Here is a 72,089-nt window from a genome sequence, read left to right on the forward strand (position 1 = left end):
CTAAGCAAGTATATCAAGGAAATGTGCCATAAAAAAGCAAGAAACAGTTAAAAACACGAGAAAACCCCAGCAGATATATTTCAAAATTATGCAAAGTGAAATTATTTATTTATTTGTTTGCTTATTTGTTTGATTTATATACTCATCATAAGATCTCAGGGCAGTTCACAGAATAAAATCAATACAAAATAGACACCCATGATTGAGACCCATTCACCCAGCAGGAAAAACAAAAATGTTTCAGTTGCTTACAGAATGCGCATGCCAAGATCCATGAATACAACAACAACAACAACAACAACAACAACAACAACAACAAAATTATGATTATTTATACCCCGCCCATCTGGCTGGGTTTTCCCAGCCACTCTGGACAGCTCCCATCAGAATATTAAAAACACGGCCGAGGTGAGAATATAATTTTTAAATGTTAGCAACAATTGGAGTTGACCTTTAAACATTCCCCCCCCCCCGAGGACTGAGACACCATCCAGATTCTAGAACAGGGATGAGGAACCTGCGCCCTCCAGATGATGGAATCAAACTTCCTTTAGTTCCAGCTCACATGGCCAATTGTCAGAGATGGTGGGAACAACATCTGGAGGCACCACTCAGCTCCCTGTTCCTGTCCTAGAGTATATACAGTCCTCCTACCCAAATTACAAACACGAGGGTGCATGATGTTAAAATTCACCAGGGGCATGCTGGTATGTGCCTGGATAGAAAAATGATTAAGCCAACCAAAGTAGAGTGGGATAAAAGCACAATATTAGAATAAACAAGCAAAACAGAATGCCCACAGCTGCTGCAGGAGGGCCTGTAATTTCCAACACAGTACAGTAACAGAACCCTGTTGATTCGGTAAGGTTCTGCTGGCAGAGTACTTTGATTATGAGACTACCAGCTTTTATTTCTCAGAATATAGATTTCACACTTGTAATAATATAAAGTTTTACTCGTGTTAATCATGCAAAGGAAATGCGGAACACTTTGCCTGGGTTTTTCTTCAGCGAGCCCAAAGGTATACAGCTCTAGAGTGACACCATCTGTTAAAAGACCAGTATCAGCGTCTCAAAAATAAAAGATATACAGTGCTCAAGCCAGGCCTAATTTCGGCTGGAAGTGGATGGGGAGAGGGGTTTAAATGTGGTGTCCTTTGCTCCAGTGGTGGATCTGAAATAACATATTTTCTTCAAACCAGCTCCGGCCCTATTTCTATTCTGAAAAGGCCTACCAAGAAAATGCAACAGCCAGAATCCCAAGGTGGTTTTAATTTTCCAGCTAGTAGCCTATATCATAAGACATATATGTTAATACATACAAATGATTGACAATTTTTTCCTTCTATACTCTAAAGTAACTCTAGAGATGGTGTATTTAACCACTCTCTTTGGCTATATAGTGTTGGGGTCTAAATATAATAAAACAAAGTTTTAGCAACGACACGGGGTGTATGTTGGCTGGTCAGTTTTGATCCATATACTTGTGCTAAATATACCATATGTGGTAATGCAGATCTGAAGATAGTGAGGCAGTCTTTTGTGGAAGAAATAGGTGGAACTGCTAAGGTTCAGATGGGTATATATATATATTAATCATTTCCTGTTTTACATCTTAAGTACAAATTACCCATGAGTGCAGAATGGCAGTTTCTTCAATTACAACACCTGTTGGTGTCTATTCATGGGCCATCTACTACTGCCATCTCCTGAATTGTTGGATCCTTACAGAAAACTAAAACCTAAAACTGCTGTTTATAAATTCTTGATGGATTTCGGTAAGGTAAAAAAGTTTAGGGATGTAGAGAAGCATGGGGGGAGGCAAGTAGGACGCATGCTATTTAGTGTCCGAGGTGCCACATGATGAGACTCGTTTTCATTTCCCTGCTGTGAACCGCCCAGAGACCTCCGAACGAAGGACGGGAAAACAAATTTAATAAATACTAAATCATAATATAATAATTGACTTTGTGCGGCGACCCTTCCACGCCCCGCACCCCCACTCCCAATTTCTTATGTCCGGGGTGGGGTGCCAACAGGGCCAAATTTAGGTTTGATGAGGCCCTAAACTACTGAAGGTAATGATGCCCTTTATATGTCCAGCTGTCCTTTGTCAGCAACAAATTGTCGCTGTTTTTCGTGTTGAATACAGTATATGCTATATGGTAATTTATGGACCTAGGTAAAGGTAAAGGGACCCCTGACAATTAGGTCCAGTCGTGACCGACTCTGGGGTTACGGCGCTCATCTCACATTATTGTTCGAGGGAGCCGGCGTACAGCTTCCAGGTCATGCGGCCAGCATGACAAAGCTGCTTTTGGCGAACCAGAGCAGCACACGGAAACGCCGTTTACCTTCCCGCCGGAGCGGTCCCTATTTATCTACTTGCACTCGGATGTGCTTTCGGACTGCTAGGTTGGCAGGAGCTGGGAGTCTGGGACCGAGCAACAGGAGCTCACCCCGTCGCAGGGATTCGAACTGCCGACCTTCTGATTGGCAAGCCCTAGGCTCTGTGGTTTAACCCACAGCACCACCCACGTCCCCTTATTTGTGGACCTAATAGGTATCTAAAGCCGTTTGCACATAACAAATAGGAGCCTACACGACACAAAACACTGTTGCTATATGTAGGTTTTATTTTGTTTGTTTTTTTATCTTATATTTTGGAAATGTACACCCAGTTTTTCCCCCTTTCAATTTTTTTGGGCCCCCCAAGAGCTTGTTTAGCTTATACGTAATGGGCAATGGGTGGCACCCGCGGGAAAAATCCGAAACCTTCCCCTGCCTTGCCAGTTCTGCACTGCCAGTTGTCCTGCGCTGGCAAAGCTTTCCCACCAGGCTCTCCCCGGACGCGTGTCATGTGACCCGCGCCCTCACGTGACCGCCTCGCTCCTCGCCCCGTCGAGATGGCGGCGCCTGTGGAAGAGGAGCAAGCGCTGCTGGACGAGGACTCGTTGCCGGAGCACGATGGCTGCCCTGCGCGGAAGCCGATGTCGGCCCTGTGCGACCCGCAGCGGGTGGCTCATCGGATGCTGGTCCTGTCGCTCATGTGCTTCCTGGGCTTCGGTGAGCATAAAGCGAGGCTGCTGCTGCTGCTGCTGCTACACCCTTTCTCGCCCGGGACTGGTCTCCAGTTGGGGGGGGGGCGTGCAATGGGGAGGATGGTGGGAAAACCTGCCTTGGGGAAAAACCCCGACAGCTGCTTGATCGTGTGGCCGGAAGGGCGGCGCGAAGCATACCTTTTCCAGGAACCATTGACCTGTGGGGAGTGATCTTGGGAACGTGCCAGGAAATGCTAATTTTCTTTACGGTGTGTTTCAGGGTGAAGCTAGACCCTGCCCTTAGAACCAACCGGGGTTGCTGGTGGTGTGCATTTTAGATTGCAAAACAACAACAGCAACTTGCATTCCTGGTGTTCTTCTTTGCTGTGCAAGCACCAGAATGGGGAAGCATCCATGTGACATGGGGAGGAAGGAACCCTAAGCAAACAGGGAAGTCAGGCTCCCTGTGGTTGATGACTCGCTGAAGTGGCTGAAGTGGAGTTTCGCTTTTTTAATTCTCCCTTTTTTTCCTACCTAAGGATTTGTAGGAGGCGGTGGAAGCCTATAAGCATGTCGAGAGGATATAGAAAACTGCTTTGTGCTGAGGCAGGCGTTTGATTGGCCTCATTCAGTACTGGTTATGCCAACCTTCCCCCAACCTGGCATTCAGATGTTTAGGATTACAACTCTTATCAGTGCCATCCAGCCTGGTCCTGCTGCTGGAATCCAGCTAATAGTCATGCCTGAGTGAGGCTAATCTGAGTTATAGTTCAGAAGGTCTGGAAGTTGCTAGGCTGGGGAAAGCTGGCCTACCCTTCTGACCAACATCCCTCCAGGGTTTCAAACGGATTCCCCCTCACCCTGCCTAGAAATTTCAGGGCCCTTGCACATACCCTTCCCATGAGAAACTTTACCTGTTGCTGTAATCTTGAGAAGGGAAGGGGTAGGTAGAGACATAGGTGCTCTTTCTGTTGCTTCTCAGTGGTCAGAAAGTGGAGGGCATCTTTTCTCCCGCCTCTTCCCATTGTGGTGGTTTGGTATGATCCAAAATGTTTACCATTATTGCTATTATACAGCTTTTCCAGGTTACTTTAAAAAGGGGGGAAAGTTCATGTTTATTTTTGTTGTCTTAATTTTCCTGTCTAGGCAGCTATTTTTGCTATGACAACCCCGCAGCGTTGCAAACTCAGGTCCAAAAGGTGAGTACAGAATATCTGCAATATTTTGGATTTCCCCCTTTTCCCTCCAGAGAGCTCACCTTTTTAGTTGTACGTTAGATGACTGTCAGGAACTGAGAAAAAAAAATATTGTGCTGATCTTGCTTAAAAAAAAAGAGGACCTATAATTAAACTGATTGCTGTTTCACTCCCTGGCAGGGTGGATTTGATTTAAATCACGATTTAAATCACTAGTCAGTAAGGCTTGATTTAAATCATAGTTTTCTACACAAAGACTAATTCATAGAATCATAGAATCATAGAGTTGGAAGAGACCACAAGGGCCATCCAGTCCAAACCCCTGCCAAGCAGGAAACACCATCAAAGCATTCTTGACATATGCCTGTCAAGCCTCTGCTTAAAGACCTCCAAAGAAGGAGACTCCACCAATTCTTGCTGGTATAACTTTAATATGCAAGTAGATGAAGATTTTTAGAATAACAACTTTTCATATTAGTTTTTTATCCCCAGTTTAATAGGTTAATCATTCATATTTGGACAACTTTACTGTTGTACTTAGGAAGGAGAAAAATAATCATTACCTTAATAATAACAATTTAAATAGATTTATTCAACTGAAACAATAACATTACAGCATATGTTATTTGCTTAAACAAACATCCATGCTTGTTAACTAATTTGGCTAAACAAAAACAAAATATATATATTTTAAGAAATTTAGACTGTCAGCCCAGCCTACACATGAAAAACTTAAATACTGTCCACTCCAAACAATCAGAAAAATATTGTTTCTGTTCTATTCACTGAACTTCTTGAAACTTAGCACTGAAGGGGTTGTTTCTGTATTCATAGGTTTGTAGAACAATAGGATTAAGGTCTTTTCTCTCAACTCTGTTCATGTTATAACATTTTTGCTGTGAGGAAGAGGCATGTGATCTCTGTTGAGTCAAATTCAGTTTTGAGAACTGCTAAAGTAAACCAAGCATCTGTGATATCATCTTGTAGGCAGAGAAACTGCCCAATAATCTTACAAAAACCTCTGGAAGAGCATGACATTGTGAATGGATTAATGGAATTTATTTACCCAAAAAATTAAACATATACAACCTTATTCTACATAATTAAAAAACTAATCTTTATTTCATGATGGAATAACCTTTGGATGGTAATATATTTTCCTCAAAAAGCATTTTATTTTAAAAAAATCAATTTAAATCAAAAAAATCGATTTAAATCAAAAAAATCTGATTTAAATCAAAAAAATCTGATTTTTTTGATTTTTTAAAAAAAATCATTGATTTTTATCCACCCTGCTCCCTGGTAACAAGAAACATCATGGCTAAATACGATGTGATTTATGTGTTAGGTTTGCTTTTGTTTGGCCAAGAGTGCTAGAAGTTGATGTTCCCCACATTGTACCTCCCACCAGCCCTGATGGGTCTTTTCTGACCGACCACGAAGGGTGACCCAGGTTCATCTTTTTAGAGGGATTGTGGTACAGTGGTACTTTGGTTCTCAAATGCCTTGGTACTCAAACAACTTGGAACCCAAACACTGCAAACCTGGAAGTAAGTGTTCCAGTTTGTGAACTTTTTTCGGAAGCCGAACATGCTCCGTTTTGAGTGTTACACTTCTGTTTTGAGTGCCACACTTCCGTTTTGAGTGTTGCGCTGAGGTCTGTCTGTTTTTGCTATCTATTTTTGCTATTTATTTTGCATTTTTGTTTTTGTGACGCTGTGGAACCCATTTCAGCTACTGATTGATTGAATGTGTGACTGTGGTACATTGTTTATTGCTTTCATTTTATGGATCAGTGGTCTTGTTGGATAGTAAAATTCATGTTAAATTGCTGTTTTAGGGGTTGTTTTTAAAAGTCTGGAACGGATTAATCAATTTTGCATTACTTTCTATGGGGAAGCACGCCTTGGTTTTGGAGCGCTTTAGTGATTCTTCTGTGTGCTCTTCCTTTTAGGATATGAAGGTGAACACAGCTGAATTCATGGCACTGTATGCCTGGTATTCTTGGCCTAATGTGGTTCTCTGTTTCTTTGGAGGCTTTCTGATAGACAGAGTCTTTGGAATAAGGTAACTGTATAACCCGTCCATCTCGAAAGTAACAACTTGATCCATGTTTTGCTTATGCCTAAATAATGTGAAATCAGCCCTGAGTGCTCACTGGAAGGACAGATCCTGAAGCTGAGGCTCCAATACTTTGGCCACCTCATGAGAAGAGAAGACTCCCTGGAAAAGACCCTGATGTTGGGAAAGATTGGGGGCACTAGGAGAAGGGGACGACAGAGGAAGAGATGGTTGGACAGTGTTCTCGAAGCTACGAACAGGAGTTTGACCAAACTGCGGGAGGCAGTGGAAGACAGGAGTGCCTGGCGTGCTCTGGTCCATGGGGTCACGAAGAGTCGGACACGACTAAACAACAACAAATAATGTGATGTTTTGCTAATACTTGTTTAATTTTTCAAAACACAAGTGAGGAGAGTTCTGTTGCACTTGGCTCTTCCCTTCCGGCTTCCCCTAGGCATCTAGTTGGCCCTTGTGAGAACAGGATGCTGGATTGTGTGGGCTGTTGGCCTGATCCAGCAGGCTCTTCTTATGTTGGAGTTTTGCAGGCTAGTCTGCACAGATGCAGGAGAGTTTTATTTCAGTCCTAGTCAACATTAACAGTGGGGGCTTTGTATAGAGACAGTTCTGTGTAATAAGTTAACCATGTGAAACTCCTTGCCAATAGAAGTTCAGGAGGAGTCATCTCTGCTTTCGGGTGTCTTTTAGAAACTGTTGATCAGACATGCCTTTAGAACATTATTATTTTTTACCAATCAGTTTTTGTTGACATGCTATTGATATTTTTACTATAACCATTGCAGTATTGCATTTTTTACCCTAACCCTTTCTATTTTCTAGTTGCAAATATTAAAATAAGTATTTTTAAAGTCTTCCTTTTCTTGTAGGTGGGGCACAATAATATTCAGCACCTTTGTCTGTATTGGACAGGTGAGTGAAACAGATAACATTCATGTACTTTTCAATAGCTAAATACAGAAAAATAAATGCTTATGTCCCAAATACAGAAAAATAAATGCTTACTATTTAATCTGCTTTTTCAGTGTAAGATTTCGCTAACACTGCAATCATATACTGTACATGTCCACCTAACTCATTGGGGCTTCCTCTTAGGAAAAAGTGTAGGATTGCAGTCTGAAATACTTGCACATGGCATGGCTCTAACACTTCATTGAAATGTGACGTGTATTCCTTTTTTTACAGGTGATATTTGCTGTGGGAGCAATATGTAATGCTTTTTGGCTGATGGAAGCCGGCAGATTTGTATTTGGGTGAGTTCACACCTCAGTTGTGTCTCAACATATGCTATATACCTTCTCTCCCTCTTAAAAAGCAGGCAGCCCATACGGAACTATATGCTGAAAAATACTCTGTACTCTTGCATCTGAAGAGCTGGATTATTTGCCTTTTGGTTTTCTAGTTCTTGTGTTAAGGTAAAACTTAAATATCAACATGGATACACTGCTGTCATTAGAAGGCCGGTGTTTCATCCACGTTGCTTCAAATATCTGTATTCATGAACTTGCTTGCTTCATTTAGGATTGGTGGAGAGTCCTTAGCAGTGGCGCAAAATACCTATGCTGTCAGTTGGTTTAAAGGAAAAGAATTAAACCTTGTGTTTGGGCTGCAGCTCAGCATGGCTAGAATTGTAAGTCCAAAAACATTCCTTGGTTCTAATTTTCATCATTACTATCCCCACATTTGCCATCCATCAGTGTCAGCCTGAGTGTAGAACAACCTTTGCTTGTAAAGTGGAACTTCCCCGTCCCCTCTCTGTGTCTGCCACTTCCCCCCAAATCTGCCCCAGAAGGTCGGAAGACCCTTCAGAACAGGTGGGTGGGTGCCATTGCAGGAGGAGGAGGAGGAGGAGGAGGAGGAGGAGGAGGAGGAGGAGGAGGAGAGAAGAAGAAGAAGAAGAAGAAGAAGAAGAAGAAGAAGAAGAAGAAGAAGAAGAAGAAGGGGAAGCCACTTGAATAACATTGACTGTAACCCTTGGTGGTGGATTTTCCCGTTTATTTCTCCGTATGCACATTAGAGTGGGGAGATTAGTTCTTAACTAAGGACATAGGGATGTATCTCCATTGTTCTGCTTGGAGAAAACCCATTGAGATTCATGGACATGACTAACTTAGATCCTTAAATTAATTTCTATAAATCAGATACAGTGGTACCTTGGTTTAAGAGCAGCTTAGTTTATGAACAACTTGGATGAAGAATGCTGCAAACCCGGAAGTAGGTGTTTTGGTTTGTGAACTTTGACTTGGAAACGAACATGTTCCGCTTCCTGTTGAGTGTAAATTGAGTCCCCCACTGCTATGGAAAAGCACGTCTTGTTTTAGGAACGCTTTGGTTTAAGAGTGGACTTCCAGAACGCATTAAGTTCGTAAACCAAGGCACCACTGTATTCAAATACAAATCTTATTTTAAGGGTTTTTTTGGGTCTATTTGTAAAATTGGTTGGAAGTATATGCTACAGTTGCAGATCATCTCTCTTCCAGGGGAGCACTGTCAATATGAACATTATGGGATGGGTGTACTCCAAAGCTCAAGATCTGATCGGTTCTACGGGTCACACCACTCTTGGTATAGCTCTCTTGATAGGTTAGTAAATGCTTTCAATATTAACTTTGTACAAACACTTTGGTTTCCTCTTTGATGAATTGGAAGATTGCGGGTTGTTAGACTCAGATTAGACCCATTAAAATTAGTGGACTTAACGTTAGTAATCACTAACTTAATGTCCAATGCTTTCAGAAGGCCTTCTCTGTGTATGGCTTAATTGGATAAAACACTAAGGCTTGAAATTCAGTTCCAGTTCCAACTCTGACAAACTCTGTAAACCCACTTTTTTATTGTAAACAACAAAGTTAAAAGCTTCAGTTTGAGGCTAGATTTTGAGAGCAATGGAGGACTTTCTGATCTTGACATCAGAAAGGTTGCTACCATGGAATCATTTTAACTCTAGATCTGAGAGAGAAAGAGAGAGAGAATCACTTATTTGCATATTGCGTATCAGCTGCTGTCTGGCACCATATACCAGGAGAGTGGGTGGCGCTGTGGTCTAAACCACTGAGCCTCTTGGGCTTCCTGATCAGAAGGTTGGCGGTTCAAATCCCTGCGACAGGGTGAGCTTCCGTTGCTCTGTCCCAGCTTCTGCCAACCTAGCAGTTCAAAAGCACGCCAGTGCAAGTAGGTAAATAGGTACTGCTGCGTCCAGCAGGTAAATGGCATTTCCGTGCGCTCTGGTTTCCGTCATGGTGTTCTGTTGCGCCTGCAGCGGTTTAGTAAAATCTGGAACTCCTTGCCTTTTAATTTGGCAGAAGACTTGCTTTTATTCATTTGTATGCATTTACAGGATATTCAGAAATACAATACTTGGTAAACTTTTGTAAATATTTGTATTTATTGGTATTTAACCATTTGACACCTTAGATTAAAATATTAAGATGTTTTACAGCAATTAAAATAGAAATTAATTAGAAACACACTGGATGATTGGGAAGACAGCATTATGAATAGCATTGTGCGATGATATAACTCAGATTCTCGCACTAGAATGGTTCTGTGTTAACTGTCTTTGTGCTTCATTGTAAGTGCCATTCCATGCCAAGTTACATCGATGAAGCTCCTGTTCTCTTGATCTGCTAATGAAGGGAATGAGTCAGGCATGCCTGAATATCCCTCAAATGATGTCACAGCTAAATTTGTGAACTGCCTATATTTCTCTAAAGTACCTTGAAATCTTTCTTGGATGAACGGCAGTATACCAATGTAGCAGTTAGTGATAAAAGTAGTGGTATTTAATGCTGGCTGCTTCACCCATGTAAGCCATTGCTTACAGTAATTATACAGTGACCGGGTTAATAACATGAATGGAATTTACAGTTCCGTAAATGGTGAGTAGCTTCTGCTGGTAACACTGAATTTCTCTGCATTGCAGGTGGTGTGTCCTGTATCTTTTCACTACTCTGTGCTCTCATTCTTGGTTATCTGGATAAAAGAGCAGAGAAAATTCTTTGCAAAGAGCAGGGAAAAACTGGTAAGTGGGTGTCAGGCTTCAATAATGGAACCTTAGGCTGCAGTCCATAGTTTCTGAAAATGTATGTATGTACTGGAGGAAGCAGAGACAATCTTTTTGAACATGCTTTTCCCCACTTGCCAGAATGCATGTGTAGGTTTCCCATAATGTGGTAGGAAAACTCAAGCTCATTTTGAAGTGACCTAGCTTCACTTCTCTCGCGATTCTAGAGCTTTTTGCTGTTGAGAAACTGCAGCTTCTGCTTCCCACCACTAAAATAACAGCTGGAATTAGTCAATGACAGGAAATGGGGTTTGCTGATTTTAGTTGGCCTTAATGTAGAAATGATTGAGTTAAAATAGCGGAACTGGTGTTTCTCTTTTCTCAAGGTGAAGTGATAAAATTAACCGATGTGAAAGACTTCTCGCTGTCCTTGTGGCTCATATTTATTATCTGCGTTTGCTACTATGTGGCCGTCTTCCCTTTCATTGGACTTGGAAAGTAAGTGCATGCTTTGACAAGATACTAGACTTGCCCCTTTGTAACTTGTTGCAAATGTTTGATATACCTGATTATTATTATTATTATTATTATTATTTTAAAAAACCCTGTTTACGTTTTCTGTTGTTTTGATTTAGAACTTCCCCTAAAACGTGTTGCTGTTCTGGTGTTGTAGGCTGCTTTGGGCACCTCTGTGTAGAAATGTATCATACCAATTGAAGAAGTAGTAATTCCACTAGCAACATGCAGAGGCCCAAAGAGCTATATATGGCAGGAAGCCAAATAAGGCACTCCAACCTCTTGAAAATCTTTCTCAGCACCTTTTCATCCACCCCACTTTTTTCCGGCTGTGATATGGCACCGAAATGTGCAAGCATGTGCATTCTAAGTGTGCGCCCCTGACCATATAACACCAGTTCTGAAAGACCTAGATTGGCTCCGAGTACGTTTCTGAGCACAATTCAAAGTGTTGGTGCTGACCTTTAAAGCCCTAAATGGCCTTGGCCCAGTATACCTGAAGGAGCATCTCCACCCACGTTGTTCAGCCTGGACACTGAGGTCCAGCTCTGAGGGCCTTCTGGCGGTTCCCTCATTGCGAGAAGTGAGGTTACAGGGAACCAGGCAGAGGAACTTCTCGGTAGTGGCACCCGCCCTGTGGAACACCCTCCCTTCAGATATCAAGGAAATAAACACCTATCTGACTTTTAGAAAACATCTGAAGGCAGCCCCGTTTTTAATGTTTGATGTTTGATGCTGCCCAGAGTGGCTGGGGAAACCCAGCCAGATGGACGGGGTATAAATAATAATAAATTATTTTTATTTTTATTTTGCTCTGTCTTGCCATAATTTTCACCCCCCTCCACCCACTTTTCGTTTACATCAGGGTCCCCAAACTAAGGCCCGGGGGCCGGATGCGGCCCAATCGCCTTCTAAATCCAGCCCGTGGGCGGTCCGGGAATCGGCATGTTTTTACATGAGTAGAATGTGTCCTTTTATTTAAAATGCATCTCTGGGTTATTTGTGGGGCCTGCCTAGTGTTTTTACATGAGTAGAATGTGTCCTTTTGTTTAAAATGCATCTCTGGGTTATTTGTGGGGCATAGGAATTCATATATATTTTTCAAAATATAGTCCGCCCCCCCACAAGGTCTGAGGGACAGTGGACAGGCCCCCTGCTGAAAAAGTTTGCTGACCCCTGGAAGCCAAGTGACACAACCAGGGCTTATTTTGGGTCAGAGTGTTTCCAATCTATGAGTAATGTCATGTCCAGTCTACTTCATGCTCCTGACACAGCTTCATTTTCTGGGGAGTGTTAGCAGATATTTATTGTATACAATTTTGTATTCCTCATTACTTAATAATCAGCAGTCCTCTTTCAACAGAGCTTTTCTTATTGTGGCCTAGTTACGAACCAGCACTATTAGAATTGCAGGCTGTTTTTTCATTGTTATCGTAAGCAGGTGTAAGATCGTAAAACTTTTTATATGGATTTTTACAGGGTTTTCTTCATTGAGAAATTCAAGTTTTCTCCTCAAGAAGCAAGTGCAATCAACAGGTAAGTGTCCTCCATTTAGGTTTTTGGTTTTTTTTTTTAAAAAAATGCATTGCGTGCATTTTTTCAGCTCAAGAACCTTGACTTTGAGCAGTGCACCTAAAACACACACTTGGTAGGATAAAAGATCAATAAAAGAAACTGAAAGTTTATTCTGAGGCATATGTATGCAGTATACAGTCACATGCCAGCAGCATTCCTTCCCCTTGAATCTTCAGATTTCTTACTTAAAAAGGTAAATCTCTGGCCGTTGCAATTACAGAAAAATGTGCCAAAAACAATACAGTCCCTTCACGTAGATCGCTTCCTTAACCACCTGAAAATGGTGGTTCTAAGATTCCTTAACCACCTGAAAATGGTTCTAAGATAATATATACTATTAACGACAAACCTAGACAACATCTTAAAAAGCAGAGACATCACCTTGCCGACAAAGGTCCGTATAGTTAAAGCTATGGTTTTCCAAGTAGTGATGTATGGAAGTGAGAGCTGGACCATAAAGAAGGCTGATCACCGAAGAATTGATGCTTTTGAATTATGGTGCTGGAGGAGACTCTTGAGAGTCCCATGGACTGCAAGAAGATCAAACCTATCCATTCTGAAGGAAATCAGCCCTGAGTGCTCACTGGAAGGACAGATCGTGAAGCTGAGGCTCCAATACTTTGGCCACCTCATGAGAAGAGAAGACTCCCTGGAAAAGACCCCGATGTTGGGAAAGATTGAGGGCACTAGGAGAAGGGGACGACAGAGGACGAGATGGTTGGACAGTGTTCTCGAAGCTACGAACATGAGTTTGACCAAACTGCGGGAGGCAGTGGAAGACAGGAGTGCCTGGCGTGCTATGGTCCATGGGGTCACGAAGAGTCGGACACGACTAAACGACTAAACAAACAAAAAACATTAACAAAAATGTATAGAAAAGATGCAGTTTAAAATGTATTTTCTTTGTGAATTGTAATTCCACCTCCCCTTGACAGCTAGTGTAGCTTTTCAGTGATAATTCAATTTTATATAAGAGTTGACCAATCCAGTGACTGGCATCACCATGAATTTGTCAATGGGCATGATTGCATGTCACAATATATCAGGTCTAAAAAATAATTCAGGAACTGAATTTTTGCGGGTGGTTGAAAGAGGAAATTCACATCACACTGGAAAACCTAGAGCAGTTGTAGCTTTTTGTATCGTGATTGCCTTGCTCTTCTGAAATAACTTTCCTTTGTACAGCATTGTCTATATCATATCGGCACCCATGTCCCCTGTCTTTGGATTCCTGGTGGACAAAGTTGGAAGGAATGTCACCTGGGTTATGTGTGCTGTAGTGATTACTCTGGCTTCTCATATAATGCTTGCCTTTACCTTCTGGAACCCCTGGATTGCCATGGTAGGCGTTTTCCCCAACTTTATTTTATCTTCCGCCCCACCCCCCAAATAATTTTTATTCATTTTCCAATATTCACAAAAATAAAATCACAAAAAAGACATAAAACAAAAACAAAACAAAAAGAAAACATGAAAAAGAAAAACATAACAGTTCTTACATTTTTTACTTAACATTGTTGACTTCCTCAATTCCTCCCACACTGGGTCCATTTTAAAATCTCAATTAAGCAATTTTCATTTTGTATCTTAAATCATTCTAACACATTTGATCATTATCTCTCAACTATTCTATTCTGAGAAACGTCCACTATCCTCCACCAATAAATCCAAATCAAAAATTATTTCCCCATCCTCTGTCTTTTATTTCTCCCCTTAGCCTAAGACTTATTACCAAAAACTTCCATGAATTCAAATATTAATTTTTCTAACATAATAACATTTAATCACTTAAAACTAAATCAGCTCCCCTTCCCCTGGATTCAGGGTCTCCCAGATGATTCAGCGAGTTCCATAGGTCATTCCAGTTTCGGACCATCTAAAGCAATCAAAAAATAACATCGATTATTGCTCCTCACCCCACTCCCACCCTGTCCCTTCCTATCCACCCTTCTTCCTTGGTCATCCCCTGCTGCCTCCCCAATTCTTTAAATGTTACAAGACACCATCCAACTGCTTTCCCACTTTTTAGCCCTTTCACAATTTTTCTTTCCCTTAAACTCTGGCCCCAGTATGGATTCCGCCCTCCCTCTCTCACTGGGAGGGCATTATTGCCATACTGGTTCTTCTTTAAAAGCTCTTGGAATCAAACATGAATCTTGTTCCCCCCCCCCTTTTATTTTATCCAATGCAGAAAGGCACATTTATAATCACCCCCCACAACAAACGGCATTTCATGCATTATACTCTAAAAATAAGTGACTGTGGACGGGATGTAAAATCATGGATACTTGTGTTTAATCCTGATCCCTTCTTCCCAAGGATGCAACACAGATACCAGAAACTATTTTGTAATGGCAGTCCAGGCCACTTTAGGATATTTGTATGAATTTTGGTGCTCATCAACTCGGCAGCTGTGCTAGATGCCATTTTTGGGCGTTGCACCCCTCGTACACTGCATTATCTCTGTCAAGGAGCTTTAAATATGCACATGCTGTTTCAACTTCAGAGTAAGCTAGTGTAAACATCCCCTTACAACTGGGCAAACTGAATAGAAATGGGACACCTAATTTGTGAATCCCATATAATTTGTTCCCTCTGGAGCTGTTGGTAGATCACGTTTAATGTTTGTGTGTGATTATTATTTTTTTAAATGCTGTTTTCTGCAGTGTTTCCTGGGAGTAGCTTATTCTCTGCTGGCCTGTGCCTTGTGGCCTATGGTAGCTTTCGTTGTCCCTGAACACCAGCTCGGAACCGCTTATGGCTTGTGAGTAATAGATATTTGAGTCTCGATGCTTTGGAGTAAGGATTTGTCTTTTAAACTTTGGGGTTAATAGCACGATACCGACTTTTTGTTCTCATAAAGCACATCCTTTCACTGCAGTTCATTCAGGAATTTCCCTTAAGACAGTGCTTCTCAAAGGATGTGGCAGGAGAGGACGACAAGTCTTTCGACAATGCACCTGGTTCAGCATTCAAAAACATTGAAACTTATTTTCTTGGATTCAGTCTTGGGAACTGAAGACTTGATTTTTGAAACTGGGGCTGCTAAATGGATTTTCTTGGCCTGATGCAAAATCAGTGTTCAGGGCCTTGCCCTGTTTTACAGGCCTGACTCCAGGTATATTGCTTCCAGCTTGGAAGAATGGAAACCTAGCTGTCTGAGATAGCATGTTTGTGTACCAGATAGCAGGTGTCGATGTATGTCAGATCTTGAACAAGTTTTAAACCTGCCTCTCATACAGGCCACCTTGAGGGTATATTACTGCCAGCCTGTCTAGGTAAGGTTGTGGGGCTGTTATGAGTGTGTCTGCCTGGAAATGGTGTTGCTTTGGAAGGCAAGATAACCCTCCACTTTTTAATTTTATTTTACCAGCTATATCTCATTGTTTAATAGATGCATATGGCTTTTTATTTGCTCATCTGTCAGCTCGTTTGGATTTTATGAGCAAGTGGGGGGCAATCTCTTTAAATTGGTTTCTTTTTATTAGTTGGAAAACTGAGCTTTGTAAGCTAATTGTCTTAATGCTTTTCAGCATGCAGTCAATCCAGAACTTGGGCCTGGCCATCATTGCCATCGCAGCTGGCATGATCCTGGATTCCCGGGGCTACCTCTTCCTAGAAATCTTCTTCAGTGCTTGTTTGTGCTGTAAGTATGATGACATCTTGTTGGGATAGCTAATAATTTGCATGAAGCTATTGCTCAAATAGGGACCCAGGTGCCGCTGTGGTTAAACCACTGAGCCTAGGGCTTGCTGATCAGAAGGTCGGCGGTTTGAATCCCTGTGACGGAGTGAGCTCCCGTTACTTGGTCCCAGCTCCTGCCAACCTAGCAGTTCGAAAGCATGTCAAAATGCAAGTAGATAAATAGGAACCGCTACAGCGGGAAGGTAAACGGCATTTCCATGTGCTGCTCTGGTTTGCCAGAAGCGGCTTTGTCATGCTGGCCACATGACCTGGAAGCTATTCGCCGGCTCCCTCGGCCAATAATGTGAGATGAGCGCGCAACCCCAGAGTCGGTCATGACTGGACCTAATGGTCAGGGGTCCATTTACCATTTATTGCTCAAATAGAACGATGCCGAACCACGTGGTAGGTTCTGTGCTAGGCCCACAGTGTCCCTCTTTCTTCCTAGACATGCATAAAGGCCAGTGTACCCTAGTTCACAGGGATTCTTGAACCTGAGTGATTTCACATAGAGATTCAACCTGTGTGTGTGTGTGTCATGCCCTGACTGGACTTGAGAGGGGTGGTGGGAAGCCGCAGCTGGGGAGCCTCCAAGGGAAAAAGGCTCAGAGCCAGGGGATGGGGGAGTGGGACAATGATGAGTGGTCAGAGAGGGAGAAGAAGAGGGAGCAGACTGGGAGGAGGAGGTGTTGGAAGCTGAAGAGCTAACAGGGTTAATGAGCAGGAAGAGCCTGTGGCAGAGTGAAGTCCAGAAGCAGGAGAGGAAGGAAGCCAAGAGGCAGAGATCAGACAGGCTATTGAAGAATCCAGGGAGTCTCTCCTTCCTGCTGTGATTAGCTCCCTTTCGACCTGTTTTCCCAGAACCTGCAGAGGTATGAAGAGGGCAGAGCAAAGACAGACAAGGCGAAGAAGTCTCAGGTTGCTTGGATAGCATGTGGGGAGGAAGGGACTTAGGCAGCAGGAACCTTCAGTACTTAGGGCTGCCTCATTGGGGCAAGGCCTACTGGGAACAGTTGCTGTGTTCGCTAGGTCTGAGCTCTAACTTCACTGACACCTTGTGAGTTATTCCTGACCCACCCCTGACTCCTGCTTTAACAATGCAGGCTTAACTGGGGAGCTGCTGTAGGTAAAAGCAGGTGAAGGGGAAATGGCTAGCTTTGTGAGTGAAAATCCTGTCTTTGGAGTTGTTACTTATTAGTGTGTGGGACCAGTGTAAATGCATAAGCGTCTAGTTGGGCTGGCATCCTGATCTGAGGCACAAGGGGGTGCCACTGCTCCTCTGGGCTTTGCCGCAGACCTGTTTTGTATTCAATTGCCTTGTTTGCATTTAAATATTTGTATACTGCCCAGACACCGCTTCCGGCTACAGTATTCTGGCTATGTTGGGGAAATTCCAGATGTATGGCAATCCTACTGTATAGGCAGTTCTCATCAAATTTAAAAGGAGAAAACACAAGTCAAACACAACATTACAGTGTCAAACAATTTAATATTAAAATAAAGGCAGCCATAAGAAGATAAAATAGAGCAAGTGAAGTGATAACATTGCAAGTTTAAAAGCCTGGGCCAACCTCAAATCAATCGGTTAAGAGCTCATCCAAGCAGATAGGTCTTTAGAAATAACCAATGAGGGAGCTATACACACTTCCCACATGATATTACTTTTTTATTTATTTATGTCCCACCGTTCCTCTCGAAAGAGCCCAGGGCAGCAGACACAGCAGTGTTAAAACATGAAAAAAACCCAGCTAAAAACAATACAAAAACTATTCCAAAAAGCAGTTAAAAACATTTTCAACCAGTGATCTTGGGCTTGTCAGGAGACTTTAAGCCATCAAATGCCCAAATAAACAGGAATGTGTTTAAATTTCTCCTTAAATTCAATAATGAGGGTGACGGATGCTCCTCACCCAGGTGGGAATTGCACAAACAGTGAACTGCTACTGAAAAGTTATGGTTTGTGGGCTGTTGGGCAGTCCCTACTAATTTTAGAATCTGGGATGATAGATGTTAGGGAAGGCACTCTTAAGTTTATGGGCTTTATGTGCCAACACATATATGCTAGACCTAGTAGCTCACTTGCAGCGAGAGCAGTGCTTTCAAGGCCTGCTGCTGTGCCCCACTTGCCAGCCTAGCAGCCACATTCTGCACTAGCTGCAGCCTCTGGATTGTATAATGTTGTGGGGCCACCACTAAGAAGGCCTTGTCTCTTCTCTTGTACCTGCTGGCCTGATAGACGGCTGGTGGGCTGTGAGCAGGGCTTCTGTGGCTCATAAGGGTTCGAGCAGCCCTTCATTTAACCTGCTTATTTGTCTTCAGCCTATTTAATCTGCTCCATCTGCTTTGTTCTCTTTGATTTTAACTGCACTGAAAACTCACTTGGGTACTACATAGACTTGGGTACTACATAGGAAGCTGTCTTCAATTGCGTCACACTATTGATCCCCCTAGCTCAGTATTGTCTACACTGACTGGTAGCAGCCCTCCAGGATTTCAGAATGGGGTCTTTCCCAGTCCTAGCTGTTGATACTGGGGATTGAACCCAGGGGCTTGTGCATGCAAAGCAGATGCTCTGCCATTGAGCCACAGCTCGCAATCCTTGTCTCCCTGATTATGGGAGCTGGCTCTGACAGCAGGGTTGTAAACGCATGTAGCTGTGTGAAGATCATAGCTGCCAAGTTCTCCCTTTTTTAAAAGGGAAATTCCCTTATGCTGAATAGGCTTCCTCGTGAGAAAAGGGAAAACTTGGCAGCTATGGTGAAGATTGTTCATGTGGGTGCAGACATTTGGAATCAAAGTACGCTTGTGGTGTTTATGTTGCTCACGAGAGAACCCTGTTTGTGCTCAAGAGAAATCTTAGATTTGTACTCTTAATTTTTTTTACATCCTTCGCATGAGATTGTCTTCCCTCGTTTGTATACTTGAGCTTTATATAACTTCTTTTTTGCTTTTTAGTGGCCCTCATTGCTGTTGTCATGCTGTACTTTGTGAATCTCCTCAGAGGTAAGCCTCTTCATTATATTAGTCTTGCAACTCATATGTTTCTCTTTTTTTGGGGGAAATATTTTTTATTTGTTTTTACCAATACAAATTTACAATCAAACAATTTATATAATCATCTCTTGAGATTCTCTGCATCTCTTGAATTCCCCCCGTCCCCTACATGGTTCCTTATTACAATGTTTATAACTACCGTGTTTCTCATAAAATTAGACGTGCCTATGAAATAAGCCATGGCATGATTTTCATGCGTTGAAAAAATATAAGACATACCCTGAAAATAAGCCGTAGTGCTAAGTGCATTTCTGGAGGGCCTCACCAAAACACCCAGCAGCGTGCGCCGTGTGGCGCTCCGAACCAGCAGGACCCAGCAATGCCCAGCAGCGCGCACCGTGTGGAGCCCCGAGCCAGCGGGACCCAGCTGAAGCGCTGACAACGCGTCCGGCAGCGCCATGCAGAGCGCCCCGAGCCGCAGGAGGATGAGGATTCAAAGTGCTACAGCAGGCATCCCCAAACTGCGGCCCTCCAGATGTTTTGGCCTACAACTCCCATGATCCCTAGCTAGCAGGACCAGTGGTCGGGGAAGATGGGAATTGTAGTCCAAAACATCTGGAGGGCCGAAGTTTGGGGATGCCTGTGCTACAGAGCACTGCTGGATCCCGCTGGCTCGGGGTGCTCCGCATGGCGCTGCTGGGCACTTTGTCCTTGTGTTTTTTGGTAAGAGAAAGGAGCGACTATGTATCTCTCAATTTCTCCAATTTTATATTCAGGGCATCTTGAGCAGTCCTGTTGTCTCTCAATATCTATGAGTCTTTGTCTGACCGTGGCTTTTGCTTGGCCCAATCCCAAACTTAGAAGGGCTTGGGGAGCAAAGACCATTGTCTGGAGAGTGTTCAGGACTGCTAGCTGCCAGCCGGACTGGAACTGGTCACAGAGGATCAATGGAGCAGTTCCTCGGGGGAGCAGATTTAAAGTCAGCCATTTGTAGATTGGTGATAGGCAGATTGAAGCCTCCACTCTCATTGTTCCCATTTCAAGTCTGACCCAGTCCTGATCTTGGCGCTGAACCCCACAGCACTAGGCATGGGAGCACTTCAGGGGAGAGTTCCTTCTGCCCAGAGCTCCTTCTGTCTTCTTACTTCCTATAACCTTCTAGATTTTTCATGTAGCACATGATACTTAACACCAAGTGAACTGTGGTAAATACTTTAACGGCCCAAATGGTGTTGTACTCATAATATGCATGGATTGTGTCTCTTTGTAAAAACATCCATGCGCTCTGTTAAAAGACATGCATATATATTTTCTGTTGTAGGAGGTGACCTTAACTGGTCTGCAAAGAAAAGGGAAAAACTACAGAAACTAGCTGTGGCTGAGTAAGTATGTCGCTGTGTTTCTAGCCTAGAGTATGTGTTGACATATTACAAAACGTATTACAGATGCAGATTGGTTTGGAAACACAAAACAGTGTAGTGCCAAAGATCTAGGAACGGGTATGGTGAACTTAACTCAAGTGAATGAGGTGGAAGTATTCTTCATCAGCAGTGGGACAACTCTCATTCATGTCTTGTTGGAGATGGCTTAAAGCAGGCCATTAAAAAATCAGTGTTGCGGTTCACTTTTATATGACGCAATGTGTATTGCCAACAAATTTAACTTCTGTGTTTGAAAGGCACACAGGGTAAAATAGTAATTGTTGCAACATGTTAAAAGTTGCCTGGTGTGTGATGTTTAAATATAGTCTCGAAGCAAGCAGTTTATGTGGCTTTAAAATGAGATTTTTTAAAAGCACTTGTTTAGCATTTTCATGGTGCTGAAAAAAGACATTTTTGTCTTTTGAAACATTAGCAAGTGCTCACTGGGCTTTGGGAAGGTGGATGGCAGGCTCTGGGATAAGCAGCCCTCCACCTTGCCTGGGGGCTGGTTCTGGGGGTCCCTCCTGGCTTTATACATTTTTCCGTATATGCCTAGACCCCCGGAACACAACCCGAGTTACCTGTATGTTGCTGTGATCAGACTGCTACTTGCTACAGAGCCAAATTCCCAGTGTTCACCATGTGGAGATGGCTTTGTATGCAAGATGTAAGCTGGAAACTCACTCTCTCTCAAACGACGACAAATGCAGGGCGGCCCCTTCCTTTCTGGCTAGAAAAACTGAGCTGTCATTCGCCAATTCCCAAAGTAGTTTAGGAAAATATTTCCATTATGTAAACAAAAGTTATTCAGTATTTTGATATATATATTCCTAGTATATGTGGTCAGGTTGATATTAATCTAAACAATAAATTACAAAGGAAGCATCTGTAAATCAACCATCAATAAATCATTTATGGCTGAATGAAGTAAAAAGCCATTGATTTTAAATGAAATTGAACAAGGGACACGGTTACCTTAATTTGGCAGGGATTGGCCACCAATCCAGTAGGCTTTGGTTCTATTTTCAATCACCTGGTGGGTGATTCCCTTGTCAGTACACGATTGGGAATACACCTGAAGGTTCCTGACTGTTCACTGGTGTTATTACTTGCCCTGCACCTGACATCACAGGTGGGTATGTTTGGGGAGAAATTTGGAACCCTTGGAGGTTGGATGTTCCCCACCCCTGTTCTAGATGAGAAGCTCATTTGGGGTGCTGGATTCTTGGGCCTCACTCCCATTCCAACTAAACTGACAACAATACATTAAACATTTGACACTCTGCAAGAGAAGACTTGTGAATGCTAAGCTCTCGGGGAAGTGTGTTGGTAATTGAATGGCAGCTGGGAATTTATGAGGAAGACCAGGGTTCCTCAGAACAGAGTTTGAAATTAAACGTAATTAAACTCTACATAGAGGTCACTCTAGATGCCCCAGAATTTCCACATAAAAATCATTTCTATGTAGGAAAATAGCCTGGAGATAACCTTGAGAAGAAAGCAGATGATGTCGAAATGCCGTGATGAAATTCTTTGTGTATATCCTCCATTATTAGCTATAGGTGAAATGTGTAGGAGCACTGGATTGGGATATCTTAAGGTTGATTCACATAAAGAGACAGGAGTCCTGTGTTTGTTCAAATATATTCCCCTGGAAGGTGCTTTACAAAGCAAAGATGCTGGTGAAATCAGGTCATTGCAGATATTTGCTTTGAGGGGGAGGCCAGTTTGCTTTCATGAAAATATCTAGATGCAGGGACCATGCAACATGAAGGGACCAGTGTGATTAGTGGCAGAGTGTTGGGCTGTGGAAAACCAGGGTTTAAATTGCTAGTCAGCCACAGAGCCACATGGGGTAACATTAGGCTTTTCTCTCAGCCTAACATATTTCACAAGGTGGTTGTGAACTTACAAGTAGGGGGAAGAGGGAAGGAGCAACTTATATGCCTCTGTGAACTTCCTGGGTGAAAGTTGGGATATAAACATAGTAAATAAAACATTTGCCATATACAAGAGCTGCTCCTGCTTTCCTCAGAATCTCAAAAATACTTGCCACTTGTCTGCTGGACAAGATTTGAAATATGTGGGGAAGGCACTCTTACACTTGGCACTTTCAAATGACGGGAACCTCGTCTTTGATTTTTGTACAAGTCTATTCAACATTGCAAGCAGCACCTCAAAATTCATGCCGACCATTTCCTCAGCTGTTGAATCGAAAGCTAGCTTTAATAATAATAATAATAAATAATAATTTATTATTTATACCCCGCCCATCTGGCTGGGTTTCCCCAGCCACTCCACTCTGGGCGGCTTCCAACAGAAAAATAAAACACAGTGATCTATTAAACATTAAAAGCCTTTCTTAAATGTTTCCCTATTGAAGCATGTGCATTTTTGCTTTCAAATTTCTTGCGGATATTTTGAAAATGGTTAGGGGTGCTAAAAAGGTGTTCTGTATATTTCCAGCCCCAGCCAGCCTAATGAGTTAGCCACAGCAGGCTCATTTAGCACTTTTAAAGAGGTAATAGCTAAATGCAAAAAAGTACTAAAGTCTGTAATAATGTGTCACCCCACCACCGCTTTCTATACTGGAATAGCTTTACTGTTTTACATGCTTTTTTAACTGTATGATTCAATTGCCACCTGCCATGGGAGCTTGAAGGGCAGGCAATAAACTGTACGTATAAAGCTAAATTGCACCTCTTGCACCAAGTCCCATTGAAATGAATGGTCGGCGTATGAGAGCACACAGATCTCCCTTCATGCTTCCCATTCATTTAAGTGAAACATGTACAGGAATGTTTCCAAGTGCATTGTTCCCCTAAGCCAGAGTGGACATCTGAACATGAAAACAGTTGCTTACCTGTATCTGAAGCTTTGTCTGGGAAGAACCAGCTCCTTTGTGATGGATTCTTAGCCCATTCTCAGTTGATGTCTAAAAGCTCAGTATAGCGCCATGACACTTCTGACAAGCAACAAAGAGCCTGTGAGCAAACTGTTACAATAACCTTTTGCTACACTATTTCTTGCAGAAAAGAAATCTGAATAGGAAATACCTACCAGAAGTGGGGCGCGTTTGATCGGCAGCTTGGCCAGTCGAAGAGTGTTTTAGTGTATGTGTGTGGAGAAACTTTGATGCCTGGCGCTTGGACAAAGTAGTTGGAAAACTTAACTAACATGCATAGAACTTTGTCGAGACCTGGACTTGTATGAATTGTCAAACTTGCTTCTTTGTCAAAGCACCTTGACCGCAGTAGGAGCAAAAACCCTTGTATTTTGTGTATCTACACATCGCTGAAGAGACGGTTGCTGTTGAGCTGAAGTCGCCTTGCAACTTGTTAGAGCAGATCTTTTGGTTTATGGGCTGCAATTTTGAATCTTTCTATTGTGGAACGACGGTGGTTTGCCTACTAATAATGGCACCTTGTTACTCCATTACTGTAACTTGTGTTCTGAAGGGATGATTGCCTTACTAAATGTAGTATTAATCTTCAGTTTCTTCTTTGAAATTCTGGTTTCATAATAAAAAAACATGGTAATGACTTGCAAGGATCACGAAATCTTGGTGTGGTGGTAGACTGATTTGGATAAGTTCTGCAAAAGCAAATACAATGTCATTTGAGAGAAACAAATCTTGATGGATTTTCTATCAGGCTGCTAGGCAGGCTGTCTTGGTTAGGGTAATTTGTCTCTGCTTTTGTACTGGAATTGTATTTGTTTTAAAGCATTTTTGTTGTAAAAGGCAAAGCTTGAAACTTGACTGACTGTGTCAAAACTTGCACTTTGCACTCAACTTTTCGACCTTTATAAATAAATAAATGAAGAAGATAGTGTCTGTCTTTACTGCCTGTCCAGTTTGTATGACTTACTCTGCCTCCATTTATCTGGCAGCTGCACTTAATGGTAACCCTGATCTAGGTACAATGTGCAACGAACCTTCTGGGCACATTTGTGTTAATAGCAATTCCCTTTTTTTTTACAGAGCAAAAAGACGGGAAAAAATCAGACGTCAGAATGAAGATGACTTAGCCAAATTGCAACCAAAGAATGACTTTAGTTTGAGGAATAGGTATCTCTCCAGATTAGGTGCTCAGGTACTGATAACCAAAATATTTCTTTTTAAAAGATTACAATACAGTGGTACCTCGGTTTACAAACACAATTGGTTCCGGAAGTCTGTACTTAACCTGAAGCATACTTAACCTGAAGCAAACTTTCCCATTGAAAGTAATGGAAAGTGGATTAATCTGTTCCAGACGGTCCGTGGAGTACTTAACCTGAAGCGTACTTAACCTGAAGCGAACTTTCCCATTGAAAGTAATGGAAAGTGGATTAATCCGTTCCAGACGGTCCGTGGAGTACTTAACCTGAAGCGTACTTAACCTGAAGCGAACTTTCCCATTGAATGTAATGGAAAGTGGATTAATCCGTTCCAGACGGTCCGTGGAGTACTTAACCTGAAGCGTACTTAACCTGAAGCGAACTTTCCCATTGAAAGTAATGGAAAGTGGATTAATCCGTTCCAGACGGTCCGTGGAGTACTTAACCTGAAGCGTACTTAACCTGAAGCGAACTTTCCCATTGAATGTAATGGAAAGTGGATTAATCCGTTCCAGACGGTCCGTGGAGTACTCAACCTGAAGCGTACTTAATCTGAAGTGAACTTTCCCATTGAAAGTAATGGAAAGTGGATTAATTCGTTCCAGACAGGTCCGCGGAGTACTTAAACTGAAAATACTCAAACCGAGGCGTACTTAAACCGAGGTATGACTGTACGTATTGCTCTAGATAAGGATATCTTACCAAACCACCTTTTGCACTAAATACTAGCCCAGTAGAGCAAGTAAACAAAATGTATAGTTGGTGGCAAAGCATATTATTTGCATTCAGAAAATCTCACTTAAATGGACTTCTGGTAGCTAGGGCCACATAAAAACTTTTGGTGACATTTTGCATTTGGCCTGTCAAAGTACAGATCAACTTTGTATGCTCGGCATAATGAAGTACAGTCGTACCTCGGCTCCCGAACACCTTGGGAATTGAACGTTTCAGCTCCCAAACGATCGAAAACTGGAAGTGGTCTGGTTTTTGAACGTTCTTTCTGAAGCAGAACGTCCAACAGGGCTTCCAGGGCTTCCAATTGACTGCAGGAGCTTCCTGCGGCCAATCAGAAGCCGCGCCTTGGAACTCAAATGTTTCGGAAGTCGAATGGACTTCTGGAACGGATTCTGTCTGACATCTGAGGTACGGCTGTATGATTCATCCATCCAAAGTAAAAGAACTATCTCAGGTTCACAGCCTTTTATGAGAAATGGTCACGAACTGTGGCAATGTCACATGTAGCTGATGGGCTTTTTATAGGACAGAGACAACTAGGTATGCTTGACCCTCTTGCCAAACTTCACTGTAGTAACAAAGGACAAAACCAAACTGAGATAAGTAAAGAGTTGTGAATAGACCCCACTGAAAAGTGTCACCTTTAAAGGGTTACAGGTAGGTAGCCGTGTTGGTCTGGGTCGAAGTAAAATAAAAAAATTCCTTCAGTAGCACCTTAAAGACCAACTAAGTTTTTATTTTGGTATGAGCTTTCGTGTGCATGCTCATACCATCTGAAGAAGTGTGAAGAATATCTGAAGAAGTGTGCATGCACACGAAAGCTCATACCAAAATAAAACCTTGGTTGGTCTTTAAGGTGCTACTGAAGGAATTTTTTTATTTTACCTGTAAAGGGGTTTGAAAGATGCAGCTGTGGTGCATATGCATTCCTATTGTAAATGCCCATCGTGGGTTTGCGCTGCACTTACCAGGGGGTGAATATGCATGTGTGAACCTGCCCTTCCTTGCTTTAAAATATAGCCGATAAGCTGGAAATACTTGCTGATGAGATGCCTTACTCTTTCTTGCTTTTGCAGCTGCCAGACACCTATGTTTGCCACTTAGCTGCACTGGCACACAGAAGTGTGTTGAAATAGCAGAATTGTGTCAAGATGTGGAAATGGCAGTGTGAAATTTTGTGCAACGCAGGACCCCCCCCCCACTCTTCTGTGGAAGAGAGCTGCAATATACAGAATGAAAAGCGGTCAATATTAGATCTTGTGCGAACAAGCAGTTAGCTGACCTCTTGGAAGATTTTAAGATGCTACATTGAATTCTGTGCCAAAGTGGGTGGGGTGGAACTTTTTTTTTAAAAAAAGTTTCCATGGATTTACAGCTGTTTGCAGTCACTTGCTTTGCTTAGAACTCATATCCGCTTACTGTTTTCCAGAGTGGCAATCTTGCATTTTAAATAGAATTTCATAAAACAATATGAATTTGGGGTAAACCCCCCCAAAAACCTGTTCAGTATAACCACACTCTGGAATCAAATATCTTTTATTCACATTCTAGGTTTCTTTTGCTCTTAAGAAGGAAACAGTGGAGCCTTAATTCACTAGACTATTAATTTCTGTGAAATTTTTAGCTTTTTATCAGAAACTTTTTAAACGCACTACTACCCTTAAAAGTGACTTCTTGAAGATGTGGGAATTTTCATATTTTGTGTTGATGAAAAGCAGAAGCATGACGTTTCCTATGGAAATAGCTTAAAATGTATTTCTTCTTCTTTATTAAGGTAATGATAGCAATAAAATGGTAGAACTTGCTGTTGCAGTTCGTTGCAATAAGAAAAGCCATTTGTTGTGGCCATAAATGAAATGGATTAAAATTCCAGGAGGAAACGGTCCTCAGGGTCATCGTCAGGCTTCTATCACTGCAGAAATGTTTTAATATGAAGCTGTTAATAGTTAAATATTGCATTACTAGCAATGCAGTCATCAGTTGGTTAACACTGGGTGTTACCTGCTGTTATATAAGCTGGTGCACCTTTCAACTTGAATGTTGATAGTGCATCTTGGTACTTGAACCGTATCTTGGTACTCGAACGGCTTGGCTCCTGAACATATCAGCTCCTGAATGCCACAAACCTGGAAGTGAGCGTTCCGGTTTGCAAACGTTTTTCGGAAGCCGAACGTCCGACACAGCTTCTGCAGCTTTCATTTGAGTTCAGAAAGCTCCTGCAGCCAATCGGAAGCTGTGCCTTGGTTTTCAAATGGTTTGGGGAATTGAAAGGACTCCTGGAAAGGACTATGTTCGAGAACCAAGGTACCACTGTACACAAATGTACTGTGTGGAATCTCTTAGGCTACAATCCTTTACACACTTAACTGGGAGCATAGCCCATTGAAACTGGTTCAAATCCCCACGATGGGGTGAGCTCCCGTTGCTCGGCCCCTGCTCCTGCCCACCTAGCAGTTCGAAAGCATGTCAAAGTGCAAGTAGATAAATAGGTACCACTCCAGTGGGAAGGTAAACGGCGTTTCCGTGCACTGCTTTGGTTCACCAGAAGCAGCTTAGTCATGCTGGCCACATGACCCGGAACCTGTCTGCGGACAAACACTGGCTCCCTCGGTCTATAGAACGAGATGAGCGCGCAACCCCAGAGTCATCTGCGACTAGACCTAACAGTCAGGGGTACCTTTACCTTTACCTTTAAGCTATAACTGGTGGGTGGTGCTGTGGTCTAAACCACAGAGCCTAGGGCTTGCCGATTGGAAGGTCGGCGGTTCGAATCCCCGCGAGGGGTGAGCTCCCGTTGCTCGGTCCCAGCTCCTGCTAACCTAGCAGTTCGAAAGCACACCAAAAAGTGCAAGTAGATAAATAGGTACTGCTCTGGCGGGAAGGTAAATGGCGTTTCCATGCGATGCTCTGGTTTCGCCAGAAGCGGCTTAGTCATGCTGGCCACATGACCCGGAGAAACTGCGGACAAACGTCAGCTTCCTTGGCCTGTAAAGTGAGATGAGCACCATAACCCCAGAGTCGTTCACAACTGGACTTAACTGTCTGGGGTCCTTTTCCTTTAAGCTATAATAAGCAGTATCTACACAGTCTTGGAAACTGCTGAAGGCTCTGGAACACAGTTCTCTTTACTCAAGCACAAGACTTGTTTTTAGAACACACTATACCTGAACGAACATTAATGACCTAAAACAAAGTCATATACAGTACTGTACTCCCAAGTCAATTGGATGCATTTCTTTTACTACTTATTTCATGAGAAATAATAATAAATATTTTAGAGGAAAATGTAAATTCTAAATGGATGGCTTATTTGTAATTGTAATTATTTCCCCTTTCTTGCTAATAAAGCCAAATAAGCACAATAGTATGCTGCTTTTTAATATTTGTTTTCACTTATTTTATAGCACACATACTCAGGTGGATGGAAAGATAAGTGCTGCAAGCCAGCTTGTTGAGCTCTTCGTGTATTAAAGTATTAACAAGTTAGGGCTAATTTTATGTCTGGAAAAACTGCTGGTGGGAAATAAAGAATAAAGCTGTTCTTTTTATGCAGATAGAGATTGTAACTGCGCCTTTTGCCCAGATATATTAATACTCTTAGCTGTGCACTGCAACTTCCCTTTCCTCTGCCCATCGAGGGGATCCCACCATGTTCTGAAGCCGACTTAGGGGTTGTCCTGAGAAAAACGTCATTATAGTGGTACAACTTGCTTACTTGGATACTGCCCTACTCATGAAGTTTCTCTGGTGTAAATACCTAACTTCCACTGGCTAAAGATTAAGCTTGATACTACGTAAAATGACTTGGTTCTCATGAAATTGCATATAAGCTCTACTCCAAATGGGCCAAACACCCCCCCCCCACTTGTTGATTTTCATTTTCAAACCTTCCATTAGGTTTTGACTTCAGAATTACTTTTTGAAGCAGGGGTGGCAAATGTTTTCGGGGCCAAGGGCCTGAGTGATCCATGGTCAAGTGGGGGTAAAATGGTTGTGTCCAATACCTTTTCTTCCAGGTCAGTTTTTGGTGTTACGGGCAACTAGCGTTCAGAGAAATACTGCCGGTATCGTGAATAGCTATCCTGAATGGTAGCCAGGAACAGCCTTGTCGTCCAGGAATGTCTGCAATCCCCCTTTAAAGCTACCCAATTTGGTGGCAATCACTACAGCGAATTGGTTCCTTGTTTTCAAAACACAGCTGGGGTGTTAAAAACACAGTGTACAACATTTTAAACAAAAAGCTCATCAAAGCATAAAGATTTCCATAGTTTATGCTGCGTGAAGCGGATTCCTTTTGTCCATTCAGCTTCTTTGGGTCCTAGAACTTGGCTTCATGAAAATATGTGGGTCGTTGGTCCCTTTATGAATGCAGGCTCACTTACAGTATATTATTCTGGAGGTGGTGGTCGCAGGGGAGGTGTGTGTTTCTCTCTCTCTCTCTGTGTGTGTGTGTGTGTTCTGGCTTGATGGCTTTTGGTTTTGGGACAACAGTCTCCGAGCTCCTCTAAGTGCCGATAAATTTTCTGCTGTTTAGAAACTTGCGCCATCGTGAAGCTGGTTATTAAGGCTTTTCTACTGAATGCTGCCAGAAGCAAATGGGGAAACATTATACTCAAAACAAATTACTCTGTATGAATTTTATTGTTCCATTATGTCTCAATGAACAAGTTATGTTTGATGGCTGGCTTGAATTGAAAGGTAATTATCTGAAATGGCTGTTTCATTGAACTATGGTGCTCTTTGTTTCCCCAGCAAAGCAGCTTTGCTGTCTAGGCCAGGAGCAGGGAGGAAGATCTAGTCATGGCAAAAGAGCAGCCCTGTTGGATTGGACCCAAAGATCCATCCAGTGTTGACTTCCAGAACTAGATGCTTCTGGAAAGCTAACAAACAGCAGCCCATGGGTTTTTTTTGTGTGTCTTCTAGCACCTGTATTCAGAAGCACTTAGGCTAAACCTTTTATTGCTTACCTGATAACGTTTGGGCCTTCCAACTAGGGAACTTTGAGCTTCTGACCACAGAGTGAGGTACATTATTGTCACAGCCTCCTGAGCTTAGGCAGAATTTGCTGATCTTGAGACTCTTAGTGGAGGAGAGTTTTTTTTCTTTATAATTTATCTTTCTACCCCCATATCCCTCTCAAAAGTACTTTCGCCCATTTCCTGTAACTTCTCTGATTCTTTCACACAAAACTTGTACCTTATCCCCCCACCCAAAATGCCATTTCCTTTCGCCCTTCCACATTCACTTCTTCCAAGAGCCTTCCTCTCAAATCTACCGTACTTCCTTTCTATTGTTTGATTAATAATATTAAACCTTTTGCCTCACTTTCGGATTCCCTTCAACACCTTCAAGTTTTTCCTCTCGTGAGACCTTCCTCCCTTTCTACTGGCTGCCTTAACTCAACGTGCAAGGAGTTTGGTGTCTGCATTGGTTCAACTGAAAATCTATGGCATGGCTGGAGGGGCTGGGCCTGGCAAATGAGGTAGCCACTGAGGCCCACCTGTAAGTTCACCCCGGTTTGTACACCTTGACCTCTTCTGAAGGCCAGCTCCCATGTCACACTGTGAAAGAGGACACCCAGCCTCTTGGCATTCTAAATACAAGGATGCTCTGACCTTCCCCAAGACTTGTATCTACCCACTGTTGGAAATGATAGTGCTGGAGAGAGAGAGAGAGAGAGAGAGAGAGAGAGAGAGAGAGAGAGAGAGAGAGCGCTTTAAGGCAGTTGGTTCAAAACTCAACTTGGTTAAAAACTTAAGAACATTCTGGTTGGGGGAATGTATATCGGAGGCAGGGGGGTAGACTTTGGGTTCGTGCAATCTACTTTGTTTCTTGATAGAATCCCAAGGTCCATCAACCAGAGCCAAGTACAAAATAGTGGCTCAGTAGACGTATGCTAAAGAACTATTACGAGAGTGTCTTTGAGGAGGCAGTTGGCCAAGGAATTTGTGCTAAAACCAAGCTCACAAGTCCCTTAAAACAACAAACATCAACTCCTGGTCTTTCTCTCCACACCCCCCCCCCCCAACCTCCCTGTGCATTTTCAGCAACCATATTTGGTTTGGGGGAGCTTCTGTAAATGATTTTTTACTTATTTTGTTGTTGTTTAGTCGTTTAGTCGTGTCCGACTCTTTGTGACCCCATGGACCATAGCACGCCAGGCACTCCTGTCTTGCACTGCCTCCCGCAGTTTGGTCAAACTCATGTTCGTAGCTTCGAGAACACTGTCCAACCATCTCATCCTCTGACGTCCGCTTCTCCTAGTGCCCTCAATCTTTCCCAACATCAGGGTCTTTTCCAAGGATTCTTCTCTTCTCATGAGGTGGCCAAAGTATTGGAGCCTCAGCTTCACGATCTGTCCTTCCAGGGAGCACTCAGGGCTGATTTCCTTAAGAATGGATAGGTTTGATCTTCTAGCAGTCCATGGGACTCTCAAGAGTCTCTTCCAGCACCATAATTCAAAAGCATCAATTCTTCGGCGATCAGCCTTCTTTATGGTGCAGCTCTCACTTCCATACATCACTACTGGGAAAACCATAGCTTTAACTATACGGACCTTTGTCGGCAAGGTGATGTCTCTGCTTTTTATGATGCTGTCTAGGTTTGTCATTGCTTTTCTCCCAAGAAGCAGGCGTCTTTTAATTTCGTGACTGCTGTCACCATCTGCAGTGATCAAGGAGCCCAAGAAAGTAAAATCTCTCACTGCCTCCATTTCTTCCCCTTCTATTTGCCAGGAGGTGATGGGACCAGTGGCCATGATCTTGGTTTTTTTGATGTTGAGCTTCAGACCATATTTTGTGCTCTCCTCTTTCACCCTCATTAAAAGGTTCTTTAATTCCTCCTCGCTTTCTGCCATCAAGGTTATCTTATTGTTGAACCTGCAACCCTCCACATGCTGCTGAAAACCAGTTCATGTTACGTTAGCCCCAACTGGCTTGGCTGGTAGCTAAGATGATGGGAATTGTCGCCCAACACCTAGAGGATTACCACAGTCCCCAGTCCTGCCTTAAAGGCCCCTCAATACAAAAGAAGCATTTTTTCCTTGACCAGCAAATGTTCCAAGAAAAAAAGTTGTTGTTTTTTTAAAAGAAAATTGATTTATTTTAACAACTGTTACACAATAAAGGAGAAAATTGGGGAGGGAGAATGACCATTACAATCTGAACAATACAGAAAAAAGTACAGTGGCACCTTGGTTTACAAACACCTCAGTTTACCAATTTTCGGTTTACGAACACCGCGGACCCATCTGGAACGGATTAATTCACTTTTCATTACTTTCAATGGGAAAGTTTGCTTCAGTTTATGAACGCTTCAGTTTATGAACAGACCTCCAGGAACCAATTACACCCATGCTTCGGGTTAAGTACGCTTCAGGTTGAGTACTCCGCGGACCCATCTGGAACGGATTGATCCACTTTCCATTACTTTCAATGGGAAAGTTTGCTTCAGTTTATGAACGCTTCAGTTTATGAACAGACTTCCGGAACCAATTGTGTTCATAAACCAAGGTACCACTGTAGCTACGGATAAGAGTAAAGGCAAGGAGAAACATAACATTTAACAAGGGACATAGACTGTAGCTGATTAAGCAGTTCCTAATAAAAAGTGGGTCCATGGGGTCACGAAGAGTCGGACACGACTAAATGACTAAACAACAACAACGAACAATAAAAGTGGTTAGGTAATCAGTAAAAAAACAACAGCACCATTTTAAATCCTTGGACCTGTAGGAACAAAGAAAGTGACTTGTATCGAATCAGACAGTTGGCCCATTTTGCTCAGCATGGTTTACGCTGACTGACGAGAGTCCACCATACAGTCTGAAGAAGAAGAAGCCAGCTGCACTCATTTCAGCTTTTGGGAAGGCCTGATCGCATGAAGGAGCTGCAGGAGTACAGCTATTTTCCATTCAGAGCTTTGCTGAATGCAGGGGCGTCGCAATAGGGGGGCAGGGGCCCTTGGGCTCCAGTCAGCGGGGGGAAGCGCAGCGACCCCTGCCCGCTCCGCCTCCGCCTGAGTAGGAAGAAGACAAAGTGTGCAGCAAGCCGATCCATAGCGCGCTTTGTGCTTCTTCCTACTCAGGTGGAGCAGTGAGGGGCGTCTCCGCTGACGCCCCTCGCCGCTCTGCCTGAGTAGGAAGAAGCACACATCGCACTACGGAGCGGGTTGCCGGCGCTGGAGCACCGCCCCCCGGCAATCCGCTCTGTAGTGCAACGTGTGCGTCGTGACGCGTGTGCTCGACGGATGCCCTGCCCCCCGGCGGGGAGCCTTCTGGTTTGCTGCCCCGGGCAGCCAGAAGGCTAGCAACGCCGCTGGCTGAATGCAGAGGTGTGGAGCCAGCCAGTGAAGAGCTAGGACAGGGGTCAGCAAACTTTTTCAGCAGGGGGCCGGTCCACTGTCTCTCAGACCTTTTGGGGGGCCAGACTGTTGTTGTTGTTTTTTTTTTTAAAAAAGAACGAATTGCTATGCCCCACAAATAACCCAGAGATGCATTTTAAATAAAAGCACACATCCTACTCATGTAAAAACATGCTGATTCCTGAATGGTCCGCAGGCCGGATTTGGAAGGCGATTGGGCCGCATCCGGCCCCCGGGCCTTAGTTTGGGGGACCCCTGAGCTAGGAGGACACCTCTCTTTCTGTATGGGACAAAAGTTAATATATTGTGAGAGAATACCCTGTATCCTTTTATCTCTCCTATTCATTTTCTCTTATTTTGTTGTCTTTTTATTAGCTTGTCTTTCGTTGTATTGTGAAAAATGTTAATAAAACTTTATTTTTATTTTTTTAAAAAAGAAGGCTTCTCCATGTGAATCAGGAAGTTACCTCTCCAGACAACGGAATGACTCTTCTTATCTCTGCAACTGCAATCTCCTGGGTGTCGTGGACACTGTTAGGCTGGTGAAGGCACATGTGTACTCGTCTATTTCCCTCCCTCCCACTCACCACCAGTGCATGGCCTTGGGCACTGGCAACCCACGCTATGCCACTCCTCAAATCCATGTTTTGTTTATTTAACAAAAATTATATAGAGTGCTTTTTTTATTTTAAAGCAGCTTCCGAAAGTGGTTTGCAAAAATATACATGAGCAAATAAGTTGGTATAAAAATGGAAGAAACTGAGGGACAGTATTTGGTTTTTAGTCAGATACGTATCTTCCAGCAGACCACAGTCGTTCATATGGGAGGCCAGGATAATGATCACTATTTGCACAAAGCCTTTCTTGATTATCAAGATGGGCTTTTTTGCTTATTTTGAAGGCAGGAGGGTGAATATGTGGTGTAATTCAAGCTGCTGCTTGGGTTGTAAAGAACAAATAGTTGATTTGATAAGCCCAGGTGGAGGTGCTTCTTGGTCTATAAATAGGTTTACATAGTGGTGCTGCATTGGGGAGGACTTTTTTGTGGCTCAGAGGTAGCTGCTTGTTGCAGCCTAAGGAGACTTGAGATATTTATTAGGCTTCATGTACAACCTAGGGAATGCTTTGCATATTTCTGCTTTCCAGCTTCCTTTCCACAACTCATATTTGCAGTATTCACATCTAATTAGGGAAGTTCATGAAACAAGTTTTTGATATTTAACCACTGGGTCCCTTGTGTGAGACAGCAGGGAGTAAGATTTCTATTCATCCAGGAAAGAAAAGATGTTAAATCTGCTTCAAATATGTTTTTAACCCCCCCCCCGAAATACTTCAACTCATTGTGGGGGAAATCAATTAAGCCATCATTGGCTAGAGCTGGAATATGTAACACCAACATTTAACCAGGATTAACTCTCTATTCTTCTTCCTAGTAGGTTACTATACCTTTAACAGGTGCATGGCAGGAACAAAATCCAGCAGGTGAAGCATTTTCCATCATTACAACTGCAAGTATTTCCTCTTCTAGGTTTCTGCCGATTGCAGTTAAAAATAAAGAGTAAACCACCCAGCGAATGTGTTGGGGAGCCCTATAAATAACATGGTTCCTGAATACCAGATGCAGGACCATAAAGAACGCTCTAGCACTTGCTTTTCAGAAAACACCAGTGTTGTTATCTGCTGTTTAATACCCTACTTACCAAATAGATGGTTGCACAATAAAGACTGTAATGGAAATCGATACCGCATACTCTGCTTCCGACACCCTCATGAGAGTCCCCTTCAAAGTTGTTTCAATAATCCCAGAGATGGAAAGCACTGCCTCATCTGTCATCCTGTGGATCAATGTTTTCCAGTGGTCACTTCTGAGAGTCTGAATCATCATGAAATACTTTCTGGATTCCCTTGCCAGCATTTTTGTCAACAAAACCAAACTGGTTGTTAGAGCCTGCATGGTATTTTCATTTCATTTCATTTCACTTTTAATTTCTATACCATCTTTCTATTTTACAATACCCAGGGCGGTTTACAAGCTGAAGAAACAAAGAATATACACCTTGTAACAATCTAATCCAATACAGTGGTACCTTGGTTTAAGAACGGCTTAGTTTATGAACAACTTGGATTAAGAACGCTGCAAACCCGGAAGGAGGTGTTTTGGTTTGTGAACATTGCCTTGGAATAAGAACAAGTTTCGCTTCCGGTTGAGTGTGTTCCATTTGTAAATTGAGTCCCCTGCTGCTATGGGAAAGCACGCCTTGGTTTAAGAACGCTTTGGTTTAAGAACGGACTTTCGGAATGGATTAAGTTCACAAACCAAGGCACCACTGTACAAAAATGTGATAATAAGACATAACTTTAAAATAAGCAATTTATATCAAATAAAGTAATATTCAACAATCCATTAGAATAGTCAAGTCAAGTCAAGGTTTATTACGGCAAACAGCCAGCATATTAAACCAGAAATTCTGCATAATTCTCTACATGAACAATAAAAGCAACTGATATGGGGTTTTAACAGTCAATATACAATACTTAAAATACAGGTCCAGCGGAATAAAACACCATAAAAGAATAAGAAATTCAACTAAGAACTGTAGCCGCAATATCATCGGAGGGCAGGACAAATTGTTATAATATGTTATTCAATAAAAGAGATTTACGTTTTTTAGTAGCTAAGGTGCAGAATTTGGCCACAGCGTAGGATACGGAGCTCAAAGAATCTTCCAGGAGGAATTTGCGTAACGTTTCGGGGGGGAAATTCCAGATAATATTGCAAGGGTGTGAATTTTGATAATAGGGGTAAAATGAGTTGTGATCATTCTTCATTATAGAATTCACAGAATAGAAGAATGTGAATAATAGATTCCACCTTGTTGGACATGCATGGACAGAGGCGCTCTTCGATTGGTATACACAATAATTTGCCATTAGAATAGTATAGAATAATATTAAATATAGTGGTACCTCGGGTTGCGGACCCAATCTGTTCCGGGGTGCCATTCGCACCCCAAAAGGTCCGCAACCTGAGCAGCGATAGAGAGCTTCTGCGCATGCGCGCGGGGCGGAACCCGGAAGTAAACGGTCGTATCCTGAAAGAACGCAACCCACAGCGGACGCAACCCAAGGTATGACTGTATCAGCATATATGTATCAGCATATAAAAATTTAACAGAAATCTACCCTTAACAATTACAATAAATAATTTCTAAACTACAATCAATAAAACAATGGCAAGTCACAGTGCATAAAATAATACAATAAAAATTGAGAAGCAGAGACTGGAGGGTGGGGCAAGGCAGGTGGAAGAAGGCCTTGCCGGATGAAGTCTCTCCCCTCAGTTCTTCCTCCAGGCACAGCTTCCTTATGAGGAGTCCCAGGGCTGTGGGGTGTATAACAGGGAGCATGCTGTATTTATTTGCAGATTAAATATTCTATACACTAGCGGTTTTAGCAAGTCTTCAAGTAGCATCTGGCTTTATTTTTACCCCAACCCAAACCCCTTGTTCATACCCACAGCTGCGAGAACCACATTCCCACATGGTGTTATTGCTTGAGGCTGCAGTGTGTATGAGTAGCACGACTGCTTGAACATGGCTGACTGCATGGGTCTTTCTCATGGGCTCATCCTGCTGGTTTAGCACTGAAATGCTTGCATGCCTCCAGAATAATGAAGTTCTACTTGACTGGAGGGCTTCTTAGAGCATAGCTTAGCCACTGATCCCCATTACCGATTTTCCATTTCTGTGTATTTTGGAGTATAGCCTAGAGACTCAGTTCTGGTGGAAACATTTGTTGACGTGCGCTTGTCCTAAGAGCGTTGCTAGATCAGAACCTTTAACAAGCCTGTGGAGAACTGTGATGTTATTTTACATTTCAGAAGTGAAATCCCAGAGTTGCTCACTGGATATATGTTATTAGCCATCCACTAGATGTCACCAGTATCCTATTAATACAAATCAATGAAGCCCCCCCCCTTTCATACAGAAAAGGGACAGTCTATATAAATAATGACAACTCCTGAAGATGTAATCACTGAAGTAGAGCACATCTCTTGGACTCACTTCACAGTATCACTTAATTTCCACATTATCAAGAGTTAGCTCAAGCCAAATTTGGCAACATCTTTCCCCTGAGAGAGTACGGCCAGTTTTTAAAAAGTCAAAGTGTGGGAGCCTTTTATTCAGTAGAGCAAAACCTGCCTATGAATAAGTCCCCTTCATTTAATGACACTACTTCTTAAATCTTGTCACTAAGCATGGGATAAATTAACATAGGAGTAAAGTCTCTAGTTGGCCCAGCCATTTTTGATCAACCCAAATCCTTCTCACTTTAAGTTCTGACTCGGTTCTCCCATTGTTTTTGTGTATGTAGTCAGAGTGGCAACAGCTTTGGACAAGACAGAGGTAGCAGCATACTTGGGGAAATATGAAGACATACAAAAAGTTTAGGGGTTATAATAACAATAATTTTATTATTTATACACCGCCCATCTGGCTAGGTTCCCCTAGCCATTCTGGGCGGCTTCCAGCAGAATATAAAAACATAATAAAACGTCAAACATTTATAGCCAATGCCGTAAAAGGACTTCCTTTTACCTTCCCTGTGTTCCCCACATCTACTCCTGAGGGTGCTTCTATTAGCAGAGCCAGAGAGAACACTTTACTGAGCAAATGGAAGAAAAAAAAACAGTGTGCAATTTGAGGAGAAAGGAACAAAGAGCATTTCCTGCTTCAGACCTTGTTTGTTCACCCGACATATGGAGGGAAAGACTCCTGCAGATTACCTCAGTGAAGACCATTGTTATGTACTGAGCTGAATCCTAGAACAATAGTATCCAGAATCAGCAGCCTGATTGGTCCGCAGGAGCCAGCCAATCCAACTCCAGGTGGAAGTGAACCAGCAACCTGATTGGCCTGCAGGAGCAGCCAATCAGGCTGCTGGCAGAAGTGAATCCGCAACCTGATTGGCCTGCAGGAGCAGCCAATCAGGCTGCTGGCAGAAGTCAATCCACAACCTGATTGGCCCACAGGTGTAGCCCTGAAGTAGCCAATCATGCAAGGCCCATTGTGTAAATAATGTATATATAAGCAGATGATTTTGGGAAAAGAGCCATTCTTCTCTTCTTCTCCTTGATGACTACGAGCTGAATAAAGAGCATGAAATTCACTCTCTACTCCGAGTATATTTCAACCATGCTTGGTCACTAGCATCACCTCCACCCAACACCCCTTGGATGGCTGACAAATAACAGAATTAACCCTGAAGTCACAAATAGAATGATTTCTGCTCTTGCCTTTCCAATACCTGCAACCCCCTGCAGCAGATTTTGAGGGGGTTCTAGGGCTAGAGCAGGCTTCCTCAACCTTAGCCCTCCAGATGTTTTTGGCCTACAACTCCCATGATCCCTAGCTAGCAGGACCAGTGGTGAGGGATGATGGGAATTGTAGTCTCAAAACATCTGGAGGTCCGAGGCTGAGGAAGCCTGGGCTAGAGAATGGGGGAATCCACTGCACAAGTAGAAACTTGTTGCCAGAGTTAAATGGTAGTGTTGGATGCAGCCATTTGAAAAAGGAAGAACTAACAAGGGATCCTGCCCAACACCCCAGTGAGGAGTGAGCATGCTCAGTGTCTACAGATGCTGACCAATGGTCAAAAGGGGACAATACTGAAAACTGGATGGGATGGCTGGAAAAGGTGGATGTAGGAGAGAAATAAAACTAGTGACTGACAGAGTGTGAAGGGTAGGAGCACACCATATATTTTAAGCACATCCAGTGTTCATGTAAAGCAGATGACTTCCCCTAGAGAGTCCTGGAGACTGTCATTTCCCCCCTCACAGATCTACAATTCCCAACAATCGTAGCAAACAATGACCTTCAATTGTGTGTTGGATATTCTTTAAATGTAAGGTGTTCCCCTGCCATTGTTGTTTAGTCGTTTAGTCGTGTCCAACTCTTCGTGACCCCATGGACCATAGCATGCCAGGCACTCCTGTCTTGCACTGCCTCCCGCAGTTTGGTCAAACTCATGTTGGTAGCTTCGAGAACACTGTCCAACCATCTCGTCCTCTGTCGTTCCCTTCTCCTTGTGCCCTCCATCTTTCCCAACATCAGGGTCTTTTCCAGGGAGTCTTCTCTTCTCGTGAGGTGGCCAAAGTATTGGAGCCTCACCTTCACGATCTGTCCTTCCAGTGAGCACTCAGGGCTGATTTCCTTCAGAATGGATAGGTTTGATCTTCTTTCAGTCCATGGGACTCTCAAGAGTCTCCTCCAGCACCATAATTCAAAAGCATCAATTCTTCAGCGATCAGCCTTCTTTATGGTACAGCTCTCACTTCCATACATCACTACTGGGAAAACCATAGCTTTAACTATATGGACCTTTGTCGGCAAGGTGATGTCTCTGCTTTTTAAGATGCTGTCCCCTGCCGTTATGCATCATCAAAAAGGCTGACGGATTTCCATAAGAGTTGTGTGTGCTCCTTAAGATGTATTGTTGATCCAGCATTTAGAAATAATTACTGCAATTGAAATAAAAATGCAAACTATATATTGATGGGAAAGACTGTGGCCAGGCAACCTGTGTACCTGCTCAGTCTGCTGTCCAGCAGCTGGCCGCCCCTGTGATCTCCCTTATTGTGCTTGCTTATCTTTAAACAAGAGTTGGACTGGACAGCCTTCCAATGGAGAACACACCTCTGTGAAGCAAGACACAGGAGCCACTCTCATTGCTCATTCAGCATATGATATCCTACTGGGACACAAATTGTAGCACTGGGACTGATCACACCCACTGCATGTAAAGAAACCACAGTCCTCTTCGAGGGGTTGAGGCCTAAAACATCTTCCCCCTTCAGGAAGATTACATGAATGCAGTCCTGGCCACAGTTTGACTAGCCAGATTATGGAATTGACTGTGCAAGATTTTGTTGCCTTGCGTTTTCTTGAAGAGGAGACAATTGAAGCCTAAATTAAATATATTTAATTTTCCGATGTGCCTGGAGTTCTGTAAACACGAAGCTATAATGTGCCCCAAATTACCGAAATGCTCTATTTTTCTAAGAGCATAATCACTGCAATTAATTGTGCTGTTTACATGTTTACAAAGCTTGCTCATGGAGCTATTATGCAGCTGTTAATGTCAGCAAGGGGAAAGCCAGTTAGCTTCTACAGTACTTTGCATTTTGCCCTGCCCGGGCAATTCAAACTGAAGCCTTCCTGACAGGCAAGGGACCCTTACTATATTGACCCAATTCTGCAAAGGTATCCTGGGCATGTAATGTTACCGGCATGAGTAATGCCAGTGAAATCAATGAGGCTGCTGATTGACTCATTATTGTCAGATTGTCCCAGAGCTGCAGTCAATTAGATCAGGATTTAATTGTCTTAGGTACTGATACTGCCCAGACATGTGACTCGATGATGTTCCATTCCTCAAAGGCCTTACTGATTGCCCAAATAATACAGCTGATGGATGCAACCAATAAACAAGTGGATTGGATGTAATATCATGAGATAAGACTGTATTATGGGAAAGGTCTCGGTAATGACAGTTTAGTTGGGACAGATTTTGTATTGTCGTAGGAAAACCAAATTAAAACTTAACAAATGTACCATGGCTTAAAATTATGAAGACCAAAGTCCACTTTAGCAGAAGTAGGAAGTGGTCTCCTAGGTTGTTGTTGTTTAGTTGTTTAGTCGTGTCCGACTCTTCGTGACCCCATGGACCAGAGCACGCCAGGCACTCCTGTCTTCCACTGCCTCCCGCAGATTGGCCAGACTCATGTTGGTGGCTTCAAGAACACTGTCCAACCATCTCGTCCTCTGTCGTCCCCTTCTTGTGCCCTCAATCTTTCCCAACATCAGGGTCTTTTCCAGGGAGTCTTCTCTTCTCATGAGGTGGCCAAAGTATTGGAGCCTCAGCTTCACGATCTGTCCTTCCAGTGAGCACTCAGGGCTGATTTCCTTCAGAATGGATAGGTTTGATCCATTCTTAAGGTCTCCTAGGTAGACAGTAGCAGTTGTGTGGCTTGCAGAAGTGGTGGTTTTTGACCCATTCCCTAGGTACGTTTTCATGGCTACTGCTTTTAGAATACATTACCAACGTAAGGTATATATGCTGATGGGCTGCCAATTAACTGTGACTATCCAAGAAACAGATCTTGGGGTCCTAATGTGGAGAGCATCGGTTTGTTGAAAAGGGCAAGTACAATGCTAGGAATTATTAGGAAGGGAGTTAAAAATAAAACAACAATTACTGTCTCAATCAAGTCACAATAAACCATGGTTTATGAGCCTGAGGAGAAACAATGCACTCAGGGGCCTTCCTTGCTCATGTGCTCAGCTCCCTGTGCCATTCTAACTGAGAAACTAGCTTAATCACCACTTACAAGCCAGAATATGATCGATCCAATGAGGAATGAGGAAACTGCAATTTCCTCATCCAGACGTTAAAGGAAACAAGCGGGGACAGAAACACCAACACAGGAGGGTGTATGTGGGCTTGTGGCTTGTTATCGGGTTGATGAGCCATTGGCTCATTGTCTGCTATGTCTGAGCCAAACTATTATTAAATAATACTAGTTACAGGTAGGTAGCCGTGTTGGTCTGACGTAGTAAAAAAATAATAATCCTTTCAGTAGTACCTTAGAGACCAACTAAGTTTGTCATAGGTATGAGCTTTCGTGTGCAATGAGGAAAGGTTTCATTTCTTAGAATCATAGGAATTCCTTCCACTAGCACCTTAGAGACCAACTAAGTTTGTCATTGGTATGAGCTTTCGTGTATATCTTTCGTGGTATCTGAAGAAGTGTGCATGCACACGAAAGCTCATACCAATGACAAACTTAGTTGGTCTCTACGGTGCTACTGGAAGGAATGTTTTTATTTTGTTTCAACTACGGCAGACCAACACGGCTACCTACCTGTAACTAGTATTATTTAATAATAGTTTGGTTCAGACATAGCAGACAATGAGCCAATGGCTCATCAACCCGATAACAAGCCACAAGCACACTTGTATCTGAAGAAGTGTGCATTCACACGAAAGCTCATACCTATGACAAATTTAGTTGGTCTCTAAGGTGCTACTGGAAGGATTTTTTTAAAAATTTTGTTTTTATTATTAAATAAGTCAAGCTATCACATCTTTGCAGCCATGTTTAGATTGCTTTCTAGAGGAGATAAACAGTTCAAACAAGGTTCCAAGTCCCAGAAAGGCATCCAAATTACAGATGGATAAGGTTTTTAAAAGACTTTAAAAACAGCTGATAAAACCTTTCTTGGAGGAACAACGTCGAGCCTCTTTATGCAACTCCCTGCTGAGCCGCCATCTTCTGAGTCTTTTCATTATTTGTTACTTTGTCACCACAATCCAGCAGTTTCTTCCATGGAGCTAAACTGTGTCCGGACGTATGGCAACACTACAGTTTTCATTTTGAGCAAAAAACCTCAACAACTTTTGTGTCTGGATTTTCACCTTTTGAAATATGATGTACCTTACCTATGAGAAATAACAAAAAATAAAATAAAAAATGAAGCTTTTAGTTTAGAGAAAAGTTGACTAAGGTCAGGGACTATGTGACAGAATACTGTTGTTGTTTAGTCGTGTCCGACTCTTCGTGACCCCATGGACCAGAGCACGCCAGGCATTCCTGTCTTCCGATTATGCAATTACAAATGGAGAAGATACAGTAAGAGATTCTGCCCCCCTTCTATTCTCATACTTTGGGTTGCCCAGTACAATTGATTGGAAGTAGTTACAGGCAGACAAAGGAAATGATTTTTGCACAATGCATGAACAACTTAGAATTTACTATCCAAAGAGACAACATGGCTATCGTTTTATAGCCTATGTAGACATTGCTGTCACTGGACAATCCATGGCTGCTCATGCATGTGGTCAGAGTAAAGTAGAAAGATGAAACTCTCAAAAGATCATTAGTTCCAAGTTGTGATTTTCCTATTTGCAGAAGAGGAGCTATACTGCTACATTATTAACCTAAGACGTTTAGTTGACATAAGTAGGCCATTCATGTGAGTAGGTAGTTACAGGGATTAGCCTGCTGGAATGATGACCAAAAGGGATGAGAGGGCTTTATGAAGGTGGAATCTATCAACATGCCTGGTAATTCAGATGCACTAGTGTTGCAAATGAATTACCAGATCTGAAGATCATTGGAATTACCAGGTCTGAAGATCTGAAGATCCTTGGGACCAACTAGGAATGATCTGCTTAAGGCCATTCTAATTTATGCCCAATGGAACTTTGTTTTGATTCTGGAGGGTACCGTAATTTTCCCTGTATAAGATGCCTCCATGTACAAAACGGCCCTTACTGTTGGGGTCCCCTAATTTAGAAAATGGGCCTATGCACTATCCGTGTATAAGATGCCCCAGATTTTTAACCTTACTTTAAAGTAAAAAAAAGTACGGTATTTACATTCTTGCTTGTCTAATGCAGAGAACCAGTAACTCTGTGTGTGTGTGTGTGTGTGTGTGTGTGTGTGTGTGTGTGTGTACCATTGGATACAATTATTTAGCTGCAAATTCAGGTGCAAAGGTGCAATATAGGCATTTATTACAGATTTATAGAATCAGCTAGCCAAGGTCTGACTTCCAGTTTTCCTCTGCAGAGACTTATTTAAAAATAGTAGTTTTAGTTGCTGACAAAAAAAGAGAAAGATGTTAAAATCATTATCTGTGGAACCTTTCATTTAAGATCAGCAAAGCGAAAAAGATGAAGAAAGGCTGTGGAATCGTAAGGTTTAATTTAAACTTAAGACTTATCCTTAAATATTTTATATTATTGATGTATTCTTGTGCCAATACGTTCTGACATAAATATGGCAATCCATAACATATCGACTGCAATGTCAACATTATTTTAAAGCTGACTCAAGAAGAATACCTCATTGTTGCTGCTGATATATACATGCTAAGTTTTATGAGAGGAGTAAACCCTTTTAAAACCATTGAAAATACAGCCTGGATTTAACCTTTTTCTTTCTGTTCAGTGTGAAAATCTTTCTAAAGGTTTGTACAGAGATACTGCAGAACCCCTGGCCTCATTGTCTCTTGGTTGTATGTGAAATATCTTATACATTCAATAAGGAATCTAGGGGAGCTCATCAGATCCAAGCAAAGCACACATGCACATACTGTCTCTCACTATGTTGGAAATAGTGTATCACAATAATTTTCAGGTGCAAAACTTCCTCGGAATTCTGTAGCTAGCAAAAAGTTGAATGTCAGGCCATATTTCAAACATGGTAAAATGGTGATAGGCAGGGAATTCTGTGCCATCAAAAATGCCAGCATCTCTGCTTTGGTGTTTTATATATATCTTTTCTAAAGTCTTTATGGATTTCTTCCCCATAAGTACAAATCCGTGCCTTTAGCTCCAGACCCCAGGGATTTATTTGCCCATTATGAAGACCTGGGGGGAGGGTGTTTCTTCCACCTGTGAAGTTCCAAAGTCTTTTTTATTCTGTGCTCAGCTCAAGCTGATATGGAAATTCTAGCTTGTTCAAAGAGGGATATTGCCTGAAGAGGCTATCCTGCAGGCATTGTCTTCAGACAACCTCATTCAATGTTCCTGCAAATTCTCAGAGGTGATGTACACCACATTGGCTGGCACACACAGGAATTAAAATTGTAAGCATACCACATTTACAGCTCAAGTGTATAAACCCTATTTGCATTTTGGCATGATGCAGAATTTGGGAGGAGGCAAGCCCAGAACACTGGGAATGGCTTAATTTTTTTAAAAAAATATATAGTAGACTTTTATCCTGGTAGGTGGCCTTAAAGAGCCCCTAAGGTACCTTGCAAAATACTGAAAGAGTACAAAGATAACCTGAGAACATGAGAGCCCTGTTGGATCAGACCAAACTTCGATCAAGCTTATACTTTTCCCCCAGTGGTCATCTTGTTGTCTCTGCAGAAGCCAGAAGCAGAATTTCTAAAAGGAGAGAAAAAAAGGAACCAGACCGAGTGCTTTCAAGAAAGACTCGGACTGCCTTGGTTTTGCAAACTGCACTGCTTTCCATTTGAACTGTTAGCTGGGGGAGAATCGGGTGGAATTTGTTGTAGAATGTGCTTGGTGCTGTTGAAAACAAGGTTGGTCGATGAATAAAATTCTGTATGGAGAGAAAAGTAAGTCTTGGGCTTATAGAAAGACCCTTCATATGATAACTTGAAAGAGGGAAGTGGTTAATGGTGTAATAAATCAAACTTGCAAGGAGAAAACTATCTGAGGGTACTATATTCACTTGGGGAATTAATTGTTATGAAGAATGTGAAAAGGGTTCGGTGTGTCTTAAATAATGAATCCCAAATAATTCCAAACTAGCTAATTGTTTACAGTGCAATTCATTGCCATTGTTTATATATGGATATCTTGTTATTTCTAATTTGCCCTCCATTTCCTCCCCTGCCTTTTCCATTATATTGATATTTTAAGATATTATTTTAAGGGTCATCTCTAGCTAAGTTATACTGACAGTAGGTCCATTGAAACTGATGGATCCATGTTAGCCACATCTATTAATTTCAGTGGGTCTACTCTAAATAGAACTAACATGCTAACTTACCCAAAATTAGGGTTGCCATATTTCAAAATGTAACATTCCTGACACACACAAAGTGTGTAGGAAGTAGCGAGACCCCAAAATTGAGCTTTTGGGGGGGAACAAACCCAAATTGTTGAGCATTTTAGGGGAAACAAAACCCCTAAAATAGTGATTTTAAGCTTTTTGTGCTGTTTCCGCTTATTTTCCCACCGTGTTGCCATACATCAGGGTTTTCTCAGAAATTTTACTGATTCGGCAAAATTCCCCCTGATGCCAATTTCCCTGACATATGGCAAACCTACCCAAAATCTTTCAACCAATTTGTGCACTGGTATTGCTGGACTGAAAGTAGCCTTCTGTACCTATGAACTCGGGAGCCAAAAATGGATTTCATGCGTAAGATCTGGACTGTGATTTGCTGTCCTCCCCCCCAATCTTTTTTAAGAACGTCAACTATTATTGGGGCAGTAGCTTAAGGTGGCAGGTGCCGAACCTTTTCTCTGTGCTATTTCCCCTGTGAAATTCATTTCCCCAAAGCTGCTATTAGGTTTGTTGGAGGAGAAAATATACTGAGAGCAAGGTACTGTGTCTATCTTTATTCCCCAGTATGGCTAATACATTTCTTTAGGATATTTGTTTGTGGTGCATGATTTTGATCAAGGCAAGTGGCACAGAGAGAACAGCTAAATAAAACCTTCCTCAGCATCACATCTCAATCAAATTCTTCTGTCAATGAATGCTAGAAGGAGATGCAGTTTTGGTTTAACACTTGGAAACATTTCCCCCAATGAATATACAGTTGGGAACTATTTATTAGATTATAGTTGTTCCCCATTTGCTTTGACTCTTGCATTTTTTTATTTTCTCTTCACAACAACCCTCATCTGTAACTTGTCGCACCAGAGTGGTGCATGCTCTCGTTATCTCCCGCTTGGACTACAGCAATGCGCTCTACGTGGGGCTACCTTTGAAGGTGACCCAGAAACTACAATGAATCCAGAATGCGGCAGCTAGACTGGTGACTGGGAGCGGCCGCCGAGACCACATAACACTGGTCTTGAAAGACCTACATTGGCTCCCAGTACGTTTCCGAGCACAATCCAAAGTGTTGGTGCTGACCTTTAAAGCCCTAAATGGCCTCGGTCCAGTATACATGAAGGAGCGTCTCCACCTCCATCGTTCTGCCCGGACATTGAGGTCCAGTGCCGAGGGCCTTCTGGCGGTTCCCTCGCTGCAAGAAGCCAAGTTACAGGGAACCAGGCAGAGGGCCTTCTCGGTAGCGGCACACGCCCTGTGGAACGCCCTCCCACCAGATGTCAAAGAGAAAAACAACTACCAGACTTTTAGAGGACACCTGAAGGCAGCCCTGTTTAGGGGAGCTTTTAATGTTTAATAAATTATTGTATTTTAATATTTCTGCTGGAAGCCGCCCAGAGTGGCTGGGGTATAAATAATAAATTATTATTATTATTATTATTATTATTATTATTATTATTGACAGAGGGACATAACTCTGCCCGGACATTATCTTAAAATGTGTCTATGTTTGCACACATGTTTCGCAAATGCACATGTTGCGTGATTCTCATTGTTCGGTTCTCATGCACAGTCACATTTTATTGGCATGTTCATTCAGCCTTGCTGAATCTAATATTAGCAAGATCTCAGTTGGTATCGCAGCCAGGGTGCTGCAAGAAACAGGCACCAAGGTGAACTTATTGACTTGAAGCATGTTTACCCTGCGCTCCATATACCAAGGAATCGAGCGATAAAAACAAAAATGGACTCATTTATAGAGCACTCCTGTCCTCTGCGTGGTAAAGCTCTGTCGATCCCACTGATCAAGAAAGCAAATGAGGTGGCTACACCTGCCACAGAGAGGCCACAGGATGCTCTTTCACTGCCGCTGCCGTTCGGGACAAACACAGGATTCGCAGCAGCAGCACTGGCAGGGAAACTAGGGACATTCTGGGATCTGAACAGGAGCCAGGACGGCTTTTTGTAATTCTGCGAATGTCCCTGGAAAATTGAGACACTTGGAATGGAATGGGAATGGCGTGCTTGAAGGTGGTGCCTCCAGGAATGTTAGCAGCAAGACCACTGGGCATGTTCCCCAACCCCGAACAGTGTTTACCTTTCCTATTCTGGCACAGCACCTGAAGAGGGCTTCATCCTTACAACTGCTTGATCAGATATGCACAGGACACGAATACTCATATATATGATTTAATATCACAGGTCAAGTGACAGGTCCATAACTAAGTAAGGATTTGAACGTGAGTCTCCTTGGGATAAGTCCAAGATACTTATCTCTAAAGCAGCCTCTCAGCATTTATATAAAGCCCCACTACTGTGGGAAAGATTGAATATGTGTGTGAGTGACTTCCTGTGAACAGAAAGTTGATTTGTCTGGAGAAAAACAACAAAACCCCAATCAGCCTGCATGATCAACAGTTAATGGATATCTTTATTAATCCACCTAAATTTGCTGACTCTTGTATAATGCATACGTGAAGCTGCACTTATACAGCCCTCATGTCAATAAAACATTGTAAATGTTGCATTACTCTGAACCGAAACAGTGGCACTCTTGGGACTTGAGATTCAAATTAGCTGATCATTAAAGGAATGAATGGAGGATCTAAAACCAATCTCCTCTTGGATAGAAAGCACGTTTGTTACGGAGCTAGGAAAAGTAATTTTTGCTCATTTGGAAGCCATTTACAAACTTTATTAGGCAATACTCAGGTGATGGATTTCAAGAGATATACCCTGTACAAGCAGCTATGGCTTGGAACGCCACAATTAGGTTAAAAGAATGAAGGCACTTCCCCCCATTAATTGCATGCAAAAGGCAAAAGGAAAACACTGGGGACAAATTCATAGTTTGGTCCATTACATATATAGATGCTTTAAGACGTGGGCATCTGGTGGGTTGCTGTGAGAACAGGAAGCTGGAGTAGATGGTCCAGCAAGACTCTTCTGATATTCATATCTTCAGACAAACTCCCAGCAATCTAGGCAACACATGATCAGATTATTGACCAGTGCTTTTAGGGAAAAGGGCTTAATGTTTTATTTTTATTTTTGTAAAGGGAGATGTGACAGCGCTTGCCAATGGACTGAATATGAGGAACAAAGGCAAGAGAAGAGTATGGCAATTTGTGGCTTCTTGAAACTGAGGCTTCAATATCTCAGATACTTCTGCAGGACATGCAATTTCAGCCAAAGGAAGAGAAGGGACGAAAAGCATTGTGTATAACTGAATTGTGCTTTTGAATATATGCTGAACGCTCTTCTTATACCAGAGGCACTGGTGTGAACTAGAAATGAAGATTCCTAAACAGTGTTAGATGAGGGGCGGGGGGCAGGAAGGGGAAGTAGAATGATTTCATTTGGGAGAGGAAAAAGAAACCGGATGGTTTCATTTCAAATTAGGACAGGCTCAATTTTGCCCATTGAAAAGAAGTGGGATAATTAGGCCCTCCCAACCCACTTTGAGCACTGGTTGCTAAACATAAGCAGTTGCCTTATATTGCATCTAACCTAGGAGTGGGGAAACTCTGCCCCTCCAGATGTCGCAGAACTTCAAATCCTATCCCCAGCTAGCTAGGAATGATGGGAGTTGTAGTTCAGCAACATCTGGAGGGCCAAATATTACCCACACCTGGTCCAGCCCTCCAAATGCCAACTGATAACCTCTCTCCAATGTCACATAGAAGTTTCCCCAGCCTCCTACTACCAGAGATACTAACTGCAGGGGTGGCCCTACCATTAGGCAGAGTGAGGTGGCTACCTCAGGTGACCGATGTTGCGTAGGCAGGCTGTGGCAGTCAAATATGCCATGCAGCCTGCCTTACAAGCCCTAAACTAGCCTGCTGCCGTCAGGTGAGGATGCTGTCCTGACACAAGGAAGGAAGGAAGGAAGGAAGGAAGGAAGGAAGGAAGGAAGGAAGGAAAATTTGCAATTGCAGTGGCTACTTTACTTACCCCTCACCAAAAAAAGAGGGCACAGGTTTGCATAAAAATTGCACATGCTAATTGACGTGTATAGGTGCAAATGTAGAAACAATTCCTGTAATTTAAATAAAAACATGATATACCTCACCATAGTGGGGAGGATTAATAATACAGGCTCACATGCATGAATTCTGCATACAAGATTGGATTAGTTAGCTAATTTTTCAGTCCATGAAGGCACAAGTAATTTCTTGAATAAAGGAAAGGGAAAACTGTGTTCCAGCAGTTCTGAAATGTTGTTTTTTGTGCCCTTTTTAAGGCTTAACAGGATCCTTGACTTGTGAATGGGTAAATGATTACTTTAGTTACTTTCCAGTAGTTGCCTGGGTTTAGAAAGAGCTTCTAAATTAACAGAAAATTGGACATCATTGCATATTACCTTAGTCCGTCTGATGTATTGGTTTTGTTTTCAGCAATAAGTGGCTTGTCACAATGGGTTATGACACATAATGAGGCTCTCCCTACCCCAAATAAGCTGTAGTCCTTTGAGCCAATGAAAGGGTCTTCATGCCAGCATAATAAGGATCTTGAATCAGCGGTGAGTTATGGACAATCATGAAGCATATTTGGGCACAATAACTTTCAACTGGCAAGTGAAGAAGCATAGACAAAAGTGTGTGTTGCTGTTAAGCTGCTGAGAAAGCTGGCCTGCTATTCTACCAAAATGCCATTGCGCCACATGTGTCTTTTTTGTGTCTCCTCCCCCCCCATGTAGTTACACACTTCTTTCTTGCTTCAAAAGCATTTCTATAGTGAATCGATCCAACTGAATCATAGCACCGAATGTTATGGCGAACAATATTTATTTGCAAGTGTCACACTGGGGTGCCTAATTTGTCCCCAAGAGAGAGGTTTTCTGCTCAGACTTTAAAACACTGCGATAAAATTCCTTGATTGATGCTGATTATCAGATTAAATGGCTTAGCTCTGGGTACAAAAGTTATAAATTACAGCCACCCAGAAGTTGTGATTGGCGACTGGAGATCTTTCCAAGTGCCAGCGGTTGTGGTTTTTTTTTTTAATGAGATCATATATTTTCAAGTCTCTATGATACATCAAGTTTTTGAAGCTTATCGAAACAGTGTTTTAAAATAACACTGCGTCAGCTTTTAGAAAATTCAGATACATTCTTGATTTACTTGGCCAAACATTCAAAGACTGAACAAAACACACCAACCCCATGAAACTTGATGCTTAAGAAGTGTGACTTTCTGTGTAAATGCAGTACTTAACAGCTGAAAACTCAAAGCGGGGGTTCCATACAGGGCATGTTAATTTAAGGGCAGATCCACACCATGCATTCAAAACATGTTCAATGTATATTGGCTTCCTCCGAAGATCCCAAGGAACTGTAGTTTGTCAAGGGTGCTGCGAATTGTAACTCTGTGTGAGTGATAAGTACAGCTCCCGGAATTCTTTGTGGGAAGCCATGTGTGGATCTGCCCTAAAGGTGTATCCTGGTAACATTTCCATCAATTGGAGAAAGTGGTGTAAATGTCTTTTAGTGAGGTGTTTCTCCTTTGTAACTTTATCTCCATAATTTACAACTTTCCTTCATAATTTCATTTTCAGGTACACAAATAAGGCATTTCTATTCCTGACAGCAACATCCCCTTCAAATATACCGTACCCTAAGGGGTTTCTAGAATGTTCCAGGAGCTATGTATAAACCTTAATGAATCTGACAAAGATGGTAAAGGGTCATATGCTCATTAAACACGACTTTTCTAGCTTTGCGATCAATATTTGATTATATATAGACACCGTGCTGATCTAGTTTGCAATCCCTCGGTTTCTGTCTCAGCAGGCTTCACTGGTTCTTGTGCAATGTATAGCCAGCAACTGCTGATTTATACATTTTCTGTATTGTTACACACCACTTCCAAAGACAGATGCAAATTGGACGAGATGACTCAAAGTTTTCAGCTTCCATAAAGTATGACAGGTTGTAGTTACAACTGCATGTGTGCTGTTTAGGTAGAGGTTGGACATAGTTTGAATAGTAGCATGAAACTGGGAAATACAGAGTTTTGAATTTGGAGATACTTGTTGCATGGCAAGGCCCCGAGACCTCACCCATTTCTTGAAGAAGAAGAAGAAGAAGAAGAAGAAGAAGAAGAAGAAGAAGAAGAAGAAGAAGAAGAGTTTGGACTTGATATCCTCCCTTTCACGCCCCTTAAGGAGTCTCAAAGCGGCTAACAATCTCCTTTCCCTTCCTTCCCCACAACAAACACTCTGTGAGGTGAGTGGGGCTGGGAGACTTCAGAGAAGTGTGACTAGCCCAAGGTCACGCAGCAGCTGCATGTGGAAGAGCGGGGAAGCGAACCCGGTTCACCAGATTACGAGTCCACCGCTCTTAACCACTATACACACGGACACCAATATTTTGAGTTAATGGGATAATTAAGGCCACAACTTTAGTGGTTACTGGCTTAGGCATTGGAACTGAACCAACTATATCTGACTCCTGCCTGTTGTGCAGGTAGTCTCATAAGGGTTCACCCCCAGTAGGGGGAGCCCTGTTGATGTACATCTACTGCGAGCTCCCCCAGGGTCCCTAATGGGGTCATGGCATGGCCCTAGCCCTTACCCAGGCTTTGGGCAGGATCCACACCCCTGGATCCCTTTAACGGAATACCCTTAATGAGGAGGGGCAGGTGAAGGCCACAACCTCCCCTCCATAAACCAGGTTTTACCAATGCCTAACTGCAAAACCGTACAAAGTCATGACGATTGCTACGAGGCAGACGAAAACCATATGGCTGGAAGGTGGAAGTAAGGAGAAGGAGCCCCTGGCCACGCGGCGGTTTAAATAGGGCAAGCCATGCCCCTGGTCGACCGGAGTGATCAGCTGGTGGTTGTATGTCAGGAAAAGGCCAACTTACGAGTAGGACCCTGGCAGAGACACATGCCCAGCTGGCATGTTCTCCCCCTGCTGGGCGATCGTTCGGGAGCTTCATATGCATTCTCCTGCCCGAACATCACAGTGGCTGGTGTCAGACGAACACCAGCACACTTCACAGATATACAGAGGTTTGCACAGTTGCGTACAGACTCAGTAGCACAGCATTTGGCTAAACTACTTCACTTACATATAAACACACACGGAGCTCTTCATCATGGCTCCCTCTCTCTAGCTTCACAGACAGCAAAGAGAATGAACAAAGAACAATAGTTCCACTTCAGGAACACGTATGACAAACATCCTGTCTACGTCACTTCCACTCTGTGGAATGAAAACACATACAGTCATATGACAGACAACAAACCTAGGACTGCACACGAGGAATGAATCTCCCAACACGTGACACTGCCGGGACTACCAGTGACAAGGGAGGCTTCACCACGCCTGCCCCCCACTGTACACAGGGAGTACACGTGGCCTGTCTGCAACCCCGCCCCCCTAGGAAGGGGAGTGGCCTTCCCACCCTGCCCTGCTGTTGCTAGACCAAACTGACATGGGAAACACTCTTTCTGCGGATTTTCAGGCGAGGTAGAGTGTATGCTCCCTTCCCATCTCTCTACAATGGGGATAGGAAGTTTTGCAACACTAGCATGGGCGTTTCATTAAAAAGGCAGGGCAGGCTTTATAATCCTACTCCATACCTCCAACATCTTGAGTCTCAAAACTGGGATGTGTGTCTTCATGCTTGTGCTTCCATGTGAGTCACGTGACGTGCAAGATCAAGGAGCCCCAATGATGCATTTTTTTCCTCTGGGGCTGTGCTCTAAGATGCGCTTTTTTGGGTGCTGAATAAGATTGTGGCCCCCCCCCAAAAGTTCTTTGTCGGGGTGAGATCTTGGTGAAAAAATGGGATGTCCCTTTTTCCTGGGATATTTGTGGGGTATGCTACCCATCATTTATCCATACAGAGAAAGCATAGACAAATGGTGCTGGGCTTCACCAACCAACTGCAGCCTCTAGGCAGGAATTCAGATGATTTTGAGAAAACTACAGTAGCATTTCAGAGGTGTCCATGCCAAGAGACCCCTTCATCTTTCCTAATGTCCGCAATTTTAAATTCCAATTTCACCCTTTCTTAGGGTCTTTTTCCATGGCCAGAACTGGGACGGGGGCAGGGGATATTTCAGTTTTGTCTCTACTCGGCTTATACTCTCCCCCCCCACCCCTGTTCCTTATGCACTGTCATAAACTAATTGCAAATCCTTTTAGTTGCTAAGAAGTAAAAAGGAAAATGTACCTTGTAGAAGATTACATCAGACGGAAACAAACAGCCACAATTATTATAATGAATTATAATAATTGTGCATGGCAACATGCAGCAACTTAAAAGAAATTAATTTAGCATCCTTTAAATATGAATAAGTAATAAACACTGCCATGCACTGGGACTCTTATTTGTTTAAATTTTGCACATATATTAACAGCGTTTTGCAAATTTACAGGAAAGCCCCCCTCCAAACCATATACAAAGTAGAATATAAAAAGAAGCAAGCTAGTTCAAGTGTGAAGCGTCACATATTCGTAAAGGCAGTCCCTTGTTCTTACTTAGAACATAAGTTCCATGGAAAGATACCATTCAATGTTTTCCAGCAGGATTTGATGGTTTGGCTACCTTTAACCTCCCTGCAAACAAGGCAACATATAGTAAAAATTAAAACAGTACCAGCAATGAGACAATAACAATAAAGCTACTAGGATATGGCATTACGTAAGTTTGGTAAAGATAAAAATAAATCAGGAGTATAAAACTTTTGAAGGCTACCAGCACTTGAAAAAACAACACCAACCATTCGCACCCACCTGATTAGGGCCCCATCGCTGCTTTGATTTTTGGGAGGGTTCATAGAAGAAAAAGAGCTCCCTTCACATACTCTGTTTTGCGTGACAAAGCTCCCAGAAATCCCAAAATAGCTCACAACTGACACGATATTTTAGGTTTGGGTTTTTGGCATTATTTTGGCCACAACTTTATTCAAAAATACATTTTAATTCTGAGTGTTGGCTTAGGCTTTGGTTAATCCATCTGTCCACTCTAAGGGACAGGACCATTTCCATCTGACCCCCATTGGGTCAGGACCATTCCATCTGCCCGGGTTGGGCAGGACCAATTCCATCTGACCCATTTGGGTCAGGACCAGCTCCGACTTACCTGATGGTAGGTAAGTCAAGTAAACACCCCAAGGGATTGGAGGTACTGTTCACAGGCACTCTCCTCCCCCAAGGAATGTTCCCCAAGGCTCGGCTCTGTAATGGCCGCACCATCCTTGCCTATGGCAGGATGAATGGACTAGAGTCCCTGAGCCCCAGGATTCCTTTAACAGAATACTTCTATAAGGAGCAAGTAAGGGGGGTAGGCATTTTTTATGCCATGCCCCTCTTATACCAATTTTAACCAAAGCCTAACGGCCAACCTAACAAGTTGTGACAATTTGCTTGTCAGTAGGCAAAAACCAAATGGCAACAGCCAATCAGCCAAGTGGCAAAATTCCTACTGGGCCCCTGAATACAGGCGACCCCCACGAACGGGCAAGCAGTGTCGACTAGGCCTAAAAGCAGCGGCCGGCAGGCGGGAGATTCGAAGGCTTTTTTCCGAGTGAGGTAAACCGAAAGCAACGTGGGCGTTAAGTAAAATGCTGCTGTCAATCAACTCAATGGCACGCCCCGTGACTCAGCCTAACTACAACCCACCCCCTCCCAGATTTCTTTTGAGCTCGTCCGCAACCCCCACTACACTCTATGAGTGTAATGGGCTTTAAGCAACATTTCAAAATAGGCTTTCTGCGGTGGGTTGAAAAGAAACCCTTCAAATAATGGTTGCTGAAGGCCTTTGGCTTCCTTTTAAAATTTGGTTGATCTTTTAACCTAGAAGCAATTTTGTGTGGTTGAGATTTGCTGATACTGTAGTTAGGGGAGTTTCTGAAACCCGAGAGAGATTTCTTCAAGATCTCTCAAGAGCAGAAATGTCTCATTGTTCTGTGCTATATATGGAAAAGGAGGAGAAGAAGAAAAGCCCTTTTCTCAGGTTGAATGCCAGCACACACATTTTACCTCAGAAAATGGAATGACACTGGCAAAAGGCATTTGTCTAAGAACCAGAAAAAAATGAGTCGTGCAGAGTAGGAAGAATTGAAATGAAGGGCAGAGGAGACTTGAAGGGAAGTAATTCCTCATCTTATTGAGGCTGGCCTGCTTGCAAGACTTGTGGAATTATATTTATATTGATTTGGTGAAGATGTCAGAAATAACAAATAAACTGCTTCGGCACAGTAAGTAAAGCATCTGATTATTGTGTGAAAGATATTTTGGCACCCAGCAGGTTGGTTCTGCAATTCTGTCTGTGCTTCAAGGGGGAGGTCCGGAGTGTGGATAACTGCAAACTTCAGTGTCGTCATTTTGGCTTCCATTTTGGGGATCAATTCAAAGCCCACTGTAATTAACTAGAAAGGACAACATCGGAGCCTGCTGCTGTCAGACTATTGACTCCAAATCACAGGGCCAGCGGACGCCATCTGCCCTGTGGGAAGGAAGAAGAGATTGAGAGATAGAGGCAAACAGAACATGCAGATGGATTGCCCTCACCACTTTGCCCCTGGGGCCAATTTTACATTTTATATCATTTATTTGGTTTAGTGTTTGAAAAATTATAAGCTGCTTTGGTGACTTGGCAGACATGCAGCAGAAAACATGCAAGTCATTTATTTATTGAGTGAGCCTACCTGATAATTCCATATCTACCAACCCTTCCAAGTCTCAATGTGGCATGAAGCTATATGTGACCTGTGGTTGCATCCTTTCTCTCATTTTTTTTAAAAAAACCCAAAACCATCTCAAAGAGCAGTTATAATCTTGAGCAAAGGACTTGCCAGGAGCTGCATAGCTTGTCAGCTAATTAACTTTTCCTCCTCAGGTCATCCCCCCCAGTGGAAACATATGGGCACCATTGAGTCCCTCAGCCTATCTCTGCCTCCTTAAATGTTTGAAAATTCAAAACATGTTAATCCCTACTGCAGACTCCCACCATTCCCACCATAAGGAGGGTATCTTGCTGGTATCAGCAGAAATTGTGTGAGGGCAAACTACGGTGCCCAGAATTCTTTCAGGAGAAAAAATGTGCTTCAGATATGCTTTAAATGAGTTGTGTGCACACCCTCTATGCCATGATGTTCACATGTTATACGAAACACAGATACAAGCTTTTTCCAGTGGCACCTGGGGCAGGACTAACCACCTGGCGGTGCACACACAACTTCCGTACGGACTGTGCATGCGCGGCAACCCGTACGGTCGCCATACGAGAGGCAGCCTGTACGGGCGGTGCCTGAGCAGCGCCCATACAAATTGCATGTGCTCCTTCGGCCGCTCTACAGCTGGGGGGAGGCAGTGGGCCATCTTGTCACCCCCCCTGAGTGGTACCCGGGGCGGCCCGCCCCCTCTGTACACCCCTGGCTGTCTCTACACACAAACAACTGTTTGTGTGAAAGAGTGTACCCTGGTTGATTTGTGCAGCTCAGTTAATGGGCACGCAGGTACACAGAGTGTACATTTGTGGAATGCTATGGGAACACCCCATAGTCTCATTTCAAGTGTCTTGGGGTGGCGGTGGAGAAGTGGAGGCCACCAGTGGATGAGGGGTTAAAGCAGGCACCCTCAAACCTGGCCCTCCAGATGGTTTGGGACTACAACTCCCACCATCTCTAGCTAACAGGGCCAGTGGTCAGGGATGATGGGAGTTGTAGTCCCAAAACATCTGGAGGGCTGAGTTTGGGGATGCCTGGGTTAAAGGAAGGTAGGAAAAGCAAATGAAGAGGCTGCCCTGCCCCTTGCCCATCAAAGTAGCAGAATATTGGCAACTCAAGGCAAGAATAGCAGGAAAGAGAGAAAGTACACAAAAAACTGAAGCAAGCTCTACTCCTCTTCCTAACTAAAGACAATCCAGAGGGAAAACAACATCTAGATAATCTCACAATTTCAGGCTAATCCTGGAGAACATGTGGTGAGAATTGGGGATTTTGCAAGTGCAAAGATGCACAGCTTTTGAAAACTAGGTGTTAAATAACAACCCTTAAATAAAAACCACTGGGGGGGGGGGAGAATGTACCTGAGGACATAGTTTGAATGTCATGCATTGACAATATCTGACAGTTTAAAACTGTTCATGGAGGGAGTTTATGAATAGCTTCTTTAAAAAACAAAAAAGCACATACATTTGTTTGCATAGTTTATCTTTTGAAGTATTGATGCATCTGTTCATTGGCTATCAGAGTACACCTGAAGCAACTAAAACATTCCTTAGATGATTTTGGATGCTTTGCTTTCTGCTTAAACTGCACAAGGGAAGCAAACGGCCAGATGGATTACTGCGCTTTAAGCCTTCTGTCCGCAGACTGCCATGGTTTCATGGCCATGTAAGCAAATGATTCACTCTAAATTGAATTCTTACCAACCATAAAAATCACCTTGCAGGTTGAATTTTAATGAGCTAGAAAAACATTAACAAATATGACCTATTGCTGTGCTGTGGCATTTGTGGTAAGGCCAGTATTTCTTTATGGGCTGTGGGAGGTGCAGAAAATAGCAATTCATGTTTTGGGGGGAGTGAGGGAGTTTATTCTTGGTTAGCCGTTGCTTACTTTTTTCAAAATTAGCTTTTAAGAATTTATATTTTAATTAAAGATTAACGCTGTTTAATTATGCTATTGCTTATTTATTTATATTGTATTAATCATTTGGCTGTAAGCCACTTTGAGGAACTTTTGTAATGGTTAAGGAAATTTGAAAAATGCATTCGTCTTCCCTAGCTTTTAATTGAAAGTGGTTTTTTTTTTTTAAAAAAAATGTATATGATGCTGCTGGAGTTTCTATGCCATTTTGAAATGTATTATTTATTCCTGCATTGCAGGGGATTGAGCTGGATGGAGCTTGGGGGTCCTGTCCAACTCTACAATTCTGTGATTTATTTCATTGCATTGCATTGCATTTATATCCCAACATTCCTCCAAGGAGCTCGAGGCTGCATGGCTTCCTCTCCATTTTATTCTCACAACAAACCTGTGAGGCAGGTTAGCCCGAGAGACTGTTAATGGCCCATGGTCATCCAGCAAGCTTCGTGGCTGAGTGGGGTTTTGAACCCTGGTCCCTCAGGTCCTAGTCCAACACTCTAACCACTGTGTTCAGCTGTAATTCCTGAGTTGGTCTAGATGACCCTCGGGTACCTTTCCAACTCTACAATTCTATGATTCTTTTGGGAGGGAGGAGCATATACCAAGATTAGAACCATCACTTCCTTCTTCATTCACCTGGGGCATGTGCAGGAAAAAAAAAAGGCATGGATAACCTAACCAAGAGTTGGATTTTCAAACCCATGCCACATAACTGCACCCACCTTTTGTGTCTCACTTATGAACCAACATGTGTTTAAACTCCTGTAATGGTTATCATTAAGTCAACATGCAGTTCTATTTCAGAAGTGCGTCCACATACTTTGAACTGGGGACTGGGGACCGGACAGCCCTCACAGAAATGCAACACTTTGCTGCTAATTAAACTTCAATGCTATGACAAACAGCTAATTACTGGCCTCTGCTGTGTGAATACAGGGAGAGTTTTGTCTATTGACACACCCATAGTAGCTATTGGTCGCGTAACCCCCATCTTCCGTGGGGGTGTCTGTCACAGCTTCCTTTCTGGAGGGTGGACGTTAATAGCGATGTGTTTCTGCCTGATACAATAGAAAATCAATAAAAGCCAGCTCTCTGGTGTTGCCTAGTGCGACCCTAGGTACTGAAATAATGCAACGCAAGTGGCCTTAACCCTGGGTTAAGGCTAGAAACCTCGGCTTTTCCCACACTTTCTCTGGCACAGAAGGATCTGAAGATTTACTGCCTGTGAAACTGCCGTGTGAGTACTTGAATCAAACGGCTGTGATTGAGTTGTTCTCAGTGGGATTCAGTATGCTGAATCACTGATTTATCTCTCAGGGAAGAAACGATGAAATACAGTCGTACAGTTTGAACCGAACATCTCCAAGAGGCCATCCAAATTCCAGAACAGGAATATATATATGAGAGAGAGAGAGAGTAGATTATGAATAATAATTTTAGCAGCTGCAATTGATTCTGCCTAGAGAGTTTCAAAAAAGCACTGGGACTGTCTTATCCCACCCATTCCCCCCCTTTTGTGGCTACATTAAGCCAGAGGAACTGCTAGTGTACATCCCTCCCCAACAAGTTCAGAAAGGGCAAATTCGGCAGGTGTGAACTAAAGCAATTTTCTCCTTAATTCTGAACTGAGGGCACTTTTCAGGAATTGCGAGAGTTAAAAAGTGAGTAGAGGCTACTCCCATCGTTCCCCAGGTGTGCTGACTCCTCTCAGATTTGTTCATGAAGGTTTGAAAAGGGCTTCTGTATGCATTCATCCCTGTGCACGCTTGTAACCTTTTGGGGCTCAAGGAAACAGCTGAAGAGGGCTTGTGGCAGATGTGCAGGTGATCCTCAGCAAACAAGCAAATGTAGAATGGGCTCCAAGGTGGAAAGTTGGAAAACTATTGATTTAATCAACTGCTTTGTCAAAAATGCTATACTATACACTTTGGGACTATTATGGCCATAGTAAGATAGGTGTACACTCCCTTCTCTAGTCTGGTTGTGCTCCCACCCACCCCACTAAATTAGCAACTGTAAATCCATAGTCATTTGCAGCAATCCTAGACTGCCAAGCTGCACAAGGACTGTAAATCTTGCTTGGCTATTCATCTGTCTGTCTTGATATATCAGAGAGGGCTTCCACTTTTCCTACTTACTTGAACTTTCAGAGCTTGTCCTTGAAATGAATAACGTTCAGTTCACAGCTGTAAAAAATAAAATCTCATTCCAGAACCGCAGAAGAGAAATTTGTTGTGCTCCTTGTTAGACCTACTGTGTGTAAACTGTATGCACTGTGACACCAGCATTCCTCTTCAGCTGCAATTTTTTTAAAAATGACAAGACTCCCATGGAAGATGTCTGCTTTTGTGTTGTATTATTTTGTTTCAAAGTCTCTAGAAGGTTTAGCTTTCTTGTGCTATGTGAATGAATTTGCAGTTTAGATATCAGTGGTTATGGTGGCCTTGCATCCTAATTTACAGAGGGCAGTACTCTGTTGGAAGGGCTGTCAAAGGACAGTTCTCTGTATTTGAAAAGCTCCCCAGTCCAAGGGCTATCAAACAGTGGTAACTGGTGTCCACTAGGACTCGTAGGATGGAAAGCAGGGAAGCCAATGTTAGGAGGAGCTAACTACTTCTAGTTTTGTCCCCATCCTCCTCCCTGTTGTTGTCAGGAGTATGGGCAGGAGTCAGGCTCTGGGGCCTGTAGTGCTTTGCAGGACTGGGGCCTGCCTCAGCTTGTGCTGGAGAGGCAAGGAGTGACCACTCAGGTGAGACTACTTGATATCTCACTGCACCTGGTGGCAGGAGCTGGGAGGGATAAAAGCTCAGCATTTCCCTTCAGCTCTTTGCCACAGCAACGCTATCCCTGCCTGGTTGCATCTGGCCTCTTGCTCCTCGGACCCTTGCCTTGCCGACGCCTTGCTCCTCGGACCCTTGCCTTGCCGACGTCTTGCTCCTTGGACCCTCGCCTTTGCTGACGCCTTGATCCTCGACCCTTGGACCTTTGCCTTGCCGACGCCTTGCTCCTTGACTCCCAGACCTTTGCCTCTGCCTTGTTCCTTGACCCTGCCACTGCCTGCTGCTGGACCCTCAACCCTACACCTGTTCCTGCTTCTACATCACCATCTTGCCTCTGGTCCTGACGCCCTCAGCCAGGGCTTCAACCGCCCGCCGACCGGACCGTGACAGTTGTGTTCTGCAAGTGCAAAGCAGAGGCGAGGGAGGAGGTACAGTAGCTGACAGCCAGGGCTGACTGGGGATAGACTGGCACTGGTGAGGCAGTGCTCCATTTGCCCTAATAGACCACCCCCAGTGCTACCTAAGGGCAGTCCTCTAAAGAGAGAGAACCATCAGACGTGAGATCAGGGGCATTGAAGTTGCCCATCAACAGCATCTGGGCAGCAACAGATACACAGGATCAGTCTTCCCTACTATGATGAGATGTATTATAACGCGGGTGGCGCTGTAGGTTAAACCACAGAGCCTAGGGCTTGCTGATCAGAAGGTCGGCGGTTCGAATCCCCACAACGGGGTGAGCTCCCGTTGCTCGGTCCCAGCTCCTGACAACCTAGCAGTTCGAAAGCACGACAAAGTGCAAGTAGATAAATAGGTACCACTACAGTGGGAAGGTAAACGGCATTTCCGTGTGCTGCTCTGGTTTACCAGAAGCGGCTTTGTCATGCTGGCCACATGACCTGGAAGCTGTACACCGGCTCCCTCGGCCAATAGTGCGAGATGAGCGCCGCAACCCCAGAGTCAGTCACGACTGGACCTAATGGTCAGGGGTCCCTTTACCTTTATTATAATTCTATTTAAATTATAGTAATTCTAAATTTGCATCTATACACATAAATTGGGACATGGAATTTTAATGGAAATATCTGTGTCCGCTTTCCTTGCAATGTATTTATTGGACATCTTACAAGTGGTGGCTCATGTCGATCTGGAGACAGCTTTTATTAAGGGAAATGCAAATGAAGTTCACTTCCTTTGAGGGTGATCCTCATGGAATACATTTCATGCTATCAGTACTTTAAGCAAAGTTTGCAAGTCTTGTAACCTGCTATGTCTTAGTGCAGGCATAGGCAACCTTGGCTCTCCAGATGTTTTGGAACTACAATTCCCATGATCCCTAGCTAACAGGGCCAGTGGTCAGGGATCATGGGAGTTGTAGTTCCAAAACATCTGGAGAACCAAGGTTGCCTATGCCTGTCTTAGTGCATCATATAAATTTGCATCTATACACATAAATTGGGACATGGAATTTTAATGGAAATATCTGTGTCCGCTTTCCTTGCAATGTATTTATTGGACATCTTACAAGTGGTGGCTCATGTCGATCTGGAGACAGCTTTTATTAAGGGAAATGCAAATGAAGTTCACTTCCTTTGAGGGTGATCCTCATGGAATACATTTCATGCTATCAGTACTTTAAGCAAAGTTTGCAAGTCTTGTAACCTGCTATGTCTTAGTGCAGGCATAGGAAACCTTGGCTCTCCAGATGTTTTGGAACTACAATTCCCATGATCCCTAGCTAACAGGGCCAGTGGTCAGGGATCATGGGAGTTGTAGTTCCAAAACATCTGGAGAACCAAGGTTGCCTATGCCTGTCTTAGTGCATCATGTTTGCGCCGTTTCTGAATTGTAACAGGAGACTGGATTGAGACTAGACATCCCCAGCTCCCCCTGCTCAGTTGTTTTGTGGTCACTGAATGATGGAATCCAGCAGAGCAGGATCTCCGTTGAGGTCCTTTCTTTATCCAGTGGGTCAGATCAAAAAGGCACTACCCCTCTATGGGTCATTTTGACATGTGGGTGAGTCCACAAACTTCTCAATCATCCGATATAATGAACTCAAGTGGATTGGAGCCTACTCGATAGCACATTCTTATGTTGTCACCTGCTGATTGATCCTTGGCGGTGCTTAAATTCAGTGCCAAATGCAAGCCCCGCTGCTTTCAACAGAGATCAGCTCCACTTGGGACCTGCAATCCTGAGCTCCCAAGTGGAACTAATTCCAACCGGACTTCCATTCAGAACTGAATGTGCATAGCCAACAGGTGTGTTGGTGACTGGAAGGCAGGGCAGGCCTGCAAATGTGTGAGAGCCCCTTCATGCATTCATACTGAATTCCACAACATCTTGCCTGCCACAAGTTGCGCTTACAGGAGTACAGAAGCGTATGTCATCCGAAACCCATGACAATCCAATTGCTCTGTATTCTTCTCTGAAAAACAGTAATCAGCTAGTGGTGAAATAAATGGCTGTTTTCTCAGAACCATGTGAAATAGTCATTGTGTTCATTTTCTCATCCAACTGCTTTAAGGTGTGAACTGATGTCTTTTGGTGCTTTGAGCAATTGAGGTCAAGTAGATACAGCAGCTGCTGCTTTGCCAGGCACCTTCTTTTATCTAGCTTAAAATTGTTTCCAGTACAGTGCATTCTGGGCTGCATTCCAGGTGGTAAAATTGCAAATATCTCAAATGTAGTCAGTGCATAGTCTATATATTCAGGTACCCTAGTTAGTTAGGACCCTCTCTCTCTCTCTCTCTCTCTGCCTGTCCATGTTTTCCAGTCTATACGGCCTTTGGGTGAATCAGAGGAAAGAGCCCACCTACATATTCTGTTCATCACTGTACAGCTAATGGGACAAGTTCACATGCTACTTCTACTAAAATGTCTAGGCTGCAAGCATGCCACAAGCTCAAAGGAAGCACTACAAGTGCACGCAAGCCAGTTAAGTCAAGCAGTGTGGAGCCCAGTTGCAACGGCATGTCAAGCAGTTACACATATAACATGCAGGTTCCCTTGTTAGCCCTCCATGCATGAACAGAGGAAAGAGGAGGGAATGTGGCTCCGCCCCAAATGCATGTGCATCTCCCGCCTCCGACATCAACATGTTCAGTGGAACATAAGGAGATGAGAGTGCAGGGTTATTGATCCCTGGAGATCCTATGCCCATACAACTGTACGTGACTCAGTTCTCCTCTCCCACATTCTGCTAATTCATGGAGATCTCAGAAGGGCCTAGGGGTGTAGTCGACTTCTTCCATGCATATGGTATATGCCCAGAGGCCCAGCCCTGTAGCCACTCTCCCTTTTTAGGTGGGGCATTTTTGAGGGGCAGCACATAGCGCCAGCCAACCCTCCCCAACACACAGGTGAAGAGGATGCGAGGGCCAGGCAGTGACCTTCCTCCTCGCTGCTCTTCCATGCAGAGAGTATGCTAACGTTATATAATGGGCATGCCATGGTCAGAAAATTGAGTATGTGCACCGTTTCATAAGAGGATGATAAGGAATACCAGTGGATATCAGACAGAAGGAGGTGGTTGCTCCTTAGAGCAGATATTTGGAAAGTCATACTGCACCCTGCTCCTTATGCTTCTACTATCCTAAACTTATCCACAGCTGTAAATGAGGCTTTGCTTCCCTTTATAACCAAGAAGCAGAACCATTTTCAGAGCTGCGGTGGAAATCAGAAGTGCCCTTTGGCAGAAGAAAGATAGCTGCGCTCTTTGTGCCGAGGGAACTCTCAACTGCATATCTGTGTAACTGCCTGAGCTGTAGCTTCTCCGTAGCTTACTTAGCATAGCGATTAATCCATTCCTGATCATTCCCTGCCCTGCTGCCTGCCTGTCTCTCCACTGCTGGCTGCAAGCCCAAGACACGAGACGAATGCTTCATGCTTCCGGTGGACTGAGACTGGACTTGAACTTAAAACTGGGGACCCTAACAAGAGATAGCGATTGAAGTTCTGACCGTAACAAATGAGTTCTGCTCAGAGAGATGATTTACTATAAAACGTGAAGTGGTGAAATGTTTATATTCCTACATTACATTTTTAAAAACAAATAATATTCCCCAGAGCTGAATCCATCACATCTCAAATAAAAAAGGGCAAAAGCTTAAATTTAAAGTGTTGAGCATTGCTTTACAGCTTCCTGGGCTCCATGGATTTGAGACATGCAGCATGTGGACAATTTGCATATGATTAAACGTGGTATTTATGATACATTTTTTATGTTGGTATAAGTAAATGGAGTGGCACTGACATTCATTTTAGCTGTAACCAGAGGCAATGAAGACTTTGTATAACAGACTAGTGACTTTTCAAGAGGCAAACACATAGTTATTGCAAGAATTCTAGTTTTTTTAACTTCAGTTATGTGAATTCTGATAACCTGGGTTTTAAATGTTTAATGTTTTAAATTCTTATTTGCAACCCCTGCTGTTTGATTATTTAATTCTGTAATTGCAGATTCAGAGCTGGTGCAGTGTAGCGGTTAAGAGATTGAGCTATGAATTGGGACATTTTGTTTCTGGACAGACAGGCTGAATTAATATGCAATAAATAGATAAATTCTATTTCCTTGCACTTCTTTTCCTCTGCATATATAAGCCCCCCTGGTTTAAGACATGGGTCCCCCTGGTCTAACTTCACATCAGGGTCAGCTGGGGCAATTGCAGGAGACAGATTGATTGATCTTTTGCATCTTGAGGCTGAGGACTCTGGAAATGAGCTGCCCTGAAAACCTGACTGAAGGATGAGGTATGAATCCCTATAACAAAACAAACACAAGACACGGAATTGAATGCTAAAGGACCACAATTGCCAAACTTTGTTCCACATTAATTCTAAAAAGAATCCAAATCACCTACTCATTCCTTTTCCTAAAGTAGTCTCTTGAGTTTTCATTCAGTACAACAAAGCTTTGGGTAGACTAGCCTACAATTGCCCCCATTCTCCAGACATTATTGAATACTTGCCCCCAGGCCTTTTGGGACACATTTATTCTAGTGCCTCAACTCTACTTTCTAATTGAGACCACTTAACAAGCACCATGTTAATTCCAGTTACTTAACAAGCACCATGTTAATTCCAATTCCAGTTAATTCCAGGTAGGTAGCTGTGTTGGTCTGCCGTAGTTGAAACAAAATAAAAAAATTCCTTCCAGTAGCACCTTAGAGACCAACTAAGTTTGTCATTGGTATGAGCTTTCGTGTGCATGCACACTTCTGTTTCAGTGTATCTGAAGAAGTGTGCATGCACACGAAAGCTCATACCAATGACAAACTTAGTTGGTCTCTAAGGTGCTACTGGAAGGAATGTTAATTCCAGTTAGGCTCACACCAGTTGTCTAAACTGCTCGAGATGTGAGGGCTATTGGTTATTCCCTCTTTGGGCTCTCTACCACTTCCTCTGACCTTCCTCTCTGCAGGATCCGATTCCTAGTCTACCTCTACCTGCTTTTCCCGAAGAGCTGGAGTTTGCCCAACAGGCTTGTTTGTTTAGGATAATTCTGCAGAGTCTGTAAGATAAGCTGATATAGATTTACTTTAGGCTCTGCTCTAGCTGTGAGGAAAAGTCCTGCCAGCAGGTCATTGGCATCTACTAAGATGATGGAACAGACCCTTCATAAAGGTGATAGTATTGTTTGAACATTGTGCTGAAATGCCCCCTTGTGTCTAGGGATGTTGGTGAATTCTGATGAAAGCAGAAACGAGAGTGGAAATTGCTGATCTTTGCTTATAGTACATCCCGTGTCTGGAATGGAAATCAATTCAGCTAATACGATTGGTATTCACTGTTATTGTTGCTTTCACTCCACAAATGATACACAATTGATTACTTCCCTCCTTCGTTTGTACCATGTTTCCTTTGCATTGAAATGAACGGTATAATGTAATGGCAAAATAATAAACATAATTAATTACATAAGTTGCAAAACTTCACCATAGCAGAGACAGAGAATAATGAGAAATGAATAATGTAGTTATTGGTAGAAGGTGGAATGAGGTGTAATGTAAACAGCGCTGCATGCAATGAGTACAGGGCAAAATGGAAAATGATTCCTTCTTACATCCTCTGTTCACACATGCACAAATACCTGCAATGTTTTCTATTAGAAGTTGGGACCAGGTATCTTAAGTAAACAATGTGAAAGCAGTCAAAGCATTCCTTTTAAAGGTTGTTTAAAAATAAAATAAAGAAAGAAAAGAAAAAGGAGAGTAAAAACGTAGTTACATTCAGACTTCTGCAAGTAACTTCTGCAAACTTTTGTTGTTTCAGTCGGATATGCGAAGATTATGTCATTTGGAGCAAGTTACATGAGTGGCTTTTTGCTAGGTTGAAATACATATTTAATTTTTATTTATCTACCACTTAGACAAAAACCTCTAAGTGGTTTACATAAAAACATATGAAATATTCAAAATATAGTACCAATAAAACCCAATGTTAAAAGCAAGAAGACTTAAAATTTAGCAAAATATAGATAAAATCAGTAGTTTTTAAAACATTACATGTTTGCTAGACTTGCCTAACAAAAAAGTCTTTAGTGGGTAATGAAAGCAATACAGTGAAAGACACCTGCCTAATATTAATTATGAACAAGTAAAGGAATGTATGAGGGCAGATGAACTTCATATTGGAAAGGAATTCTGAAATCTGGGGGCTTAGCTGTGTGATTGCCATGTGGGACAACTTTCATATGGGTTTCAGGGTTTTCCCTATAGAAGAAATAAAATATATGTATGCATTACATCAGCCCAGATGAAGGTGTGTGTGTGTGAATCTTGCTTTTTCACTGTGACAGTGGTCGGTGATAGATTTAGAAACTGAATGTAGATCACTTTAAGAATGAGGCTATTCTCCTATCCATTTTTGAGCACTCTTCACACGATTGATGAGACGGCGTAAATAGCAGTGAAAAGTTCACTTTCCTCTTTTGCCACATGTCACGTAAGACATCAGCTAAGCAGTAAAAACACATACTTGAGAGAACAATGAATCTAGTTTTCTCCATAATGGCTTGAAAGAATACACAGTGTAGTTATTTACATCCCCATAAATTTGCAAAATTCACTGAACAGATGGTGGATGAAAAATAAAGCTTTCCTCTAACTCTTCTATAAACTATCTCAGATGGAAAGGTTTAGGGGTTCTGCAAATAAGTATTACATTTGCTGCTTCCTGGAGATAGCAATAGCAAACGAACAGTGTAATCCTTCCTATGTTTCCTAGTTGGAAGTAAGTCCCATTCTGTTCAATGGGGCTTAGCTCCAAGAAAATGTGCACAGGAGCACAACCAAAGGCAGAAGAGTTTATATGAGAAGAAGTAGTTAACAAGTGAGAAAGAGAAAGTTGAACTGTTCAACTGGGGAAGTTGGAGACTTCCGACAAAAACGTGAGGGAGAAATGGACGGAGGGTACAATAGAAAAATAAAGGAATGGCAGATGAAATTGACAGAATATATAGAAATGGCTAATTTGACGAGTAGACTAAGAGATCAGGATGAATATATATATAAGGAAGACTGGAAAAATATGTAGAATATGTGAAGAATAATTGTAAACACATCAAAATGTTGATAAAATGAACCATGGGCGGGGTGGGGAGGGAAGCTGTTGATAAATATATGTTTTGCATTTGGAATTAAAGTTGTCTGTTTAAATTTGTAAAAACAAGACAAAACAAAACATAAAGGCAAAAACATGAGGGCAGAAATTGCCAATGCTCACTTATCCATCCCATGTCTGTAATGGAAATAATTGCAGTGAACACTGCTGTTGTTTTCAACCCACAAACGATATTTTGTGACCTGCAATTGATTATGATATCCTCCCCCATTGCATTAAAATGGTGTGTGGAGTAACATAATGATAATGTCATTCATCACATAATTAATTATGTAAAATTCCACCGTAGCGGATAGTGAGTTGACTAACTGCAGCGGAAAGGAAACAGCACCGCATGAGATGAATATGGGAAGAAACGGAGACCGATGCCTTGCTACATCTCTGTGCTCAACTCCTATTTTGCCCCCAACTTCTCCCAGAAGGGCAATTGTTTGCAGGTAAGTAGTATGACTGGCGAGGGTACAAGACTGCAATTCAAGATTGATCAGACATTGATCCTGATGGACTACGGAACGCTGTGGGGGACTTTCCAGTGGATAGCTCAAGTGATCCTGCTGAGGCTCTCATCTTACTGTGGAATGGTGAGGGGCAAAGGGCTAGTCATATGTTCACTTCAGAGCACCCTCTCTCTGGTGCTATGGAGCCCTCAGTACCCCCTGGTATTCTAGGGAGTGGCATGTGATGAAATTGGCATAGAATTCACTCTGAGGCTGGCCAAGTTAGAGTGCATAATTACACCTACCATGTGGCAATAAGGCCAGTATTACTGCATGGCATCTATTGTGTCCTGCAGCAATCCTCCAGCAGAGCTTTTCTGAGTCGTCCTATTTGCTGGGGATGCTCCAATTATATGCTCTGGCTCTGGATTCCTTGCACTGAACATGGGGTTGGACTCAGTAACCTACTATGCCCTGCCCAAAACTATTATTCTGATACTGATAATATGAGGTCTTTGCTCTGCGATCGTAATACTTTAAACACCTTTAGGGGGCCCAATTAAAAACGTAAGATCATATGCCCATCTAAACCAGCATCCTGTTCTCACAGGGGCCAACCAGATGGCTGTGGGAACCCTGCAAGCAGAAACTGAGTGCAACAGTATTCTGCCCATTTGTGATTCCCAGAAACTAGCGTTCAGGGGCATACTGTTTTGGACATTGGAGGAAGAATATACCCATTGTGGCTAGCAGGAACTGATAACCTTATCCTCCATGAAATTTAATGTTTAGGCCTGGGAATTTAGGAAGGAAGTTACAGAGCTTGATTACCGTAATTGCCGATTATAAATTTGATTACCTGTATTAGATGTTATGTTCATATCATATCGCCATGTTGTCCTTATGGCTTTTTCTTGTTAAAGCCTTTGAGCTGAACTGAACTGAACATGGAATTGAAATGACGAAACTTCAACTGAATAAGTGAATAAGATAATTAGTCATCATGAATCTTTCACCATTCTTCTGTGTATCTGGCTGATAAGGTAGAAGTTCCCAAGTTCAGACTTCAAAGCCATGTTCATTTATCCAAAGTAAATGCAAGCTTTCATCCAGTAATGTGTGTGTGTGTGTGTGTGTGTGTGTGTGTGTGTGTGTGTATGTATATATATATATAGAGAGAGAGAGTTGAAACTTCATGATCCTGCAAATAGGCAACAGTACAGAAGAGCCCTCTGCTTAAGCAGGGAATAATTTATATGTTATTTTGGCATGTAATTTCACCCCTGCTGATCTGGAAACTCATTACAAGGTAGCAGGGATTGCTAATCAAGATTTCTGGGTCCCATTCTCTTTCTGATAAATCTGCACACCATTATATCATAATCTTCAGCTGATATCAGCATGTCTCATGTCTTGCTGTAAGTGATAAAATGTAACACAGTGTTCTATGGTCCTGTTAAGTATAAATGAATAACGGTAAATCATCTGGAACAAATTAACTTGTTTGGGGGTTCTCCAGTTTATAGGGTACATTCTTTACAGCCCAGAATCTTCCTGAACACGGATCAGTTTTGAAGGCTAAACAGAAGAGCTAACATTAAATAAACCTATCCACCACACAGAAATATTAAAATCGGTCCTGTTTCTGGTATTTATTTCAGCTTCTGAGGTTGGTTGTCACTCATTTGTATGAATTATAGGTGAAATTGGTAAGTAAAATATGAGTTAAACACCTGTCTCTGGCTTTTTATAAGGGATCAAGTCTTTGTCCAGTCATCAAGTTTTCATGAAAGGTCCATTATGTCAAAAGGAGAATTGGTGGTGCTTTGTCCTGGATATTGGGCAAGTCAATCGAAAAATCGTGGCAACAACTTTTGGGTTTTCCTATAAAAAGCTCAGAAATTTTGGGGTCTTCCTAAAAACAACAAAAACAACAACTCAACAACTTTTGGGGTGTCCTGATTTTTACTTATTGAAATATGGCAACCCTAATTACACTGGTCAGGATCCTGGGGGAGGCTGTGTGCCGCCAAGAAGAAGAAGAAGAAGAAGAAGAAGAAGAAGAAGAAGAAGAATAGTAGTAGTTTGGATTGATATCCCACCTTTCACTCCCCTTGAGGAGTCTCAAAGCAGCTAGCAATCTCCTTTCCCTTCCTCCCCCACAACAAATACTCTGTGAGGTGAGTGAGGCACCGGCACCTGCTGCTTCAACAAACTGAATGAGGAGGAAGCAGCACTCAGTTAGACCTGCCCCCTGAAAGAGTCTGCTCCTTAGCCTGCCTGCAATTGGCCAGCGAGGCAGACCATTTGGCTTCACTGCTGTCTGGA

The 72,089-nt window shown here is 42.8% G+C and overlaps 1 protein-coding gene across 2 annotated transcripts; it reads left to right on the top strand.

Annotated features, from left to right (window-relative positions):
- The first annotated feature begins 2,902 nt into the window (after positions 1-2,902).
- MFSD1 (major facilitator superfamily domain containing 1) lies at positions 2,903-28,705 on the top strand. 2 transcript variants are annotated; one of them, XM_060274441.2, is made up of 17 exons: positions 2,903-3,065; positions 4,187-4,239; positions 6,191-6,303; positions 7,182-7,224; positions 7,498-7,565; positions 7,834-7,942; positions 8,793-8,895; positions 10,235-10,333; positions 10,702-10,813; positions 12,311-12,367; positions 13,592-13,748; positions 15,073-15,170; positions 15,940-16,052; positions 19,046-19,093; positions 20,406-20,466; positions 24,488-24,599; positions 26,418-28,705. In XM_060274441.2, the coding sequence occupies exons 1-17, from the start codon at positions 2,906-2,908 to the stop codon at positions 26,475-26,477; spliced, it is 1,566 nt and encodes a 521-aa protein (XP_060130424.1). In that variant the 5' UTR covers positions 2,903-2,905; the 3' UTR covers positions 26,478-28,705. The 2 variants fall into 2 exon arrangements, with proteins under 2 accessions (XP_060130424.1, XP_060130425.1); XM_060274442.2 differs by lacking the exons at positions 24,488-24,599; positions 26,418-28,705 and adding an exon at positions 23,538-24,333.
- The last annotated feature ends 43,384 nt before the right edge of the window (positions 28,706-72,089 follow it).

This window comes from Zootoca vivipara, chromosome 5 (assembly GCF_965207765.1).
Source record: "Zootoca vivipara chromosome 5, rZooViv2.hap1.1, whole genome shotgun sequence".
NCBI classification, from domain to species: domain Eukaryota; kingdom Metazoa; phylum Chordata; class Lepidosauria; order Squamata; family Lacertidae; genus Zootoca; species Zootoca vivipara.

Excerpts from the sequence above, each read along its gene's own strand:
- MFSD1 (XM_060274441.2), top strand. The coding sequence starts at position 2,906 with ATGGCGGCGCCTGTGGAAGAGGAGCAAGCGCTGCTGGACGAGGACTCG. Across the intron at positions 7,566-7,833 it reads GCCGGCAGATTTGTATTTGG|GATTGGTGGAGAGTCCTTAG; the intron begins GTGAGTTCACAC and ends TGCTTCATTTAG. Across the intron at positions 8,896-10,234 it reads TGGTATAGCTCTCTTGATAG|GTGGTGTGTCCTGTATCTTT; the intron begins GTTAGTAAATGC and ends TCTGCATTGCAG.